Source organism: Miscanthus floridulus, chromosome 18, assembly GCF_019320115.1.
Source record: "Miscanthus floridulus cultivar M001 chromosome 18, ASM1932011v1, whole genome shotgun sequence".
In the NCBI taxonomy this organism is placed as follows: Eukaryota; Viridiplantae; Streptophyta; class Magnoliopsida; order Poales; family Poaceae; genus Miscanthus; species Miscanthus floridulus.
Window position 1 is genome coordinate 124,906,850 of NC_089597.1, and position 71,540 is coordinate 124,978,389.

The 71,540-nt window shown below is 45.3% G+C and overlaps 3 protein-coding genes and 1 pseudogene across 4 annotated transcripts in view; all 4 read right to left on the reverse strand.

The window, feature by feature from the left end:
• Nucleotides 1–20,112: 20,112 nt before the first annotated feature.
• On the reverse strand, nucleotides 20,113–25,057 carry LOC136520889 (disease resistance protein RPM1-like). Its single transcript, XM_066514567.1, has 4 exons — nucleotides 24,656–25,057; nucleotides 24,484–24,540; nucleotides 21,568–24,382; nucleotides 20,113–21,034 (listed from the first exon to the last, which is right to left on the reverse strand). The coding sequence occupies exons 3-4, from the start codon at nucleotides 24,320–24,322 to the stop codon at nucleotides 20,958–20,960; spliced, it is 2,832 nt and encodes a 943-aa protein (XP_066370664.1). The 5' UTR covers nucleotides 24,323–24,382; nucleotides 24,484–24,540; nucleotides 24,656–25,057; the 3' UTR covers nucleotides 20,113–20,957.
• Nucleotides 25,058–25,420: 363 nt separating this feature from the next.
• LOC136520002 (serrate RNA effector molecule-like) lies at nucleotides 25,421–37,698 on the reverse strand (annotated as a pseudogene).
• A 2,063-nt stretch (nucleotides 37,699–39,761) lies between these two features.
• LOC136521574 (GATA transcription factor 20-like) lies at nucleotides 39,762–47,302 on the reverse strand. Of its 2 annotated transcripts, none has more exons than XM_066515321.1 (7): nucleotides 46,745–47,302; nucleotides 46,559–46,639; nucleotides 46,335–46,447; nucleotides 45,607–45,741; nucleotides 44,842–44,947; nucleotides 40,683–40,757; nucleotides 39,762–40,103 (listed from the first exon to the last, which is right to left on the reverse strand). In XM_066515321.1, the coding sequence occupies exons 1-7, from the start codon at nucleotides 47,204–47,206 to the stop codon at nucleotides 40,011–40,013; spliced, it is 1,065 nt and encodes a 354-aa protein (XP_066371418.1). In that variant the 5' UTR covers nucleotides 47,207–47,302; the 3' UTR covers nucleotides 39,762–40,010. The 2 variants fall into 2 exon arrangements, with proteins under 2 accessions (XP_066371418.1, XP_066371417.1); XM_066515320.1 differs by having other exon boundaries at nucleotides 39,762–40,106.
• Nucleotides 47,303–68,954: 21,652 nt separating this feature from the next.
• LOC136521484 (probable inactive purple acid phosphatase 28) overlaps nucleotides 68,955–71,540 on the reverse strand; it is a 3,670-nt gene continuing 1,084 nt past the window's right edge. The window contains exons 3-4 of the mRNA XM_066515232.1: nucleotides 70,532–70,923; nucleotides 68,955–69,815 (exon numbers count right to left, since the gene is read on the reverse strand). Coding sequence (XP_066371329.1) covers nucleotides 69,369–69,815; nucleotides 70,532–70,923 — 839 coding nt within the window. The 3' untranslated portion in view covers nucleotides 68,955–69,368. The remainder of the gene's footprint in view (nucleotides 69,816–70,531; nucleotides 70,924–71,540) is intronic.

The window sequence follows — 71,540 nt, forward strand, 5'->3', positions numbered from 1 at the left end:
GTTCATTAAGTAAAGAAAAATGAGCTTTTTCAAGCTTCTTGTGAACCTTGCCAAGCTTCTCATGGACTTCCTCTAGCCTCTCATGAGATGCATTGAGCTCATCAAAGGCTTGCTTAAGAGCTTTTAGTTCCTTACACAAGGTTTTGTATTCCCTTCTCTTAATGTCAAAGTGTTCTTTAACATCATCTAGCATGTCAAGTAATTCATTCTTAGTTGGTTCATCATCATCACTATCACTTCTATTTTCATTTTCATTATCATGTTCCTCATCACTTCCATCATCACAAGTTTGTACCTTAATGGCCTTAGCCATGAAGCATGATGGAATGTTGAAGAGAGAATGCTTCTCATTAATAGCAATGCTTGCAAGTGCCTTCTTCTTGGTGGTCTTGTTATCTTCACTATCATCGTCATCACTTGAGGAAGCATCACTATCCCAAGTGACTACATATGAACCACCCTTCTTCTTCTTCTTGAAGGTCATCTTGTCCTTCTTCTCTTTATTTTCCTTCTTGTCCTTCTTCTTGTTCTTCTTGTTGTCATCACTATTATCGCTATTGTATGGGCATTGAGCAATAAGATGATCTTTGCTTCCACAATTGAAGCACCTTCTTGATTCCTCCTTGTTCTTGGATGAAGACTTCTTTCTTCTAGCATGGTAGCCCTTCTTCATCATGAACTTGCCAAATTTATTGACAAAGAGAGCCATCTTCTCATCATCCATCTCATCAAAGCTTAAGTCTTCATCTTTACTTGATGATTCTTGCTTTGCCTTGCCCTTGGATGATGTGGCCTTGAACGCCACACTCTTCTTCTTGTCATCCTTCTTCTCCCTCTTTTCTTCCTTCTCATCATTATCTCTATATGTATCATCGGTCATTATATCTTCCAACACTTGGTTTGGTGTCATGGTGTCCAAACCACTCCTCACTAGAATAGTGACCAATATACCAAATCTTGAGGGTAAGCATCTCAAGAACTTATAGGAGAAGTCCATGTCCTCCACCTTCTCACCAAGTGCTTTGAGATCATTGACAAGCACTTGTAACCTATGGAACATCTTCAGCACACTTTTATCCTCCTTCATCTTGAAACTAGCAAACTTCTCCTTGAGCTATTTTGTCATCTTAGCCTTTCAATAGGGATAGTTTGAGCCATTAAATTGGGGTGGCTTCTTGGTGTTGTTGATTTGAGCTATTTTGACACTGAAGGTTATTAAGCCTCAAATCACGGTGACCACGGCTCTGATACCACTTGAAAGGTCCTAATGGCTAGAGAGGGGTGAATAGACTATTAAAAATTTCTACAACAACACTTAACAAAATGGTTAGATAAATATGAGGCGAAGCGAGTGTTGCGCTAGCCTACTAAAAAGCAAGCCACCTACCACAATTCTAGTTTCTATAGTCTCTATCCACACAATGGCTATGTTACTATACTAAGTGTGCTCTCAAAGGCTAACTAAAGAGCCACACTAACCAAACTAACAAGCTCTCATGACTAGCTACACTAAAGAGCTTGACAGCTAGTTTGCGGTAATGTAAAGAGAGAGAACAAGATGGTTATACCGCCAAGTCAAGGAATGAACCAATCAATCAAAAGAATAAATACCAATGAAGACCAATCACCTCGGAATCAAATGATGACACAATGATTTTTACCGAGGTTCACTTGCTTGCCAGCAAGCTAGTCCTCGTTGTGATGATTCACTCACTTGGAGGTTCATGCGCTAATTGGCATCACACGCCAAACCCTCAATAGGGTGACGCACAACCAACACAAGATGAGGATCATACAAGCTATGAGCAATTTACTTGAGTACCTTTTGGCTCTCCACCGAGAAAAGGTCAAGAACCCCTCACAATCACCACGATCGAAGCCAGAGACAATCACCAACCTCCGCTCGACGATCCTCGCTGCTCCAAGCCATCTTGGTGGTGGCAACCACCAAGAGTAACAAGTGAATCCCGCAGCGAAACATGAACACCAAGTGCCTCTAGATGCAATTACTCAAGCAATGCACTTAGATTCTTTTCCAATCTCACAAAGATGATGAATCAATAATGGAGATGAGTTGGAGGACTTTGGCTAAGCTCACAAGGTTGCTATGTCAATGCAAATGGCCAAGAGAGTAAGCTTGAGCCGGCCATAGGGCTTAAATAGAGAGGCCCCACGAAATGAGCTGTTGGCTCCTCTGTCCAGTGAAACACGGGCTGACCGGACACACTGGTCAGGTTGACCAGACGCAGGACCCCAATATCCGGTCGCTCGATGCTCGCCACGTGTCATCAGCCTCAAATGCTGAGCGCCTGATCTTAATGGCTAGTCAGCTTCACGCCATGTGTTAAGTTGCGATCGGGCACACTGCAGTGTAGGACTGGACGCACTATCGTTCGACGTTCGGTCACTTCTAGTAAGGTTCCAGAGGCAGAAATTCATGACTAGATGCGTCTGGTGGCTCATGATCGGACCCAAGCCTACATTAGGTCAACCCAACCTCTCTATGTTGCTTGCATCAGCGTACGTCACTAGGTGACCGAACGCACCCCCTGCACGTCCGGTCCCTCTTTCTCTTCAGCGTCTGGTCAAGGGACCGAGTGTGGCCTTCACTACGTGCCACTGACTGGACGTGGGGTCAGAGTCCAGTCAATACAAAACTTCTCCTTTTGACCTCGAACTTCACCACCCTTGATCAAATGTGCCAACCACCAAGTGTATCACCTTGTGCACATGTGTTAGCATATTTTCACAAATATTTTCAAGGGTGTTAGCACTCCACTAGATCTTAAATGCATATGCAATGAGTTAGATCATCTAGTGGCACTTTGATAACCGCATTTCGATACGAGTTTCACCCCTCTTAATAGTATGGCTATCGATCCTAAATGTGATCACACTCGCTAAGTGTCTCGATCACTTTAAACCAAAAAGCTCCTATCAATTTCACCTTTGCCTTGAGCCTTTTGTTTTTCTCTTTCTTCTTTTCCAAGTCCAAGCACTTAATCATCACCATCATCATGTCACGATCTTCATTTGCCTCACCACTTGTATCATGGCTACCAGTGTACCTTAACGGCGTGGGTACGTGATGTAATTGATACTTAGATCATCTAAGCTATCCACCCTAACTTCCTGTGTGCCACTCCTGCCTTACCCAGCTCATTACAGAAAATGGACCTATCTCATAACCACTTTGATAAACTAGGTTAGCACTTAGGGTTTCATCAATTCACCAAAACCAAACTAGAGCTTTCAACAACAACTACCGATAGATATGTATTCAACTTCGGCGGTTGATAATGCAACACTATTTTGCTTCTTTGATGACCATGAAATAAGTGATCTTCCCAACAATTGACAAGTGCCCAATGTGCTTTTCCTTTCAACCTTGCATCCTGCATAATTGGAGTCTAAATATCCAACTAACTCAGACATTGCTCCTTTGGGATACCATAAACCAACATTTTGTGTATGCTTCAAGTACCTCAATATTATTTTTGTAGCCTTCAAATGACTTTCTCTTGGTGAGGCTTGGAATTTTGCACACATGCACACACTAAACATGACATCCGGTCTTGATGCGATCACAAAGAGTAGGCTTCCAATCATAGACTGATACAACTTTTGATCCACCATGCTGCCACTTGCATCACTATCTAAATTGCCATTATTCCCATTGGTATACTAATGGCATTTGCTTCATTCATGCCAAACTTCTTGAGCATGTCTTTGATGTACTTGTCTTGACTCACAAATATACCATTCTCTAATTGCTTAATTTGAAGTCCAAGGAAGTAACTCAACTCTCCAATCATGGACATCTCAAATTCATTAGCCATCATTATCGATGTTTGACCACCGATAGCCTGCCACGGGGGTCCTCGGGGCAGTATGTTCGGGCTTCAGCTTATGCGTAACTCGATGGTAAACGCAAGAGATAGTCAATTTATCCTAGTTTGGACCCTCGATCTTTGATCGAGTAATAGCCCTACGTCTAGTCGGCGTTAGCCTTTGCATTGGATTGATTGTAAAGTGTTGTTGTGTTGTTAAAAAAGTTCTCTGAACCCCCGATTCAAGGAGCCCTACCCTCCTTTATATAGTCAGGAGGCCAGAGTCCTAGTTGGTTTACAATGAGAGTTCCTAGTAGGATTACAAAGTAATACTACTACTAAGATTATAGGGGAAGAATCCTAGTTAGACTAGTTCTCTCTTCCGTGTGGGGTATCCCGCGGGTCCCGCACCGACAAGCCCCTGAGCACTTCATGGTTGAGTTCTAGAAGCCTCGTCTTGTTCCTTCAGGTCTTGTCGAGCAGGAACAAGCGTCGTCCGAGTGCTTTCTTGAGCGAAACCGTGTAGCACTTCATGAGATCTTCACATGGTGTGTACTTTTTTGAAGAAAAAAGTACTCACATTTGGATGTAGCCCCCGAGCCTCTTGCTATTTAGCACAAGGAGCTTGAGGGTCTTTTCTTGAAATCACCTTGATTCTTCGTCGAAGGGCTCCCGAGCGTGTATCTGGGTTCTTTGTCGAGAAGAGCTCAGATATAGCTATTTCCGGGTTCTTTTCATCGTGTGGCCTTGAAGTCGTCTGTCTTGAAGAAGTCTTCTGAGTGATGTGCGCTTTTTTTTGAATAAAAAAGTGCACTCACTGAGTGTAGCCCCCGAGCCTCTTGCTATTTGGAACAAAAAGTTGGAGGGTCTTGAATTTGAGCTGTTCTTTGAATTAAAAACTTCCCCTGTTGCAGCCCCTGAGCATTGTTCAAAAAGAGCTCGGATACAAGGTCTTGGCATATTCTCTGGTAGTCTGCTGTTTTAGATGTAGAGTCTGCTATTGTCAGGTGTAGTTGTATGGTGGTGGTTGAGTGTAAATGCCTTTTGTTCACGGGTTGTACTGTGTTGGTATATTCTCCTAAATATGCTTGTTGTTGAGTATTGTTCCTTCACGCCTAAGTCCTCTTTCATCGAATTCTGTCTTTTCACTGTGTCCTTTGTTAGGCTTGTTTTGTTGGTGCTCCTGGTCCATGTGCACCACTCCTTCAGTCTATAAATACCCTCCTAGAGTGCTGTCTTAATTCGTTGAGCGTTTTGTTGCTTGTTCTGAAGTCTCTATAGTCATGAATATGGTAGTTTGTGAGGTAGAGCAGCCCCCGGGCGCATTTTGTAGTTCTCGTATGTCTTGTCATAGCTGGAGGAAGTCTTGTGATAGGGATTAGAGGTAGACTAATCCCACAGCAGTAATGTACCAGGATGTACGTGGCAGTAGTTGGAGGAAGTCTTGTGATGTGGGCTTCGTTCCTTCATCTGGCAGTTCTGGGTTGATCCTCGCCGCTTGTCTTGAGACTATCCGGTGCAGATCAACACCATATCCAGCATCACATCGGACTTGGGTAGACAGATGCCTACCGGCCTTCTCTGCTCCATGTTGTCCTGCCGTTCTACTGATTTCCGCCTTGGGTGCGCTGTGTCCGTCCTTTGAAGAAAACAGTGTAGCCGAGTGCGGTTTGTTCTACCGAGTAGCGATTTGGAACACGTAGTCGTTCCAGAGCCTAGTTGTTTCTGGGTTCATTTTTGCTACTTGCATGTCGTAGTTCCGAGTTCGTTGGGTCTTGTAAGATGTGTAATCTTGTATCTTTTGAAGTTATTTGTAATAGAGAGAATCTTGTCTTCTGAGTTGTCATTCTTTATTCTGCTGATGTCCTGGTTGTCTATGAGATTCCCGGGTTCTTTATGTTAGAACCGGGTTGTTATGTTCCTTTTGAGGTAACCTTCCATTGCTTCATGGCTAATGAGTTCTTTTTGTAGCCATATGGTAACTCTGCCGTTTTGCTAGATGGATAAGTCCGAAGTCTGCTCGTTGAATTGTACCATTGTGTAGATTTGTGCCTTCCGTCATTTTAGCTGTGTCAGTAAATGGACCGTTGCGTTCTCACACCGTGTTTTAACGGGCCTGGTGGGCTGTGTTTTTACCGGTGTAAAATCTATTTAAAGGCCTTTGTCCTCCTTTTCTTTGGTACCCTACCTTTGCCTTGAAAACCCTAGCCCTTGCACCTCCACCGTCGCTATTGCCGCCGCCATCTTAACGCCGCCGTCCAAGCCTTCTCTTCCCCTGGTGCCTTTTTGCCTCCGTTAGTACATGGGTAGGAAGAAGGCCACGAGCAAGTCCCAGGCAACCTTTGTGGATGAGGAATCATCACTTTTCGAGATTGAGAACCAAGAGTTTGTGGCCATGAGGGCTGCCTAGAAGGCTTGGCTGGCTCCGATGATGACTGAAGATCAGCTTTGGGAACTTGTCAGTGATGGTTTGATCCAGAGCAAGGACATTGCTGAATGGAGAGTTCTAGGTGAGCATCGGGTCCCTGCTCCAGGTCCTGGTGAGATCGTTCTTTTCGTCTCCTTCATCCGTGCTAGACTTTGCCTTCCTGCCTCCGCCTTTCTTCATCAATTTCTTAGCTATTTTGGAATTAGCCTGAATCATCTTGCTCCTAATGCAGTCCTTCACCTTTCTGTCTTTGTTCATCTTTGTGAAACTTTCCTTGGAATTCCCCCTTCTCTTTCTCTCTTTCGCTACTTCTTTCGTTTGAAACCCCAACCCCGCCGCGAAGACACCAGTGTTCTTGGTGGCTGCGGGATTCAATTTCGCCAAGGTCTTAAGAGCAAGTTCTTTGACTATGACCTAGTTGATTCTGTGAGGGATTGGTGTGCCGACTGGTTTTACGTCGCCAATCTTATTCCTTCTCTTGTTGTTCACTCTGGATTTGGTCCCTTGGTTAATGACCGATGGGATAAGAACCCTGTGACGATGGCTGAGGTTCAGGCGATCCAGCCATTTCTTGATAGGATAAGTACTCTGAAACAGCAGGGCTTGACCGGCTTCAGTATTGTCTCGAGCTTTCTTTGTCGTCGTGTTCAGCCTCTGAAGGAGCGAGAGAACCTTGGTTTCGAGTACTCTGGGGCTGAGGATCCTTCGTGCATGGTCCCTGCCCTTGAGTTGACCAACGAGGAGATACTCGAGCGTCTCTAGAAGATGCTAAAAGGAGCAAGCGTTGTCCCGCTTGCTATCTCCGAGTACTCTACCAACAACCCGCCTCCAGCTGTAAGTCGTTTTTTCTTCGTGCGAGTACTTTCTATATTTCTTTTGTTGTATCCATTTTTGCTTAATTTTCCTTGTCTTGTTGTTTTATTCTTTTCGCAGGAATTGGGGCGCAACTTTGTTGACCCGATTCCCCTTGATGTCCTCCCTGCCATGGTGAATACTGGGGAGAACCTTGTTGGGGCTTCTGTAACTAGTAAGTTCCCAATCACCATAGTGTTTCCTAGAGTTTCTTCCGGAGTTGTTGATGTATATGAAGAATATGTTCCTCGTCTAGTCCCTCGAGGTCCTTGTAGTGTCTCGAAGAAGGGGTGAGCGAATGGTTCTTCATCTGGTTTACCTGCTTCCAAGAAGTCTCGCCAGCCAAGTACTCGTCCAGGTACTCCAGTTGTAGCTAGCATGCTCTTAGGTGAGCATATTAATACACTCTGTCCCTTTGTCTTCTTGTTTTTATCTTAAACCGAGTACTTTTGTTCTTTTTTTAGCTGGTGCTATGGTGGCCTTGGTCGAGACTGAGGAAGAAGAGGACGATGATGCACCCCTTATCATGCGGTGGTGAGTTATTTTTTTTCTGCTGCTGAATCCCTCCTCTTTGTTTTGACTTTGGTCTTGATCTTTTTGTAGTAAGCGGTCGTTGGGTATGAGTTCTTCTGAGGCTCCTGCACCGGGTTCTTCTATAGCTCCGGTGTCGAGTTCTTCCGTAGCTCTGGTACTGAGATCTTCTGGGGCTCTAGTTCCGGCTACGCCGCTCCTGTCGCCGAGTGGCAGGGACGTTTTTGCTGCTATGGTTCCCCCTGCGAGGTCTTCTTTTTGTTTTACGAAGAAGAAGATAGCTGGGTGAGTGGATTCTGGTTTCGTCTCTTTGCTTGTGTTCTCCTTTTCTCTTGTTCTCATTGGCGAGTTTCTTTATCAACTTTTCGGCCTTCGTCTTCTCTCGTCCCTCCATTGACTTCTTGCTAGCCCTCTGGTGTGCCACCAAGTACTAAGACTCAGGACTTGGAGCGCACGGTCGATGAAGTGGTTGTGGGGGGACAAGGCTTTCTATTGATGCTGCTGTTGCTGACTTGGTTGCCCTAGAGGTGACCATGGCCATGGCGGTGGATTCATCTAGGGAGGTAGCTGGGACTTCCCATTATGTGTCCCTGATCTTGTCTTCTCTGCATCGGCCGTCTTCTCCCTCTGCTCCTCTTTCTACTGAAGATGTGGTTCATCAATTTGATGCCACTCATCGATTGTCAGAGTTGACCGCTTCTTGGGGAGACTTCGCAACCTTTGCAACTTCTTTTGGAGAAAAACTCCAAGTAAGTTTTCTGAAGTTCTTTCTTTGGATGTTCGTCTTTCTCATGTTCTTATGTCTTTTTTCTCTCTTTCTTTTTGTTCAGTCCTTCTCTCGGGACCATACCGGCTTCTTTTTCTCATCAGAAACCAAGAAGAAGTTGTCTTCTGAGTTGAGCACCCTGAAGACAGAGCTGGATCTCTGCTAGGCCGAGATGGAGGCTAAGCATCAACGCATCAGAAGGAGGAACAAGCTCTTTGTGCCCGGGTTGTTGAGGCCGAGAAGTAGAGGGATGCTATTATCCAGGAGGCTTTAAAGAATTCGGAGGCCATGAAGAACTTGGAGGCCGTGAAGGAGTGCAATGGTATTGCGGGTTCTTTTTGTTTCCTTCTATATTCAAACTTTCCTTTCTGTTGACTTGTTGTTTGGTGCCTTGTCCAGCTCTTCGAGTTGAAAAGCATAAGCTCTCGGAGGGCATTGATGAAATGAAAACTCTTGTTCGTTCTAGTCACAACAAGGCTGAGGAGGTAATTACTCATGCTAAGGAAGAACTTGCGCTTGCTAAGTTGATTAGGCATGGAGCTGATAGAGATCTTATGTAGGCCCAAAAAACTATTGAAGACTTGTCTGGCAAGTTGGCGACGGCTACTAAAAACTAGAAAGCTTTGTGGAAGTCCTTTCGTTCAGTAGCCGATGTTCTCCGAACTCCAGCGGATGATGGGCAATCTTAGGCTCAGTTAATTCCTCGAATTCTGACTCATTTCCAAGAGTTCGTGAAGAGGTGCGCCCAACTATGTACCAAGAATGTCCTGGCCTAGGTCCGGGTTCTTGCTCTAGAGGCGCCTTTGTCCAAGATAGCAGAGGAAGCCGATAGTCAAGAATACATTGATGCCATTGAGAGGATGGAGCCTGAGGTCGAAGACTTAGCCAGTAGAATTGTAGATAATCTTAATATTGTTATCTCTTCTCCTGATGATGACGCTTGATGTATTTGACCTTTATGCCCGCGCCTTGTAATATGACATTATACTTCTTTTTGAATGAAGATTTTTTATTGATGTCTTCTTTGCCTGGATGCCTTGTTTTTTCTTTGGATGAGTTGTCCAAGTGATCAGAGTTACTTGACTTGCCGAGTACTTTGTCTTGCTTTTGTCTTTGCCATGTAAACAACTCTACGCGTTATCTTGACAAACTTTCTTGATTTGTCGAGTGTTTTTCTGTCCTTCTTCTGTGCCATGTAAACAACTCGTTATATTTAGGTTTTTGTGTTGACAACCTTTCTTGATCTGTCAATTGCTTGTCCGACTTTCATCTATGCCATGTAAACAACTCGGTATAGAACGTTGTCTTGACAAACTCTGGGCTCTTGTTAGTACTAAAAAGACTTAGGACCGGAGATCTCAAGCGTCTTCAGCTTCTCCTTTTCAGCTTTTTCGCTTAACTCGAACTGTGTTCAGCATATGTCTCTTTCCTTAGTTGCAAAAACTTCTTAGGATCGGTAGGCCCCCGAGCACTTCATGGTTGATTTCTGGAAGCCTCATCTTGCTCCTTCAGGTCCTGCCGAGAAGTACAAGCGTCGTCTGAGTGCTTTGCTGAGCAAAACCGTGTAACGCTTCTTGGGGTCTTTGAGTAGTTTGTGCCCCCCTTCTTCTTTTTTTTGAAGAAAAAGTACATCCATCTGAGTGTGGCCCCCGAGCCTCTTGCTTCTTGGCACAAGGAGCTGGAGGGTCTTGTCTTAAAATTGCTCTGATTTATGCTTCAGGCTTAGTTTCAGTCGCTTTGCTTTTTGTTTTGGGTGTTAGCTTGTTAGCTACCCTTATCGGCGGGCTCAAGCATCTTTTCAGCTATTTTGCTCTCGGCCAGGATGCTCAGGCGTATTTTCAGCCATTTTGGTTTTTTGTTCGGGTGTTAGCTTGTTAGCTACCCTCATTAGCGGGCTCAAGCATCTTTTCAGCTATTTTGCTCTCGGCCGGAATGCTCAGGCGTATTTTTAGTCATTTTGCTTTTTGGTTTGGGTGTTAGCTTGTTAGCTACCCTCATCGGCGGGCTCAAGCATCTTTTCAGCTATTTTGCTCTCGGCCGGGATGCTCAGGCGTATTTTAGCCATTTTGCTTTTTGGTTCGGGTGTTAGCTTGTTAGCTACCCTCATCGGCGGGCTCAAGCATCTTTTCAGCTATTTTGCTCTCGGCCAGGATGCTCAGGCGTATTTTCAGCCATTTTGCTTTTTGGTTCGGGCGTTAGCTTGTTAGCTACCCTCATCGGCGGGCTCAAGCATCTTTTCAGCTATTTTGCTCTCGGCCAGGATGCTTAGGTGTATTTTCAGCCATTTTGCTTTTTGGTTCGGGTGTTAGCTTATTAGCTACCCTCATCGGCGGGCTCAAGCATGTTTTCAGCTCTTTTGTTCTTGGCCGGTATGCTCAGGCGTCTTTTCAGTCATTTTGCTTTTTAGTTCGGGTGTTAGCTTATTAGCTACCCTCATCGGCGGGCTTAAGCATGTTTTCAGCTCTTTTGCTCTCGGTCGGTATGCTCAAGCGTCTTTTCAGCCATTTTGCTTTTTGTTCATATTGGAAACAACTCAGGGAAAGCCATAATGAGACATATGTTTGTCGAGAAGGAACCATCTTTATTGATCATGAATATTGATAGGTCACAATAGTACATATGTTGTTGATGAGCGCTATCTTTGTTGACCATGAATGTTGATCTGTTGTGTCTTGTATACATATTTTCCCTTGAGTTGTTTTCATGTGTAGAATCTTCGTAGCTGACTGATGTGCCATGTATTGTTGACTTCTTTTCCATCTTCGGTTATCAACTTGTATGTGCCCGGTCCGATGACCTTTGTGATGATAAAACGCCCTTCCCATGGACTGAGTAGTTTATGGCGTCCATCGGTTTTTTGTATTCTTCTTAGTACTAGGTCTCTGACTTGTAATGATCAAGACTGGGTATTCTTGTTGTAGTGGCGTCTTAATCCTTGGAGGTACCTTGCTGATTGAAGGGTAGCGTTTACTCTGACTTCTTCTGTACTGTCGAGTTCTAATCTTCTGGTGTGTTTTGCTTCTCCTTCGTCATACTATTCTATCCTTGGTGACGTCCAAATCAAGTCAGAAGATAGTACGGCTTCTGATCCGTAAACTAGGAAGAAAGGCGAGTATCCGGTGGCTCTACTTATTTGAGTTCGTAGCCCCCATACTACTTTGGGTAATTCTTCAATCCATTTTGATCCATAGTCTGCTAGCTCTTCATACAGTCTTGGTTTCCATCCGGCTAGTATGAGTCCATTAGCCATTTCTACCTGTCCGTTGGCTTCTAGATGTGCGACTGATGCGTAATCTATGCTGAAGCCACAATCATGTGCCCAACTTTTGAATTCTGTAGCTGTGAAGGGAGAACCCAAATATGTGATGATTTGATTGGGCATGCTGAAGCGGTGCATAATGTCTTGGATGAACTCGACTGCTTTGGTTGTGCTGTATTTTGCGAATGGTTTGTATTCGATCCACTTGGTGAACTTGTCAATTGCTACAAAGATATACTTGAAACCGCCCTTTGCTTTCTTGAGAGGTCCTACTTGATCTAGCCCCCAGCAGGAGAAAGGCCAAGCGGGTGGGATGCAGATCAGATTGTGAGCTGGCACATGAGCTTGTCTTGTGAACATTTGACAACCTTTGCATTTTCTGATAAGTTCTTCTGCGTCTTTCAAAGCGGTTGGCCAGTAGAATCCGGTGCGAAATGCCTTACCTACTAGTGTTCTTGAAGCAACATGATTTCCACAGCAACCTGAGTATATTTTGCCTAGGATTTCTTTGCCTTCTACAAATGAGACGCATTTTAGGAGTACTCCTGACGATGCGGCTCTTCTGTAGAGCTTGTCCCCCACTAGGACGTAGTTTTTGCTTCTGCGAACTACTTGGGTAGCTTCCTCTTTATCTGCTGGCAACTTATTTTCTTTGATATAATCAATAAAAGCCTGTGTCCATGAAGTGTTGATTACCAGAATCTGGTTGCCTTTGGCTATGAGTTCTGGGGTTGTCTCACCGGGTTGTTTGATAGAAGGAGCTGATAACTCCTCTATGAATACGCCGGGTGGGACCTTTGCCCTGTCTGATCCGAGCTTGGCAAGGACATCTGCTGCAATGTTGGAATCGCGCAGGACATGTAGAATTTTTAATCCTTGGAAATGTTTTTTGAGTTTTTGGATTTCAGCGCAATAAGCACCCATGTTTTCTTTGGTGCAATCCCAATCTTTGTTGACTTGGTTGATGACTACTGCCGAATCGCCGTATACGAGTAATCACTTGATTCTGAGGGTAATTGCCACTCGTAGCCCATGGATGAGAGCTTCGTATTCTGCTTCATTGTTGGTAGCTTGCCATAATATCTGAAGCACATACTTGAGTTGTTTTTCATCTGGAGAGATTAGGAGAACGCCTGCGCCGGCTTCGCCTAGCTTGAGTGATCCATCAAAGTACATCTTCCAGTGGTCAAGGATTGTATTTGACATAGGTTGTTGAATCTTTGTCCACTCAGCAACAAAATCGGCAAGGGCTTGAGATTTAATTGCTTTCCGTGGGGTGAAATCGATGTTGAGAGCACCGAGTTCAACCGCCCACTTAGATATGTGCCCTGTTGCGTCTCTGTTGTGTAAGATGTCTCCGAGTGGGAAATCTGTCACCACGGTAATCTTGTGGCTTTCAAAATAGTGGCGAAGCTTGCGTGAAGTGATCAGTAGGGCGTAGAGTAGTTTTTGCACATGCGGGTACCGGATTTTTGATTCTGACAGTACTTCGCTGATGTAGTATACCGGGCGTTGTACTTTATACACGCACCCTTCTTCTCTTTCTACTACTATCGTCGTGCTGACTACAGTAGAAGTTGCCGCAATGTATAGCATCATGTCTTCGTCTTTCTTTGGAGGTGTGAGGACTGGTGAGGATGTGAGGTATGCCTTAAGTTTCTTGAAAGCTTCATTGGCTTCTTCCGTCCACTCGAACTTGTTTGTCTTCTTTAGTAGTTTAAAGAAAAGTAACCCTTTTCTGAGTCTTGAAATGAAATGATTGAGTGCCGCCATGTAGCCTGTTAGTTTTTGTACATCTTTGACACTTCGAGGAGGGCCCATCTCTGTTATGGCTCAAATTTGCTTGGCGCTTGCTTCGATTCTGTGATGACTGACCAAGAACCCGAGTAGTTGTCCTGAAGGAACTCCGAATACACACTTGTTTGGGTTCAATTTCCACCTCCACCTTTTCAGGTTCTCAAAGGTTTGTTTTAAGTCTTCAATCAGTGCATCCAGGTTCTTTGTTTTTACAACCACGTCATCCACGTATGCTTCTACATTTTCGCCGATCTGATCACCAAGGCATGTTTGGATAGCTCTTTGGTAAGTGGCTCTAGCATTCTTGAGTCTAAATGACATGGTCTTGTAGCAGTAGGCGCCGAACGGAGTGATGAAAGATGTCTTGCTTTGGTCCTGTTCTTTTAATGCGATCTGGTGATATCCGGAATAGCAATCAAGAAAGGATAATAGGGCAGATCCTACTGTTGAATCAACTATCTGATCAATGCGTGGTAGCCCGAACGGATCTTTCGGGCAGTGTTTGTTTAGATCTGTGTAGTCGACACACATGCACCACTCGTCCGTATTCTTTTTCTGTACTAGAACTGGGTTTGCTAGCCAATCTGAATGAAGGATCTCTCTGATGAATCCGGCTACCATTAGCTTTATGATTTCTTTTTTAATCGCTGCCTTCTTGTCAGGTGAGAATCGCCGTAGCCATTGCTTTACAGGCTTGGAGCCTTCATTGATATCAATTCTGTGCTCAGCCAACTCTCTTGGGACACCTGGCATGTCGGCCGGCTTCCAAGCGAAGATATATCTATTGTCCCAAAGAAAGTTGGTGAGCGCGAGTTCCTATTTTGCCAAGAGGTGGGCGCTGATGGTTGCTGTTTTGGAGGGATCACCGGTGCCCAGGTCGATTTGCTTGATGTCGGCTTCTTTTGGCGGTGCGAGGATGCTGGGCTTTTTAGCTGGTATCTCTAGTTCTTCTTGGTTTATTTCTACGGCAATAGTGGCTATTTCTTTTCTACCATTATCGGCTTATGCTTTGGCTGCAATTTGGATTGCCTAAACGTCACAGTCAAAAGCGTGCTTCAAATCACTTCAAAGAGAAAGGACACCGTTAGGCCCTGGCATCTTAAGCAGTAGGTACGGATAATGCGGTATTGCCATGAATTTTGCTAGCGCTAGGCGCCCGAGGATTGCATGGTATGATGAATCGAAGTCCGCAACCTCAAACTTGATGAACTCTGTATGGTAGTTCGAGGGAGTTCCAAAAGTAACTGGTAGAGTAATTTGTCCAAGTGGCATGGCTGCCTTATCGGGTACTATGCCATAAAAAGGTGTACTTGTTGGTGTAATCATCCCGGCGAGTTGTAGTCCCATCTTCCTTAGCGTTTCTGAAAAGATGATGTTGAGTCTGGCTCCCCTGTCGATTAGTACCTTGGTGACAGTCATACCGGTAATAGTTGGATCTAGAACCAGTGGGTAATGGCATGTGTTTCCTACGTTAGTCCATTGGTCTTCTCTTGAAAATTGGATCGGGTACTGTGACCAATTGAGATATCTTGGAGTAGCCGGTTCTGCTACCATGATAGTTCGTAGTGCTATTTTTTCTTGATGTTTGCTTCTAGAATCTGGGGCCCCAGCGAAGATCACTGCTACCGTCCCCTTGGATTTTTGGAATCCCTTGTCTTCATGGTTGTCCTCATCTTTTTTCTGATTGTCTTCTTTATGGTTCCCCTTACTATCTTTTCTTATGTATTTTTCGTTGAAGGTGTAGCAATTTCTGATGGTGTGTTTTCCATTGGGGTGCAAGGGGCAACGTATGTTCTCAATGTCGTCATATCTTCTGGGTTTTGAAAACTTCTTTGATTTGTCAGTCATTGCTACTGTGTTGTCTGGACCACGCTTTCTCTCCTGATGTCTGCTGTTTCGAGGAATTTGCCTGTCTAGGTTGTCTCTGTTGTTTCTATCCGGGAATCTTTCTCTTGTTTTTTCCTCTGCAGTAATCATCTTTTCCACTGTTCGTCTGAATTCTTCATTGTTTCTTGGGTTTTCTTTGCAGAAGTCTTGAAATTGCCACCTAGCCATGATTTCGTGCGAGAAAGCTTCGATTACTTCTCGTTGGGTGATGTCATGTACTTGAGCTCGTAGTTCGTCAAATCGTCGATAGTAATTTCTTAGACTTCCCCCCCTTTCTGCTTGAGTCCTTTTAACTCTACGTGGGTGATTGGATGTGTAATAATTCCCGTGAAATTTTCATAGAAAGCTCTTTGCAATTCTTCCCAATTTCTAATTGATCCTGGATTTAATTTGTCAAACCACTAAAGGGGCATGGTTTCTAGGGCCATGGGAAAGAACAAGGTCTTGATGTCATCGTCTCCTCCGGCCAATTCAATCAATTTCAAGTAAATCCTGAGCCATTGCTTTGGTTTGGTCTTGCCATCGTACTTGGAGTGGTTGGATGGTTTGAACTTGTGAGGTAGTCGTATTGAAGCTAGTCTGTTTGCAAAACAGGGGAATCTGTCGTGTGTTCTGGCTTTTGTGTATTCTGATTCAGTGCCCCCTTCTTGCCAACTGTTGTCTTGGTGAGAGTAGTTTTGCGTAGCTGTCCTTGTGGGTGCTTTGCTTCTGGCTTTTCTTGTTTGTTCGACCTGGTCTTTTTTATTATAATTTCTTCTACTTTCTCTGTTGTGACTTCCGCTTGGTCCAAGTCTCTCGAAGGTAGACTTCCTTTGATTTTGATCTTCCTGTTCATGAGATGTTGACCTGTCTGGTAGTCTTAAGCAGGCCCTTCCGTCGTGCGTCCTTAGGACTATTGATCGGAGGAAGTCCCGAAGCTGTTCTTGTTTTTCATTGGGATGTGAAGTCACCCTGAGTTCTTCTAGTGCTTCTCGGATCTTATCATGGGGTGTATTCGTTGCTCGTCCTTCTTCGACCTCTCGCTCTGATTTTCTTCTGTTGTACTCGGCTTGATCCGACTCATATTTGATCCAAGTGTCCTTTTGTTGCTTAGCACGACGTTGACGTCCTTGTTTCAATTTGTTCTTTCTTTCTCTCGCTTGCCTCTGACTCTCAGTATCACCATCGTGCCCCAGGATAAATGGTAATATGTTGGATTCGGATTCATCTGAAGACCTAACATCGGGTGCTTCTAGGGGGATCAATGGTGATCGAGGACGGTGAATCATGAATACTTCTCTAGCATGAGTCGTTCTATCATCGTCGTTGATTTCCATACTGCCAGAGCTGTTGATAACTTCAGTAGAGGTTTCAAGGTCATAGATCGAGTCTCCTTTTGGTAGGGTAGAATTGCCTTTGTCATCGTGTCAACCAGTCGGGTACTGCTATCCTCAGGAACAGAGCCCGGCCAGTGGACGATGCAGTCTTGAGGTGTTATAGTTAGTACAAGACCTTCCTGAGCTCCCTTCAATGGCATTCTAAGCACCGGATCAAGGAATCCTTTGGGCCATGTCTGATAAGATGTTGCCATGTTGTGGAGTCCAAACGGAAAAGGATCCGTCTTCTTGAAAAGATTCTGTGTGTACTCTGAGTTGTATTCTTGATAGGCCAAGGCCACGTTCTTAAGCCCCATCGGAAAAGAACTTGGCTTCCCAAAAGAACTCGGATAAGACTCTATCTCGGATGCGGAGCCTGAGTTCGAGTCGGATGCGCAAAGCCGCGAAACCTGAGTTGAATCGGACATCATGAGCTGCGTGAATCTTTCGGTGATTTGATCCATCGTAGTCGTCGAAATAGAATAGCCTTTATGGTGATTCGAATCTTCGAGGAGACGGCTTTGGAGCTTGCCATCGTCGTCCGCCTCATAGATCCATGAGCCGAAGATGAAAGTTGATCCCGTCGAGAAGATCATGCTGTCGAGGTCCATCGAGCTCTCGGATGCAAAGTCGCCGAAAGCCCCTACCTGGCGTGCCAGCTGTCGATGTTTGACCACCGATAGCCTGCCACGGGGGTCCCCGGGGCAGTATGTTTGGGCTTCAGTGTATGCGGAACTTGATGGTAAACGCAAGAGACGGTCGATTTATCCTGATTCGGACCCTCGATCTTTGATCGAGTAATAGCCCTATGTCCAGTCGGCGTTAGCCTTTGCGTTGGATTGATTGTAAAGTGTTGTTGTGTTGTTACAAAAGTTCTCTGAACCCCCGATTCAAGGAGCCCTGCCCTCCTTTATATAGTCAGAAGGTCAGAGTCCTAGTTGATTTACAATAAGAGTTCATAGTAGGATTACAGAGTAATACTACTACTAAGATTACAGGGGAAGAATCCTAGTTAGACTAGTTCTCCCTTCCGTGCGGGGTATCCCGTGGGTCCCGCACCGACAATCATCTTTCCAAACTCTTCACAAAAGTATTAATTTGTTGATCCAAATATGATGTCATTAATACAGATTTGCAACATAAACAAGGCATTTCCAATCTTCTTGGTGAAAAGTGTGGTGTCAACCTTTCCCATTTTGAATCTCTTAGAGAGGAGAAAGTCTCTCAACCTCTCATACCATGCTCTAGGTGCTTGCTTCAAACCATACAATGCCTTTCTTAGCTTGTACACATGGTTGGGCTTCTTGTCATCTTTAAAACCGGGTGGTTGCTCAACATAAACCAACTCATTGATGTAGCCGGCAAGCTAGCTCTTAATGTGGCGCGTCCTCGGTCATCGCCGAACCTATATGCATGAAACATATGTAAGCATGATTTAACACACCTATAGATAAAAGCACAACACTAACAAGATTCATAACATTTATGGATAGACCATATTTTATGAAGCTAACAAAACTGGTTTGGTATTTTTCTGATTTTTCTATGATTTTGGTGAATTTTGCAAGATATTTGTTTTTTATAGAAAAAGAGAAAAAGAAAAGAAAAGGAAAAGACTTGCATGGGCTTGGTCTAGCCCATAATGAAGCCGGCCCAACTGCAAGGATTCAGCCCAGGTTGAGAAAAAAAGCCCACCAGGAGAGACCCGCTCGGATCTAGACATTTTGCATCAGGAACACCGATCTATTTTAAAAACTATTAAGGCCATCCCACCTTTTCTTTCTCTCTAGCATTTTTACATATGGAACCCCGTATTTCATTCTATTCTCTTTCCCACTCCTAATCTCAGCAATTTTACCGTAACCGTGAAAGGACGCCAGAGTGCGAGACCGAGCCGGTCTCGGGAAGGCAGAAAAAAGACCAAGCCGATGGCAGAAAAAAATACGGCGGAAATTTTGTCTTTTTATTATTACTAGCAAATATGCCCGTGCGCTGCAACGGGAGAAAAAAAACTATTAAACATTCATGCAAAATGATAACGTGAATGGTACATATCTACTTATGTTTTATGCTTTTATAATTTATTTTGTGATGACCGTCACATCCGTAACATAAGTTAATGCTGACAATAAATAACAATGCCCTATTAAAATTGTATCGAATTAAAATACACCTTGGTATATTTTTCCTTCCATTGCAAAGTGCATAATTATTTAGATATAAATATATTAGAACTTTCATTCCCCATACTAATGTGTTTCTATGATGCAGTATAGACCTTTGTAGCTTTTTTGACGCATCATATCAACCTCCTTAACTTTTTTGTTGATGTATAAAGGATTGGTCTGTCCGCCAATAATTATGATGGGAGACCTCTCTTGATTTTTCACATGACAGCCCTCGTCAGGAATTGCATAAATACATTTGTTTAGATTTCATTATACAATAATCTACACAAGATTCCGGTTCACAAAATAATTAGTTGTAACATTGACTAATCCATATTTTAATAAAAATAAGTTTTGTTTCTAATCAGAACTACATCGATGGTGTACATATTTCTCCTCAAAACTTAATGCGCAAACAAACTTAATAATTGCTGAAAAGTAGGGGTTATACACCGGGGCTTGCCTTAGATTGGAACCGGACATCGAAAAGTTAGTGAAGGCTTCGGGAACACCAGCGACAAGGACATCCTCCTCGTACTCCTCGGCTACCTCCGCGTATTCTGGGTCTGCCTCTCACACGTTCTCGGTCATCGCCGAACCTATATATAATTGCTGAAAAGTATGGGTTATGCACTGGGGCTTGTCTTAGGTAGGAACCGGACATCGAAAAGTTAGTGAAAGCTTCGGGAACACCGACGACGAGGACATCCTCCTCGTACTCCTCGGCCACCTTCGCCTATTCTAGGTCTTCTTGTGGCACGTCCTCGGTCATCGCCGAACCTATATGCATGAAACATATGTAAGGATGATTTAACATACCTATAGATAAAAGCACAACCTAACAAGATTCATAACATTTATGGATAGACCATATTTTTATGAAGCTAACAAAACTGGTTTGACATTTTTCTAATTTTTCTATGATTTTTGGTGAATTTTACAAGATATTTGTTTTTTATAGAAAAAGAGAAAAACGAAAGAAAAGAAAAAGACTTGCATGGGCTTGGTCCAGCCCACAACGAAGCCGGCCCAACTACAAGGATTCAACCCAGGTTGAGAAAAAAAGACCACCAGGAGAGACTCATTCGGATCTGGACATTTTGCATCAGGAACCCCGATCTATTTCAAAAACTATTAAGACCCTCCCACCTTTTCTTTCTCTCTAGCATCTTTACATCTGGAACCCCGTATTTCTTTCTATTCTCTTCCCCACTCCTGCAATTTTACCGTAACCGTGAAGGACGCTAGAGTGCGAGACCGAGCCGGTCTCGAGAAGGCAGAAAAAAAGACCAGTAGAAAAAAAAATACGGCAGAAATTTTGCTCCTTTATTATTAGATATAGAGATAGAGGTATAGACTATACAGCAAGATCTAAGACGGCACAGATGGCCTCTGTGCAATGGGTGCGCTGTTTGCCTGCAACTCTCAAGCACCGCCTCCCCATTAAGTATGTGAGATTTCTGCGCTGTGTCCAGATTAATGGTCTACTTGTCCAAGGCTCCTCACTTCTGAAGTGCTGATGCCCATTTATAAATCAATGAACAATCTTTTTGCTTCCACATGTTTCGTTCTCCATGTCAAACGGTTAGGTGACCCGGCGGCACTCCTCAGATCCTGAGTTCGACTTATCGTGGGAGCAAATTTCAGGCTGAGGTTAAAAAAATCCCCTCGCCCGTCCCCATAACCAAAGCACTGGAGGGGCACCGGCCCAATTCTTACTTGGACGACTGAAAGCCACCGTGTAAGGGTGTGGCGGGGATTTGGGGGTTTTCTCAGCTGGGTGAGAAGGTCCTTCTTCTTATTTGAAATGCTGCGGGGGCAGTCTTAACCCCCCGGTCAAGTTTTTTTTTTTTTTTGGATGTAGACTTTTTCCATTCAGTATTGGCAGTAGGAAACCATTCAGTAGCGAGGGCCAAAATCCATGAGTAACATATATTACACAAAAGACACTCATCTAGAGTTTTGGCACCAAGATGAACAAGTACGTTTTGATGATTTTATCGCTGCTCGAGTGGTTGCTCTATAAATCAAAGGCATATTTATTGCTGAAACCTCCCAGTAATCTTCCAGGCTCCATATGATCCTCATTTTCTTGGGTCATACTTAGTTGCACCAGAGCCATACTTCTTGGCAAGATGAGGCCAAAATATGAAGTTATTTACTGAAATATCAACAAAGTAGTAGTTACATTTCTGTACAGATTATAAATCTAAATATGAGTGCAGATTGCAATATCAAAAAACTTGTATTTAAAATTCTGAAAAACACTAAAAAATCTAAAGATGAGAAAAGATCCATAAGAAAAAATAATCCACAAGGTATATTCCATCTGATAATTTATTCAATACACGCAAACATAATTTGAACTACAAACTGGAAGGGACGTGGCATACTCAAAAAAGTACTATGTTAACTTCATCCCATAACAATAAACTAGTACACTTCATGTATGGACTCCTTTAGAAAACCATACTGTACACAGTAAGAGTTTGAATAGGAAAGTAAGGATGAACATTGCAAATACCTATTGGCAGATAAGAAAAGAGATGGGATAAAATGTTTGGATCTAATTCATTGATAAGCTTTGCAAACAGTTGCTTTTTTAGATACTAGTTCTTTCTTAGATTTTAAATTGATGATTCGTAGTCTGTATTTGTTTTTAAATTATTAATTGGTTAAGAATGTGGAGATTACCTGCTTCGGAATCAGTGGAGTCAAAAATATGGATGTTAGGAACATGCTGAACAATGTGACTGTCACTTCCTTGCAGGCTTTCAACCAACTCCTTTGGCATATCAGTCAGAAACATCTGACGGAGTGTTCTAATATACTTGATACCCTTAGGTACTACCCTCATATTCCTTAAACCAACAAGTTCCAGATGATGTAGACCCATCATTGTTCCATCCTCTATCTCAATTTGAGCCAGATGTTCCATATCAGCAATTTGCAGAGATTTGAGATTGGGGAACCATCCTGCACAGAAAGATAAATGTTCCCCATAATATGCCCCGAACAGACACAGATCAACTAGAGTTAACATGTAAGAGAAGGAGCTTATAGGGTCCTTATTCAGACCAGACCAGTCCATTTTTAACTGTGTTAGCTTCTCAAACTTATTGAATATCGGTGGGAGCATGCCTCCCTCCATCTTTCCTGCCAGCCAGAAGAACTTAAGGTTAGGTAAGGGCCTCAGCATTCTCAAGTCAAGAATCTCATCCATATCAGACACAGAAATAATCAGGACGCTCAAGTTAGGCATTTTTGTCAGGGAGGTCCATAGCTCTGCAATGTAGCTTTGCCGCACATTCTTTATAGTCAAGCTTCTCATAAGAGTCAACTTTCCCAGCTGTGAAACCAGATCTTTATTAGCTGAAACGGTATGTAAAGATTGAAGATTCTTTAGGCCACAAATATTGCCAGGAATTTTTGTAGCACTGAAGCAATTCAGTGATCTTTCTTGAAGATCATGAACTACAGCAACATGTAAATGACGTAAATTAGTTAGCATAGTTATTTCCAATGGCAACTCCTCCACATAGCTGAACCTGAGATCTAAAACTTGAAGGTGCACGAGTTTTCTGAATGATGCCGGTATCTGCTTGACTTTTGTGTACGACATATCCAGATAACGCAAGTTATACAGTTCTGTGACCACGCACGGAACTTGTTCAATATTGGTAAATCTTAGGCCTAAGACCCTCAGCAGTCTGAAACGTGATGAGACATCATATATCCAGGAAGACGGTACAAGATTGTCAAACAAAATGAATGATCGGAGATGTGAATTTGCTAAATAGTTTTGGGAATCTGCACTTTTTTGGATGCACAAGCGGCGTGCATCATGGGAAACTTGGGTTGTACCAACATGGCCGTGTATAACCGCGAACTTTTCCTTTTCAGCAGTTATTGAGGTTACTTCCCGCACAAGATCATGCATAACAAATGTTCTTGGCCTTCCGCTTGCATTCCTTTCTATGACCTGAAGAAGAGAACGGTGAGTTAGCTCTGCAAGGTAATGCTCAGCAACTTCCTCCATTGTTGTCCCATCCCCTCTCTCTTCCACAAAACCTTCCGCAATCCATAACTTGGCTATCTGTTTTCTTTTAATCCAGTGATCTTCAGGAAATAGGCTGCAGTATAGAAAGCAGCTCCTCAGATGACTTGGGAGATCATCCAAGCTTAGATTCAAGACAGTAGAGATCCAGCTTAGCTCTGAATTGTTAGCTAACTGCCAATTAAGTTGGTTGTAGAAAAATGCCCACTCCCATTCATCTAATGCATGGTATGATAGAATACTTCCGATGGCTATGATAGCCAATGGCAATCCTTGACACTTATCAACAATTTTCTTCGCCAAAGATGTGAGATTCTTAGGACATATGCTGCCCTCCAATGCAAAAAACGCCTTTTTGCAGAAAAGTTCCCATGATTCAGCATAGTTAAGAGTTTTAAGTTCAATTACACGATTGTGAAGTGCCAAAGAAGACACATCTTTTCTCCGGGTTGTTATAAGCACTTTACTTCCACAATTGTTTTTGACAAATGCATAGTTCAGAAATAACCAAGCATCTTTCTCCCATACATCATCCAAGACAATGAAATATTTTTTGTCACGCAAATAGCTCTGCATTATCTCAACTAATCTCATGCGACTCATGGTCATGAAGCCACTTGCCAAACTTGCTCTCTGCTCTGTTAACTGATTCATGATTTCTCTCAGAAGCTCTTCAACTTGGTAAGTCTGAGATACAGTAACCCATGCATGACAATCAAAAGTTCTGCTGATCTTTTTGTTCTTGTAGACACTGCTTGCAACAGTAGTTTTACCTAGACCTCCCATACCAAAGATCGCTATTAGAGTTCGGTCTTGTTTCTCCTCAAGTAGCCATTGTGTCAGTCTCCCAATTTCCTCGGCATGCCCTACTATTTCAGAGTCATCAGTTAGGTAAGAAGAATCTGACACAGAGAATTGATTGGATTGCTGCAACTTGCTACTCCTGTCTTGCTCCCCTACCGAAATGCCATACCGATTCCTCATTTCAGATAGCCTCTGAATCCGAGCTTCTACTTGACTGATCCGGACTAGTAGCTTCTGCCATGCTGCAAAGTTCTTCACCTGATGGAACTTTCTCTTGAAGAAGCTGCTTGTATCCATGGCTTGCGTGGTAAGGTAAGCATACTCATCAATGATATCTTCCACCTCATGGGCAACATCTCTAACTTGGTCCAGCCATGCGTGAAATGCCTTGTCACCGGCTTTCTGCGCTCGGACCTGCCCAATAAAGGCCTGCAGGATCAAGAGCTCACCCTCGATCTGTCTCATGCCATGCTCAAAATCTGTCAAGACCGGCGCTGCCTCGACGACATCCGTGCCAATCTTCACCAGTGCACCTTCTCCCAGGGAAAGAGCAACTTTTCTGAGAACAACAAACAGCGCATCTGCCATATCTCGTAACTGCTGTATGCTATATTTCTGAGCAAGATCAAGAGATAGCCCTGCAACAGTCTGAATCCATAAACAGAAGATTAGTCGAAACATCACATAGATTTTGCTCGAAACAGAAGTAAGACCAGGTAACATGAAATGGTTGTGAGATGGTAACTAACATTTGCCTTCTCCTTACTGCTGTATGGTATATTTCTGAGTAAGATCAAGAGACAGCCCTGAAACAGATTGAAACCCATAAACATCAGATTAGTTGAAACATCACAAGGATTTTGCTCGAAACGGGAGTAAGATCAGGCAACATGAAATGGTTGTGAGATGGTAATAACTAACAAGAAAACAGCCGCCACGCTGTCCCGCTAGCAAGAAGAGATTTCGGGCTTCAGTGTGTAAGGGAAAGAACGAGGTTCAATAGCTGAGACCAACATCCCATCCGAATTCATCAGGAAAACAACAAGAACGGTCATGGGTCAACTGCCCCGGATTTGGCGTTGCCCGATGCCCATAAGGTGTTCGACGAATTGCTCACATGACAGACGGCAGCGTGCAAGAAAGCATAAACTCCTGCTGCTCCTATGGGTTGATAACACTAACCGCAAGCGCAAGAGAGGAAAGGGGTAATCTATCTATCTGCCTCCATGGTTGGTATAGCTCGCGCGGGTGGGTTGGAGGAACAAGGAAGGAAAGCGTGCGCGCTTACCTCTCCAGCAGTCTGCAGAGGACCAAGGGAGGAGAAGCCGGCAGAAAATGAAACCAAGGCAGTAGGTAAGAAGGCCGTCTTTCCCATAAAATCATAGCATCACAGTCGCTGCGTCCAGATGGAACCGCACTCAACGAGATGTGCTCACGTCATAAGGTGCGATCAGCATATAGATATAGGTTAGAAAACTTTGGTAATGAATGGAGATCGGTCACAAAAATCGGTAACAAAATACAAGTTGACAAAAGCTTGGCCATACGAGTTGACAAGATCTTGGCCATATTGATGGTAAAGTGTTCATCGCCCAGTACCAAGTCTCTGTCTTGACAAGTCAAGGGTTGCAGCAAATGTTCAAGGGAAATTGCAAAGTGTAAGTCTTCGTTCTGACAAGTCACGGGTTGCAGCAAATGTTGAAGGGAAATTGCAAAGGGCAACAAGGTTGTGAAGTACCTATCGCTCACTGCAACCACCCCACCCAGGTTCCAAACAGAGGCCTATATTTATTCAGCTCGAATCAGCAATCGAAAAAAATGTTCGTAAATGAATATTACAGCATTGTGTCAAAACAAAAAAGTTGGCCAACAACTGTAGTAACAGAAGTGCATTCACGGAGTATATGGTTCGACAGACGCAAGAGCAAATATTGAAGTTCCGGCCATTCAAGTTACAACAAAATCTAACAGACTACAGGTGACCCAAAAATTGGATTACTTGTCCGTAACCTTCCATCTCTGCCTACATAAAGAGAACACAACCCGATTCTCCAATGGGAGTACGGGGGGAAACTTTACGACCCTATAAGCTTCTGTAGTCAAGGACAGTAACTTCCTCATCAGGGGCATCGAGATCGTTATAGCTGCAACCAAAGTCAGGTATGAGTCGCATGCCATTACTAAAAATCTCACTAAAAAGTACAGTGCCATTTTTTAAGTTCGTCCCAAAAGAATAGTTAGCCTTCACAGCAACAAAATAACGAGATGAACATCAGAGCAAGCAAACAAGAGGAAAAGGAGATTCTGGAATTGGGGGTAAACCTTCTCAGACGGCGAGGATCATGGCGGAAATTTGGAGGCATAGCTATAATCGGTGCTGGGCCACCCATCATTGGTCCGGGCATTCCTGTGTTGCCATGTGGTGGGCCATTTGGTTCAAATGGAGGAGGTGGCCCTTGCTCTCTCAGCATATGCATGGCTATCTCTGGAGGTGCAGGAACAAATGGTCCCAAGGGACTGAAAACAATAGTGATCACAGTAGTTAGCACTTAGCAGTCCATAATTGCAATCAGAATATACTGAAATGCATGCCTTTTCACTTACCCAGCACCAGGTACTGGCATCAATATCGGTGGAGGGGGGAACTCAGCAACAAAAGGACCATTAGAGGGCCGTCCACGGAAACCATCAAACATCTGATCATCAGGCCCATCACGGCTTGGAGAGTGATCACCTCTACCATACCTGCCTCCATCTCTCTCAGCTTTATCATGTTCTCTGTTACTGCCACGGTCAAATTTCAGACGATTGTCCATGCTAGGTCTCCGTCTTCCTCTGTCCTGCAAATAAGAAGTTGGATCATGTATTAAAGATATCGGCCCAGTTGGCACTTCAATAAGCATCAAATTTGGCAGCAGTCTCCTGTATTTGATACATTTTGTTAGCAGCATACCTACTAAACATACAAAATTATCATGATCCAAATTTGAATTCCCCTGCGTTTTTAACAGAAGATCCCAAAAGCCAGAGAATGTTGACAGAACTCATTAATTGACTAATCCGCTAATGTTATTTTGCGAGTTATATTAATTCCACCAAGGCTGCTAAAGGCTAAGCAAATCCTTTACTCCGTCACCCAAGCAAGGAGTCAGCCATTCATTCAAAATCCCCAACATGCAGACACATCAGCTACATCCCTAAGGACATAATGCTTCGCCCTCAAAAGTTGGCAATGTTATGGCACTGGAGCTCTGGTCCAATGGGTCAGTATAACAAAAGGGCACAAACAGTACAATGTTCATCACCAAAAGAAAGAAAAAACTTCTAACATAGATTAAGTTGCATGAAAGCAAAATGGCCCATAAAATGATTTTAGGTGAAGCAGAAAAATAGATTTACAGAATTTCCCCAGAGATGAAGTGTGTTAACAATTAGACAAACAACCTACTCTAATTGAAGTCTTAATCATTATAAACAGACACATGTGATATGTCAGAATAACACTATACTTTGTAGATTAGAAATTTTATTAAAGCAAGAACATGGAGTGTGTTGTTCTTACTGGTGCAGACTGTTGCATCACTGGGGTTCCACCTGGTGCATTAGGATCACTGTTTAAAAAATGAAAGGAATAGATAAGTATGATCTCCTAAACTTCAATACTGTTTTTTAGCTGTAAATAGAGCATCACATATACATACTTCATGTAGTTTTGGAAATAAAGATCCTCTCGAACTTTTGACGTTGACTCTAATAGAAGGTCTGGATGCTTGAGCCTCAAATGCTTGTGAACAAACTCAGGAGCATGAAAAAGCTTTGTACAGCCCTTGGCTCCACAGCCATATTTCCATCCATACTTTTCATCCCTGATTTTCCTGACAAGAGGTTCTAAAACTTCAGCAGCAGCTGCATCAATTTTGTCCTTGGCGGTAAGTATGACCAGCGGGTCCTGACCATTCAGTCTTTCCTGCCAGAAAGTATCCAGCTTCTTCTCCCAATCACCAGCACTGACATCAGATGTGCTAGAAGTCTTACTGTCTACTCTCACATGACGAAGGCCCTTGGCCTCATGTGACTCTGACGTGCCATAGTAATCAACACCATGAATACGCCATAAATAGGTAAGAATAGTGTCTAGGAGCTCAACGCCTTCCAGGCCTTTGACAGTCGTTAAACCTCTGATTATAATTATAGGCCCCATAGATCCAATGTGTGATTTGTCTACGTCTGACTTGTCATGATCACCACTTGACAGCACATTGCCCTCAATGCCCTTCTCAGCATCAAGCTTACGCACAAGAGCTAGAGTCTGCTCAATGTCAGCTTGGACTCGACGTGATTCAGAACTAAGTGGATGAGCCTTGGGGGCACCAGAAAGAGAATCAGTTCCTTTTGCGGAATCTTTGCCATGCTTTCTTCTCTTGTCACTGTCCATATCATCCTCAGAATTTCCATCACTACCACCCCGGTTTACTTGCTGCACCCGCAGTTATTCCAGGGCCTCTGTTCAGCAGGATATCAAGATATAAACAGCTCATCCATAAAAAGGCATCATGACACAAGCAATGTGAAAATAAACTCACAGGTCCAGAGTTCCATTCTGCAAATCAAGAAAGAAATCCTTTGCTATAACCTTACAACGTTCATTCCTCCTGCATAAACCGACAATAAATCGTTAAGATGAGCTGGAAAGATACTGTTCAATGGACACCTTTATACTAGAAAATATCATGTCCTAGATATTACAAGGCCAAAGTCCACACAGGAATATTCACACAGAATGCAACTCCACCTTTCGATAACAGATAACAAGTTAGTTGGGTGGTACTTGTCTTTCAACCTGCAAGTGTAAGCAAACAGAGAAGACAAATAAGTGAATGGACCACATGTAACTCCTGCATACCTAAAGGGCACAATTAGTGTCTGAAATAAAATCTCTTGGAACGTACCAATCTTCATTCTTGTGGAGATCAAAATAAGCGCGTTTCTGAGTAGTGATATACTCAGTTCTATATTCTTGGTACCTGGGTAACACGGCACAAAAGTTGTTAAGAAACACGATGGGGCACATGTATTATATTTCTCAATGTGCTCTTTTGTTATTGGTTTACCTGCGTTCAGCTTCACTTGGTGAAATATCATCCTCAAGAACTTGCATGAACTGTTTGTATGTCATCAAACCTTCCCTGGAAAGATTCACAACTAATAAGATCACAAAAGCATGTTGCCGTAAACTCAAAATATGTTATAATACTTCTGTTTGAAATGTCAGAATGGATAGCTCCAGAAACTTAAACAAATAGGAAGATTAGAAAAATGGCTGCTCATAAATATTGCATAAAATGTATGGATAAGAACGTGGTATATGCAACAGTAATCTTCAGTAAGAATCATTGATTTGTTTCATTAGTATTAGCTCAGACATCTCATCAAATGAATACCTCGTGGACTCCCTGAGGGGTATGCAGTAAGCCTGTCCAAACCCAAGAGTATCAGAATAAGAAAGCTTTTATTTGTTCCAGTGTTATTCACATGTCAAGTTGGCATGCTTCCACTTGCACATGGAGTTCATGTGAGGTCTTCAAACCAGAGTGTTTTTATTAAAACTTTAAGTGAGAATTGCTTAGAGAGATAAGGATCCCAATCAAAATCTACTTGATTCTATAGGTTCCCAATTCCAACAGTGGACAATGGACACTAAGGTTTATTGCACACAGGCACGCAATGGTACTCTGTATCTTATTTATTTATTTATTCGAGTCGCAGTCTCCTCGCATTGCACAGGCGAGGGTAAGGCTTGCCACTGACACCCTTCCCCGGACCCCGCACAGAGCGGGAGCTCTCTGCACTGGGTACACGCCTTTATTTTGGTAGTGGAAAAGCATTCTCCTTTTTCATTTGATGTTACAGAATTTCAAAGAGACTAGTAAAATGGCATCATCTCATTTTGCATATGAGTCATTGGTCGTTAAAATTAAAGATGGGTGAAACAGGAGAAAAATGGAATTACATAGGTGGCAGGATAAAACAAATTTAATCAGGGGGTGTAACGATCTGCGCTTTTCCTTTAAGTTAGCTCAAGCATGAACATAAAACATTAAATGAGAAAGAGCAGACAAAGTATAAATCAACTCTCAACAGCATGCAAAATTGTCAGGCAGCCCATTTTTAAGAGAACCAGGAATCGAGAGAGGATGACACTAGGAGTTGGGGCAATTTTCTGGTTTATTTCTCACTCAAATGTCATGCCAACCTGAGGGGTTGGGGATATATGCTGCTAGCCAGCCAAGCATATGCCAAGATGCTAGTCTAAGATGCTAAAATGCTAGTCTAAGATGCTAAGATGCTGTCCTCTAAGATGTTGTCCTCTAAGATGTTGCCCTAGATGCTAAGATGTTGTCCTTGTGGCAGCAACAGCCAGCAGCCCCACAAAGACCAGACCAACCAAACTTATCCATCATTCTCCCCCTGAGTCTTGTGCGTCGTCTTGTGGGAAAGTAGAACCATCCCGGTCCTCGAGCAGAGCTCAAGGAACTTGATCCTCCTAAGGGGCTTGGTGAGCAGGTCCGCAAGCTGGTCCTTGGTGTTGATGTAGCTCGCCTTGATGCTCCCTTCCTCCAAACAGCCTCGGATGAAGTGGTACCTCACCCAGATATGCTTGCTGCGTTCATGGAAAACGGGGCTCTTTGCCAGGGCCAGAGCGGACTTGCTGTCCACCCTGAGCTCCACCGCTCTAGTGTCTCTGCCGAGGAGATCACCAAGCAGTTGAGCGAGCCAGAGCGCCTGAGTCGAAGCGGTGGAGGCCGCTATGTACTCGGCCTCGCAGCTGGACAGGGCTACCACCTGCTGCTTGACCGACTGTCAGCTAACGAGGCACTTGCTAAGGAAGAAGAGGATCCCGCCCGTGCTCTTGCTGGTGTCGATGTCGCCGGCGTGGTCGCTGTCGCTGTACCCGACGAAGTGTGCCACCCCAGGGCACCTAGGGTAGTAGAGGCCGTGATTGAGAGTCCCCGCAACGTAGCGGATGATCCTCTTCACAGCCTGCTGGTGCTCCGTCGTCGGTCGCTGCATGAACCAACTAACATAGCCGACGGAGAATGCCAAGTCCGGCCGTGTGTGGGCGAGGTAGCGAAGGCTCCCCACAAGACGCCGGTACTGCGTAGCGTCCACCTCCTCCGTCGTGCTATCGCGGCTCAGCTTTAGCCTCTCCACCATCGGAGTGAGAGCTGGGTTGCAGTCGGTGAGCCCAGCTAGCTCAACGACGCGCTTGGCGTAGGCGGTCTGTCGAAGCGTGATCCCGGAGTCATCCTGGTGCACCTCGATTCCCAGGTATAAGGAGAGAGGCCCCAGGTCACTCATCTGGAAGGTGGCCTTCATCACTTCCTTGAATGCCGCCACCTCCGCATCCTTGGTGCCGGTGATCACCAAGTCGTCGACGTAGACACCCACCAGCAGAGCATTTCCTCCACTGCCCCGTCGGTAGATGGCCGCCTCGTGCGGGCTTTGCTCGAAGCCCATCCCCTTTAGCGTGGAATCCAACTTGGCATTCCACGCCCTCGGTGCCTGCCGCAAGCCATAGAGAGCCTTGCGCAGGCGGAGCACCTTGCCGGGGATCGCAAATCCCGGCGGCTGGTGCACGTAGACCTCCTCCTTCAAGTCGCCGTTAAGGAACGCCGACTTGACGTCCATGTGATAAACACGCCAGCCCTCCTGGGCAGCTAGCGCAAAGAGGAGTCGCGCGGACTCCATCCATGCCACGTGAGCAAAGGCGTCGTCGAAGTCGACCCCCTCCTGCTGCACGAAACCTCGTGCCACCAAGCGAGCCTTGTGCTTGACGATGGCGCCGGCTTCATCCCTCTTCAGCTTGTACACCCACTTAAGGGTGATCGCGCGATGACCATGAGGAAGGTCAGCAAGCTCCTAGGTGCGGTTCTTCTCGACCGCATCCATCTCCAACTGCATCGCGGCGCGCCATGCCGCGTGTCTCTCGGCCTCTGCAAACGACCGAGGCTCGCCGTCGTCACACGCAAGGTGCAACTACACCTCCAGGTCGTGAGGCACCGGTCCCGGCACCGGCTGGTCGCCGAGAAGGTTCTCCATCGTACGGTACCGCAACGGCTCGCCGTCGTGGTACGCGTCGATGCGCTCCTCGTCGTGAGAGAGCGGAGTAGCGAGCTCAACCGGGCTGTGCTCGACACGAGCTGGTGTTGGAGTAGACGTGCCCGGAGAGATGCCTGTCGGTGCTGGAGTGCGTGGTTGTGCCGGCTATGGTGGAGCCGGCGAAGGACTCATCGCAGCCAAGGTCCTGGCTGGAGAGCGTGGTGTTGTCGAAGTAACAGACGCCGGGGTCGGTGGAGGCTCGGGGACTGGGGTAGACGCGCTCGCCAAAGAAGAGCTGCCTACTCCCCCAACTCCCTCGAAGTGGACGTACTCGACAGTGAAGTCGTCGTACGTCAGAGCCGAGTCGTCGTCTACCGCCTTGTCCCACGCCCATCCTCGCCCTTCGTCGAACACAACGTCGCGCGCCGTGCGCACACGCTGTGTCTTCGGGTCGAGGATGAGGTAGGCCTTCGAGCCCTCCGCGTAGCCGATGAACACTCCCGGAGTGCTCCTGTCGTCGAGCTTGCTGATGTGGCCAAGCTCCTTGGCGAACGCGAGGCAGCCGAAGACCCGCAAGTGGGAGACCGCCGGCTTGCGCCCATGCCAAGCCTCGAACGGCGTCCTGCCGTCGAGCGCCTTGGTAGGCGAGCGGTTGAGGATGTAGACGGACGACACCACCGCCTCTCCCCAAAAGACAGCCGGCATCCCCCTCTGCTTGAGAAGGGCCCGAGCCATCCCCACAACCGTCTGGTTGCGCCACTCGACGACGCCGTTCTGCTGTGGGCTGTACGGCGCGGAGTAGTGGCGCTGAATGCCCTCATCAGCGCAGTACGACGCGAATCCAGCCGCCGTTGTCGGTGCGCAGCACGCGCAGCTTGCGGCCGCACTCTGCCTCCGCAGCCTCTCCCTTGCTGCCGAGGACCATCACCCACATGTAGCGGGAGAGGTCGTCGACGAGCAGCAGGAAGTAGCGTCGTCCTCCCGATGTGGCCGGTGTCACCGGGCCACACAAGTCCCCGTGCATAAGCTCGAGCCTCTCCTTGGCTCGAAAGCTCGCCCGCTGGGGAAAGGGGAGTCGCCTCTGCTTCGTCAACACGCAGACGTCGCAGAGCTGCTCCACTTGGTCGAGGCACGGCAGGCCTCGCACCATCTCCGTGGCACTGAGCCGCTTCAGGGCCTCGAAGTGAAGGTGCCCGAAACGCTCGTACCACTGCCACGCCTCGTCGTCCCGACGAGCAGCGAGACAGAGGGGTTGTGCCACCTGCACGTTAAGGACGTAGAGTCGATTTGCGCTTCTGGATACCTTGGCAAGAAGGCGACGACGGCGATCCCAAATCCTCATGACTCCATCCTCAACCACCACGCGCGAACCGTTCTCATCCAGTTGTCCCAAGCTGATGATGGAGTTCCTCAACGCGGGGATGTAGTAGACTCCGGTGAGCAGCCTGTGCTCACCAGACACGGCGGTGAAGATGAAGGAGCCGACGCCCTTGATCTCCACGCCGGAAGCATCCCCAAACTTGACGGAGCCTCAGACGCTAGAGTCAAGCTTGGTGAAGAACTCCCGTCGACCGGTCATGTGATAGGTGGCGCCGGTGTCGAGGCACCACCCGTCAGTCTTGTCGTTGCCGGAGCCATCACCGAGGAGGGCGTGTGCTTTTGGCTCGTCAAGGTGGAGGAGAGCCGCTGCGGCCGGTGCCGCTGGAGGTAGCTCGATGCTTGCATGTGCCATGAACAGAGTCGGCTCCTCCTCCGCCTGTGCGACGTGGGCCTGGCCACGTCGTGGCTGTCAACAGTCCTTGGCCCAATGGCCAAGCTGGCCGCAGTTGCGGCAGGCGTCGTCTCGTGCCGGCTTGTGCTTGCCGGTGGCGCCGCCCTGGGCGCCTCTACGGGCATCACCCTCGACACGTCCTCGCGCCCCGGCCTGGGCATCTCTACGCGGCTTGCCACGCTTGCGGCTGCCAGTCGCGGAAGAAGGCTCCCCCTTCTTCCGGTCACCTTGGCAGGCATCCCACTGCTCCCGAGTGAGAAGGAGCTTCCCGCCAGTGGTGATGGGCCCCGAGAGAGACTGTGGCTCATCGCTGTCGACGACCTTGAGACGACCTATCGCCTCCTCGATCGACATCGTGGAGAGATCCAGCAGGGACTCGATCGAGCGAGCCATCTGCTTGTACTTCTCGGGGACGCAGCGGAGGAGCTTTTCGGCAGCTCTCTCCTCGCCGTAGGTGTCATCGCCGAACTGCACCATCTTCTGCAACAGAGTGTTGAGACGGAGAGCAAAGTCGTCAACGTCCTCACCTGGCTTGAAGGCCAGGTTCTCCCACTCCTTGCGAAATGCCTGCAGTGTGGACTTGCGGGCGCGGTCGCTGCCGATGCGTGCCGCAGCGATGGCGTCCCAAGCCTCCTTGGCAGTCCGCTTGTTGGTAAGCGAGAACTGCATCTCGGGCGGGACTGCAGCGATGAGGGCATCCAGCGCCCGTCGATCTAGGTCGTAGTCGACGTCGCCGTACCGGACTGCCTCCCACATGTGCCGCACCTGGAGCTTTACCCTCATCATCGCAGCCCATTCGACGTAGTTGGTCTTAGTGAGGGTAGGCCACCCACCGCCGGGGCTGACGTCCCTGACGACAGCCTGGAGCCTGTGGTAACCACGGTACCGATCCGGGAAGAGAGCCACGCTGCCTGTGAAGGTCGCGCTCTCCATCGACCCGTCCGCCACCGTTGCCGTGCGCGCCTCCAGGAGCGCCGCCTCCGTGCGCGCCTCCTCCAGGAGCGCCGCCGCCGTGCGCGCCTCCTCCAGGAGCGCCGGCGGCGAGTCCGCGCCTGTCTGGGCTACCGCCGCGCTCGTGGGCGTGCGCGGCTGCCCACTGCGCCGCCCGCGCTCGTCCTGCCTCCCTCCCCAGCAGCTCGACGTCCGCGTCGGTGCTGTCGTCAGCAGAAACGGAGCTGCTGATGCTGCCGCGCAGGGCCTCGACCTCTGCTGCCGCCGCACGCGCTGCATCCGCCGCCGCCGCTGCTTCCGCCTCCGCTCTGGCTGCTGCCAGCTCCGCCGCTGCCAGCCTCGACGCCCTTGCCGCCGCTCGCTTGCGTTCCTCTGTCGCGGCAAGTTCGGCCTCCTACCGACGCCGCGTGCTCGAGGCGACCGAGCGCTGAGACTGCCCTGCGGACATGACGCGCTACCGGGGGGCTGCTGCGCAGGGAGAGGGCTGCTTCAGACGAGCTGCTACTCGTCTACGCAGAGGGAGAGGAGTGAGCAGGAGCGGCCGGAGCTGCTGCTGTTCTTAGCTGGGGCTGTTGCGAGGCTGGGAAAGAAGATGAGCAGGAGATGCTCAGGCTACAGGATAATACGGCTCTGATACCAGTTGTTAGTCGTTGAATTCTTACTCTTGGTAGTAGTAGAATTCTTACTCTCATCGAGAGAGGATGACACTAGGAGTTGGGGCAATTTTCTGGTTTATTTCTCACTCAAATGCCATGCCAACCTGAGGGGTTGGGGATACATATTTATAGGCTACTAGCCAGCCAAGCATATGCCAAGATGCTAGTCTAAGATGCTAAGATGCTAGTCTAAGATGCTAAGATGCTGTCCTCTAAGATGTTGTCCTCTAAGATGATGTTGTAGATGCTAAGATGATGTCCTTGTGGCAGCAATAGCCAGCAGCCCCACAAAGACCAGACCAACCAGACGTATCCATCATAGGGTTCATGTCCCTCTTCTAAAGAGGTGTCATCAATTATTAGGAGCTTCATTGCACTAATGCAGGAACCAATATTGTTCAGAAGTATTAAGTTTCTGAAGTGTTTTAAGTTCTTAATCTATGGAGTTGCCAATATAACTGTATGCATAATGTGATACGCAGGGGGGGGGATCTGAATTGTCCCGTATTACATTGTGAAGGAAAAAACACTCGTGAGTTCCAAACGAAGCCTCTGCCATTTGGTTGTTAACGGATAGAGAATGTTCTCATCAGATTCTCCATTTGACTGCATCCAAAACATATCGTCCTCTACTTCGAGTATATAGCTGCATCTCAATATATACATATACTAGTAGTGGTATACTGGAGGAAGCTTTGTTGTAGTAGTACAAACTGTAAAGAGAGCAGAAGGCTTGCTGGTGGTGGGTAATAAGAGTAATTAGGTTGTAAAGTAGAGAGAAACTTTGTCTTGATAAACTATCCACGTCTTTTGCTTCCAAACATCAAATATGGGGAATTTTCTGAGAAGATTCTCTATCCGTTAACAATGCATAGAGCATTTAACAGTATGAGGCTTGATTCGAATTCCTCACGAGCAGTGATGAGTTCTGATGATTCTTATACAGCGATAGCAACCAATACCCACAAAGACAAAATTTTGAAGTGGCTCATAATGAGGAGTCAAAAAACAAGCAAATAAAATGACTTGAGTCATTAGTTACATCATCAGTACCTTTGGGTGACCCCTGGACCATCATTGGCCGCCCCATACCCCGAATCAGGCCAATCTGGGTATAAAAGTTGCATGTCAAGTGATAGTCATAAATCATAAAGCAAATAACAAGAAGTCATTCGTCACAAGTTATTTGTCACAAGCCATGAAAACTAAAGAGCAGCCATTTTATATAGAAGCAGAGAACATATAACTACTTAAGTTGAAAAGGTTCATGTGATCAACATTGTACTGTAATAAGGTCACACCAAGAAGAAACGAACAACTCCCTCCGGTCCGTTTTCTAAGGCACAAAGAGATGGATTCCAGATACCAGGGAGCAAATTAATCCAGCCCTTTGATGCCATGCCAAGGTGCCCGTATTAATTGGATTTGATTCCATACTATGCATGAGCAAACTGGTGCACGTGTTAAATCACAGATGCTAGTTGCTTGGACTCCCGTGGACAGACGTCTTGGAATAACCCCAAGCGTTACATACCGGACTTTAGGAAAAACATGAGAACGCCTTATAAAACGGACTGGAGAGAGTAACATCTGGTACACGAAGATCTCCATCTTTTTCAATTTTAAATTTATACACATTTGTTAGACTAGGGGCTCTTGGTGGGTTTCAACTCTAGCCTACCCCAACTTGCTTGGGACTGACAGGCTATGTTGTTGTTGTATATTCACATTTGTTACACTAAATCTTCTATTACCAAGATTATTAATATATTCCTACAACTGAACTTTGCATGAGGAGAAGAGTCCTCACCTGGAGCACGGTTCAGATATCTGCCATGGTTCCTGTCATCTTCATACCCACCTCTGCCACCACCTCGCTCATGGTCATAACCTCGTCTGAACAACCACACGGTAAGCACACATACCCACCTGCAAACACTTGCCGCACAAAGAAACTCCCCCGACGGACGATTGAGCCAGAGCCCCTCACCTCCTATCATCGTACCCGTAACGCGGCGGGCTCCCGCGGCCCCCGCGGCGGTCGTACCCGTCGTCCCTCCGCGACCGCTTGAACGGCGGCGACGGGGACCTCCTGGGCGGCGAGTGGCGGCGGCTGCCCCGGTACGGCGGCGGGCTGGGGCTGCTCCCGCCCCGCCCGCCGCCGCCGCCGCGGTGGTCCCGGTACCTCTGGGGCCGCGACGAGCCGAGCGGAGGCGGCGGCGGCGGCGGCGGGGAGCGGCTCCGCTTCCGGCTCGCCGCTGGGGGCCCGACGGGCGGAGGCGGGGGGAGCTGCGGCGAGCGGTCCTCCGGGCTGCCCGGGGGAGGTGGCGGCGGTCGGCGCGCGCGCGGCTCGTCGGAGGCGGGGTCAAGCACGTCGGCCATTCGCGCGGTGGGGCTAGGGTTTGGGGCCGAGTACAGTCCAGCAGTTGGGGACGGAAAGCCGGGGGGAGTCGATACACGAGATAGATGGCAGGTCCGGCGCAGCCGCGCAGGCGCAGGTGACGGAAGCGTCTAGAAATCTGGTGTTAGGAACGATGGAGATTGACGGATGGGCACGTGTACGGTTCTAGATCAATCTCTGTTTTAGGACAGCTTCCCTATCTTTCGTCCAAAACGAGCTCGTGCAATGGGTCGCACGGAAATCTTGACGTGAAGAGGAGAGGGGGACGTAGATAAAAATGTCTCTTATAAAGCAAGTTGTTACTGTATATGACTCGTAGATATAAAATAGCTCTTCCTTTATTTCAAATTATTATAAGATGTTTTACCTTTTTTAGATATACATAATAAAAGCAGTTTATAAAAATGCCAAAACATATTATGTTTTTGAATAGGTGTATTGGAGTATTATTGTACTCCTTTGTCCTAAATATGGATTTATTACCCTACACAATAGTAACCAAGCCATCCCTATATTTTGATATGAAAATTCATAGCTATGCTATTTTACGCAGACGCCTATAACACGCATGCACACTCTCTCCTATGAATACACGTAGGCAAACATATCCATATAAGCACCTCTGAATGAGTGAGCCGGTGAATCTCGAGATTCACGAAGTCACCACAGGCGCCTCGTTGTCGATGGGGACGTCGCCTACCACTGAGGAAAATGCGAGCACACGTATCAAGTCAAGGACTTGAACCCGGGTGGCAGGTTCCACCACAAGAAAACTAACCAACTGGTCTATGATTAGTTTTACATCGCTATGCTATTTTTATTGGACTTAATTGGGCTTGACTCAACCTTATGTAGTTCATTAAATCAAAAAAAAAGTTAAGGCCTATAATAAATGTTAAGTGCAATAATTTTTATTAGTCTTGTATGGGAAACTAACTCATCTCTACGTGTTGCACGTGTTGTGAGACTGAGAAAAATGAAAGGTTAGCCACCAGCCCAAGGGGATGTTGAGCCGCCCCTTGCAAGTCATGACGCGACAAGCTCTGTCTCATATGACTAGGCCATGATATTAGTAGCATGACATCGCTAGTGGTTTGTCGCTCCAAGTTGTAACCAGTGTCAATATTGAAAAAACGATGACATCTTACTTCTACTTGAATTGAGTTATGCAATAAAAGGGTTTCGGAGCAAGACATAAGAAATGGGATGGAAGCGTGGGTCTAAACTTGCCATTCATAATAAAAGTAAAAAAAAGTCGAAGTAAGGGACAACTAGGTAAGAGAAAGAAGAGAAGAAAAGCAGTAGAAATGAGGGTGACATGAACCGAAGAAATTAATGTGCTTTAATATTATATATATGGATCAACTAAAAAAGGTAAGCATAACATCACTAGGATTTAAGAATTTTGAAAGAAATCATAATGAATTGAACCCAATTCCTCGGAATCTATAAAGAACAATTCATTTGCACATTAAAATACCTAGGAAAACACAACTATGCTAACAAATCAACCCCAAACATAGTCATAGGTCATGCATCTTTGAACTGCCAGAAAGTAAGGGTGCGTTTGATAAGGATCTAGATTATCTTCAAAATGTTTGATATCTAGATTCTATCAACAACACATTTCATATGATGAATCGGAGTCATTTCATCGTATTGTTTGGCTAATAGGCTAGATATTATTTTATAATAAGGCATATAAAATTTTAAAAGTCATATAAATAAATAAAATATTTTAAGAACATTTTTTAACCAAGAACAACTTAAAACTTAAATACAACTCATTTTAACTTATGACAATAAAAATTATTATGCAATTAAAAAATACAATTGTTAGTTTATATAAGTTTTGGCAAAGAAACGGAGATGATTTGTACGCGAAGCCAACCTTTTGCCGATTCGATGGCTCGGTGCAAAAATGAGGATCATCCCACGCGCGCCGATTCTAGTTAACAAAAATGAGAACCATCCCAGGCTGATTCTAGTTGAAAAGGTTTCGGTGGTTTAGCTGTTTGGCACGGATTCTTGGTTTCAAGGCCAGAATCCAGAACGTTTCCGTGTGGCGAAAGCACCATAAGTACTGAATATTGATAGGCGTTGCTGCACGGTTAAAACATCTGAGATCTAAGTATAACTACATGCACGTAAGGAACGAACTTCATCGGTTCTTAACAGTCACAACTCAAGATAAGAAACAAATTCGCTATAGCCGCAACGGCAGCAAACATGATTACACGGGATAAAACACTGTCGCAGCTCTTAAAACCTACAGAACGCAAGGATAAAAGGATTCCATATCTAAGCAGGCTCCAACTCAAGTTATAGTACAACAGCTGACCGCCTACTGCAGAGATCATTGCGGGATGATGCTCGTGGCTTTACCCCAGCGCTGGATTAAACACCACTACTTGATGACTCGTGGCCATTGGCCATGGCTGCTGCAGCATTCTCTAGCTCAGAGCCAGGCGCAGACATGGCACTTCCATTCTGCTGGAAAAAGTAGACAGCAATTAAGTTTCAACCAGTTAATTGTTCAGAATACAAAGGCATACAGTTTATGAAAATAAACAAGGCAGACAGGAGAAAGTAAAGGAAGCTGTGAGAGAAATTGGAAGAGGATGATAAGATAAGTAAAGGAAGCTGTGAAAGAGAAATTGGAAGAGGATTACTCCGTATAAGATAACCCATCTTATACTGTCCCTATAATACAATGAATTATGAAGAACCCTATCACTTTTCGCTAGTCTCAAGTGCAAGCAAAGAGAGAACAATTCAACAGAAGTAATGGAAAGAGAAGATTAACAATTGGAACTCTTGTTTAGTGGAGCAATAATTTTTTTTTCAGATTTAAGTTTGAAGTCTAAGGGAGAAAAGGATAGATGGAAAAGGCATGCACCTACTATACTTGACAATGCTGCATTGCTAGTCAAATAATTAGATAAGGAATCAACTAATCTGAGCCAATGATTTTCACTTACAACTTATAGGATAAGTCTAAAGCAAACAGGATCCCCATGAAGCTTAGGTAGAAAACATATGCAAAGAACAGAGAAAAGAAAAACTTACATCAGCATCTAGAAGCGGAGCTGATTGCATAACTTGAAGAGGTACAGGAGATTTTGATAGGTCCCTCAGGAGGCCCTATAAAGACATGAATGGACGATCAACCCTAGATTTACTTGCGGTTACATAATACTTCGTCTAAATTTACGTGAACAGACTAATAAAACAAACATAAGTTTCTTAGTTTTATAAAGGAGTAGATGGGATCAGAAACAATAAGGTTTCACGTTGCAAGGTATTTTCTCTAATGCAATCGTAATAAAAAACAGAAAAGATAAGTGGGAAAGATCTGCATTTTATTACTAAAACAGAAGCAGACAGAAAAAAAAGCGTAGCAGCACCAGAAGAGTGCATAAGTACAGATTACAGACTACAGTGGCGCAATATTAACAAAGATAGATACATAGTGTTCTGTAAATTACAGGGTAAGCAAAACTTCAGTGTAGCACCGTGATTGTCGCGTAAGCACCCAAGGTAAAGGACCCAGCAAGATTTTTTTTTCAAATTCTTTTTGAAGAAATCTAATACTAAGACAGCGGTTACATGTTATGTTGGGTCCATTTTATAGTTTACGAAAACAGCAACTGTCTTGCCAAGCACGTTGGGGCAGGCTAAAAAGGGTACCAATAGCCTGGGTCATGGTTCTGGCACGTGAATTTCTTATTCACATGCGCCTCTTGGTCCATTACACAGTCTAAGCTATCTCCTACAACTAAAAAGAACAAAGTGTGGACATTTTTTGGTGCGACATTTGTTTTGGTTCGTCCGTCTGCCCACGCCTGCGATCCCACGATATCTCCCGCATGCTGCGTCCTTTGGTGCAAAGAAAACACGGAAAGTATTGACCCTGATTTGCATTCGCTACAAATACGGAAAGTCTTGGCCCTGATTTGCATGCGCTACAAATACGGAAAGTCTTGACCCTAATTGCCTCAAACAAGGAAAGCGATCACCCACGTCTCACGCTCGATCATACCGCCCTCGTGCCACAAATATGAAATTCTTGACCCTAGTTTGCATGCGCTACAAACACGGAAGACCATCGTCGCTCGTCGCTGCACGATCGAACGCGTCTTCTTGGTAGGACTCAAGCGCGTCACTGGTCGCTGCACGGAGACGATCGTCGCGCGCCCCATTCCTCAAGCCCCTGCACGATCGAACCGCCCCTACTTCGTCCTCGTCGTGTAGTGGAGAAGCAACAGCAATGGATCATCCATCGTCTGCCTACTAGTGGATGCACCTGTGGCTACATCATCAATCGTCGCAAGGTCGCCGCAACGTGCGATCTCCCTTCCCCATGCGATCTCCCCTCCATGACATGCTCCATCGTCTGGTCTGTGAGCCCACGCCGTCATCCTCCCCGTGCGCCACGTACACTGTCGCCTCCACGACGTCGCGCCATCGTCCTCGACGTTCACCCGCATCATGCACCTGGAAACACCGCCACCTCCACGACGTCCGCGCCGTAGTCCTCGTCGTTCGCCCGCGCCATGCACCCGAGCCGTCGTCCTCGGCTACCGCGCCGCTACCTCGATGCCACCTGAGTCATGCACCCGAGCCGTCGTCTTCGCATATGTAGACCGATTGACGTCGCCCATCCTCCATCGCTCGCCGTTCATGATGTTACACAACCATAGTTCATGATGCTGCAGACGTTCTTGTTATATAGTTAATCATCTATTTTTTCGATATTGTGTGCCTGCACATTGGATGCCATTGATTTTTTAGCATAGTTAGCCCTTTGTATGTACCAATCTCATTTCAAGTAGCTCGAGTCTTATTTATTTACTGATAGTTTCAATTCATGAGCTTGGTGTACCAATGTTAGATACTTTCCTGATAAAATATATTAGATACTTTTCTCTTGTCAACTTTTTTTATGGCCACTGAATTTTTGGCTTGCTAATTTTTTTATTACACTAGATGGTATTCAGATGTTTGGCATCAGGCCTTTGCACCTCTAGACCTCGCTCGCTGAATTGGTGTTCCCGTAATAGCCCAGCAACACCAAGCCAGGTCACAAAGTTATCTCTGCACTGCAAAATGTCTATGAATTGATCTTTGTTTATTTTTGAACAATATGATGTAGGTAGGCAAGAAAAAGAATGATGATTTCTCACTGAAGTTAAACCTTGAAAAGGAGGAATTTCTCACTTTGCCCTGAATTGTTGCAATTTATTGCCATAGCTTACATTTGTAAACTCTAGAGGATGAGTCAATGGTTGGCATTGATACACTGATGCTTGATGCGACATTTTTTGGTGCGACATTTGTTTTGATTCGTCCATCTGCCCACGCCTGCGATCCCACAACATCTTAATTACTAATTGATCGTGTCATTCTCCTTAATTGAATATTGCCTGTCATGTGATAAAGGGATCACGGCAAAATAGGAAGTAGAAAATTATTGTGCTATCCATATACACATTGCATGTTTGCATACACCAGCATACATGACAACGAGCAAAAGGAAAGAGAATTAACACAGAAGGAAAGAGAATTAAGACAAAAGGAACCTCTTTGCATTTCTGAGAACCTTGCCAAATCTGCCTACATTTAATTACTTCCCCTCTTTGCATTTACAAAAGGGATAGTTTTTCCTCCTTTCATTTGGTTTCACACTCACGTGTTCCATCGCCCCCGTTTGTTGTTTCTTGCATGAACCATAGTTGATGTCATCTGTCTTCCATGGCTCAGCCTCCCAATCTCAAGAGAAGGTCCCTATCTCTCCCTGACTGGAGATCCGGCCTGCCAGAGGATCTCCTCGAGTCCATCAGGCAGCGTCAGGCCACGACGCGGCGTCCTTCCGATCCGCTTGCTCCCCATGGCGCGCCGCTGTCTCGTTCGCGACCTTCGGGCCGCTCCTGCTGCTCCCGTTCGACCCCGACTCGGACCGCGTCGGCTTCTACTGCGTCCCGGAGAAGGTCTTGTCCAAGACGCTGCCCGACGTGCGCGGCAAGGTGGCATGCGGCTCCTCGTGTGGGTGGCTGGCGCTCATGGACGAGGCGGCGTCCGTGACGCTGCTGAATCCATTCGCCGGTGCCCGTGCCCCCCGCGTTGAGCTCCCGCCAGCAGGCGAACATGTCGCGGCGGCGTCCTCATCGAAACGCGTGTCTAGGGTCCACGGCCGGTGGGTCGTCCATCCCACCAACGGCTACGGGGATGCGGATGCCGCAGGCAGAGCCATCAAGCTAGAAGACATGAGGGACGTGTTCTTCTGTGAGATCGTGCTCTCGGCGCCGCCTGACGCCGCCAGCCGCGAGTGCGTGGCCATGGCCATGCTTGGGTGCTCCACGGAGGTCGCGTTCTGCCGGGTTGGAGTCGACAGCGCATGGACGCTGCTCGACACCAAACTGGAGTTCTCCGTGGGGTCCATCGTCTACTGCCAAGACAAGTTCTTGGCAATCGACTGGACTGGAGAAATCTCCGTCTGCAGCAGCAACGCCGTCGGCGCTACTCCAACCGCGACGCTGCTGCCATCGCTGTCGCCACCTGCGGGGCTCTGCCACCGCAGCTACCTGGAATCAAATGGTGAGCTGCACATTGTGGGTGCCATGGTGAGCACGTTCCACGAGACACAGAGCTTCACCTACAGCAGCGCGATCTACAAGTGCAACCTCCACGACCGTACGCCGGAGTGGTCTAGGGTGAGGGACATCGGTGATCAGACATTGTTTGTGTCTAAACATTTCAATGAAAGCTTCAGTGGAACAAGTGTATCCAAGTACAAGGAGAACAAAATCTACATGTCTGAGCCATTGTATGGGGATCCATACGACTTGGTCCATCGACTGGAGATCGTTGATATTGCTACCGGCGCATCCGAAGTGAAACCCGTCCAGGAAAAGATGCAGGGTTCCGAGGCTCTAGGTTGGATTCGACCCAATCTCTAGAAGCTCTAGAGTTTGTGAGCCTGCGACGCCGTGCACTCCGTGACTGTGTTAAATTCATAAACCTTGCTTTTTGGATTAAACGTCACTTTAACGTTGGTATTTAATTTAACAGTATTGTTATCTTATCTGCGATCCGTGTGTTTTTAGTATAAATTGTTAGTTATCCCGTAGCAGCGCACGGGCACGCTACCTATAAATAAATAAGTTTGAAGTTTCAATGATCAGTAAAGTCTAGGATCATAATTGTACTGCTAAGCAATCACAAATACCTTATTTGCCCACATGAGGCCACAGGCATTGCATAGTGTTCTTGGTCCATCGGGTCCACGGCGCATCATTGGTGTAGCTGTTGCATTAGTACCACAATGATGACATCTGAAAGAATTGGATGTCAGAACAATTCAGAAATTATGTTTTTCACTACTATTTAAAAGGAACTCCAATCACATGCAACATGAACACATAATATCCACAAAACAAGAACCTTTTGAAAGAAGCATGCATCAATGCATGCTAGGTACCAACAAATGTTTATTTTTCTTTTAGCAAACTTGCTTGTAATGTTGCACGACAGTTTGAAGTTTGACTAACCAAATCATGCCTAAACCAGCAGAAAGCTAATCTTAAACCATATAGTCTGTGCAGTGAAGGCCTATCTAACCACCAGAACCAGCAAAGCGGAGAATCATGACTGATGTGCATGGTAATCTAGGAAGCAGAATAAAAAGGATTTCAACAGCTACTAACACTACATTTGATTGCTAAGATTGTAGGGGCATATCATGTGAGTAACAAATGAACATTCTATGTATGGCTAGATGGAAAGTATTAAGGTACTATCACACTATGGTGTCAACCAGCAAGATGTATAGTAACCACAGCATAGTTGAACAAACAAGGATTTAAAGTTCATGGCATCTACAATGAAATAACAAGAAAATCTGCAATAGCATCTTTTAATCATCTCAAAACATTGCTGCATAAGTCAAACACCTGTAAACCACAAGCAAACAGGAAACACTTCTGTAACTTACTCAGCAGCAGATGGAGGTCGGCCTTCAACTAATGCCCAATTCGGGGAGCCATCTACAGCTGCCATTTCTGATGCTGCTGCTATTTCATCAGGCTTTGGTTTTGAAGATGTAAACTGACCTCGATTGCGCTGCATCCTGCAAATACAATAACCTTCTATGAAGAGGACTATATAGCAAGATCCAATTGCAACATCCAACATACCACTTAATCTTATATATAAATCAAGAACACCACAGCAATATCCACAACCATTGAAACAGCATAAATGGACAAGGCTGCTACGCAACCAAAAACTACTCAATGGACTGATTAAGAAAAAATGAAAACTAGTTAATTAGCTGTGTGACATACATTAAAACTGGTGAAACAAGAACATACAGCCACTCATGATTCGAAGCATTCCTAATGACTACCAAACAATATGCACTACCAAAAAAGAATACATAAAAAACAGGGCTGACAAAAGATCGATCTGATCTAATCAGAATAACTTGGAAAATGCCACGGAGTTAGGACGTGCATCTTCCCACTAGGAACTACTTACATTTGAACAAATGTGCACAAGAGATGTACTCAGTTTCAAGGGGAATATGATGTCATAAAAAAGGACAAATACTTTGTTTCCAGTATCACAATTAAGTTTATTGAGTTCCGACAAAACAAAATTAATGGCACTTCAGATAGCAAGAATAGAATACCCAGCCAAAGTTTAACAGCTATCACCAACCTAAGCGCAACTTCCTTCCGGACTGTGTAACGGATCTTCTTATCAAAATTCCGCTCCTTCCGCTTTTCCCTAAATCTCATCAATGATGCCACCCGATGTGGAAAATTCAACCTCTGAAAGGAGAAGAGCAAATACACGCATGTGAACCATCCATTCCATTTTGCAGTTACTACGGACATAACTCACAGGCATTATACATAAGATTCAACATCACTTATCCTAACCTTACTATAAGGTGCAGAGGACGATGCTCCGCCCAGGCTGCTCAGCTCCCTCCCTCCAAGCAGCAAAAGCACGGCTTGGACCTGCAGACAAAACCAACAACTCTCATTAGTCCAGCGAATTGCATTGACTACAGGCAGAAAAAACAAGTTCACATCTACAGAAAGCAAGCAGGTGAGGAGAGGGACCTTATCAGGGGAGACGGAGTCGAACACATAGACCTCGCCCTGGAACGAGAGGGTGAGCTGGTTGGTCGCCATGGGTGGCACGGTCCCAGGCACCATCGCCGAGTGCGGGTCCATCTGCAAGCCGGCGGCCGCCGCCGCCGCCGCCGCGGCAGCAGCATCCGTGTCCATGGGAACGTGCTCCACACCGATGCCGCCGTGCTGCCCTTCCTGCTCGTCCTCCTCCTCCACCATCTCGTCTTCCTCCTCGTCCTCCTCCTCGTCCTCCCCAACCTCCTGCTCGTGCACCTGTGGTTCCGCGGCGAAGCGGTTCAACGCCTCTGCCTCGGCGGCGGCCGCCACGAGGTGCTCCACCGACGGGGCAACGGCGGCGGGAAGCGGGGCGGCGATCCCGTCCGCCGGCTGCGGGTGCCGCTCGGGCCCCCGGCGGGGCTGGTAGGGCTTGCTTCCGTCGTGGTGGGACATGGCGGTGAGGGATCGGATCGGACGATGGGGATGGGGGTGGAGGGTAACCCTAGCCCCTAGGATTGCGATCTGTTTTCGGTTTGGAGGGTGGAAATGGCTCCGCGACCGAGAAAGACGATGCAGGAGGCGGCCGTGTGGGTCCGGGTTTTGTGGACAGATCGCAGCCGTCGGATCCACTAGTTTTGCTGTATAGTGTTCCTAGTAATAATAAATGAATTTTTGCACCATCCTAAGACCAAGTAAAAGGTTAAATACGTGTTTTTTTTCTTATTTGCCACACGAGTGCTTTTCGCCAAACTTTGTAAACAAATAACAAAGGATCTATCTATCTGGAACTGGGGTGATTTCACCCCTCTCATCACTCAAGCAATTTGAGGGAACAAATCACACAAATAGAACCAAAAACAAAATCTGAGTGATTGATGCCCTATGATCACACAAGTAATTCTAAAGGTCAAATCACTCAAAACTAACTAGAACCGGAATCCGAGGAAGCAGGAGTTGAAATCACATGAATTTTGCATTCCCTCGAAACACCTTCATGCACGATAAAAAAACAGCAAGAATTTGCTAAATTATAAACACAATAAACCTTGTAAATTAAATATTTAAAATAACAAGAATAAATGATAGAAAAAAACTAAGAACCAAAAAAATAATTGTTCTATGGATGAATCAAACAAATCAACTACTAAATTTTTTCACTTAGTATTACCTACATCAATAATACATAGCGACTACACCTGATTAAGCACCGTAAGTATAGTTCAATTCTAGTGTAAATGAAAAAAAATAATTCATACTCCATAAAAAAGTAAATTTGCCAAGAAGAAAGCAAGATGACAAGGAACAAACACATAATCAAAAAATCAAAACTACAAATGAAAAAACTTGAATGACATTTAAAAAAATAGAACAAAACATGAATTAATATAGAAAAATAACCTTCAAACAACCATTACACCTTGCCAATTAGTGAGATCCAAGTAGTCGGACATAAAACAAACAAAAAAACTATAAAAACAAAATTCTCAGGCCATTGCAAGAACCAAGAAAATCAAAGAAAATTAACAATCTACATAAAACAAAAATTTTCTATGGAATGCAAAAAACAAAAACATTTCGAGGCCATTGGATAAACCAAACATATCAAAAAAATAAGCAAAATACAAAAAACAAAAATTTTCTATGGATTGCAAATACCAAAAACAATATGAGAGCATTGCATGAAACAAACAAAACAATAAATATACAAAGTACAAAAAGCAAAAATCTTCTACGGAATGCAAAAAACAAAATGATTTTGACGGCATTGGATCAAACAAACAAATCAAAGTAAGTACAGTACAATGCAATAAAACTATGAGACACACATGTGCCTAATAAACTTTTATAATTAGTATTACATACATTCGTAATACTTATCAATTACACCTGAATAAGGACGGTAAGTATAGGTGAACTCTAGTATAAATGAAAAAATTAATTCATAGTCCATATAATAAATACATAGTACTAGTACTAGGTAGGTAATTGATAGCCAGTTCACGAAAGCAGCGACCATCCCAATGACCAAAGGGTCTACCTACCAAACACCACGTAACCAGCGCATGTGTTCTCATTGAGCAAAATTTAAAATAAACTGGACACCGTATAGGACATCACGATGGGTGGCAAAATCAAATTGGATGGACCAGAATTTGTGTGATGAATGTAAACAGATTACTCTGGTAAAGGATAGCTTTTCTGAATTAGTAACTAAAATCAGATTCCAGGAGAGAAGAATTTGACCCAAATTTTAGTTCCTTTCATGAATGCTAATTAGGAAAAATAAATGGAAAGGAGATCAAAGCAAAAATTAGGTAACAGAAAGAACATTTGCATCCAAGCGATATAGTAAGACTAAATAATTTTCAAGTTTTGGAACTTGCATAGGTAGATGAACAAATAATCAAAGTTACAAAATCCAAAATTTTATTAGGAATTGCAAAATAACAAAATATTTGAGCCTTCGATTAATCAAACATATCAAAATAGAAAAATTCAGATGACAAAAAAATTTAGAAAAAACAAACAAACACATATTATTCTATGAATTGCAAATTAACAAAGATAGAGGGCCTTCAATTTTAAGTATTATACCAAAGCATACGCAAAAGAACAAATAATCAAAGTTACAAAATACAAAAGTTTATTATAGATTGCAAAATAACAAAATATTTGAGCCTTCAATTAACCAAACATATCAAAATTGGAAAAATTCAAATAATAAATACAATTGAGAAAAACAAAAATCTTCACATTAATATTAAGTTACACTAATACTACCTAGAAATTATACCAAAATAATCACCATAACATAAACCCGAGTAAAGTGTAAATCTAGTATAAATTCATAGTAACTAAAATCACATTCTATGAGAGAGGACTCAAATCTTAGTTCCTTTCATGAATGCTAATTAGGAAAAAGAAATTGTAAGGTGATGAAATAAAAAAAAACTAGGTAACAAAAAGAAGATTTACAACCGAGCATGATATATGTAGTGAAACTAAATAAATTTTAAGAATTGGAACAATGCATATCGAGATCAACAAATAATCGAAGTTTAAAAAATTGTAAAAAAATATTTGAGCCTTCAATTTCAAACATATAAAAAACATAGGGAAATCTCAAGTTACAAAGGAAAAGGGTGAGAATAACATCAAATGATAGTATTTGATGAATGAGGGCCTTGTATTAAAAATGAAACAAAATTAGCCATCTAAGTAAAAACACAGGAGTTATTGCCAAAATAAACAACATTAACAAACAGAAAAAAATTAAAAAACATAATTAAAAACTCAACGCATGAACTAAAAAGCAAAAGGCAAAGTCCACAGCAACAATGAGTGAACTAGAAATAATAATTGCTGTCCCCTGACAAAGCAAAACTGTTTTTGTGTTGGGCCTTGTTTAGATCACTTCTAAATTCCAAGTTTTTTCACTTTCTCTTTGTCACATCAATTTTTGGACGTATGCATGGAGCATTAAATGTAGGTAAAAAAATAACTAATTGCACAGTTTGATTGTAAATCACGAGACGAATCTTTTGAGCCTAGTTAGTCCATGATCGGACAAAGTTTGTTAAATACAAACGAAACGTGCTACAGTGTCCAAATTGCAAAAATTTGCAATCTAAACAAGGCCTTGGTGTACGTGTAGGCTAGAAGCATACGGCATCAGGTATACAAACTACAAAATGGAATGAGATGTCATTGAGATGGCGTGTAAATTTGTATGTCAGAGCATACTTCAAGGTGACACTGCCGTTCGAAAATAATGGCACTATGGCAGAAGATGAGAAGATCAGAGACTGACGCGTGGCGTGCTATGAATGGCACGGATGAAGTCGGTGGGTACATCCAACGTACACAAATTCGTGTGGCGAGGCAAAACAAATCACACACGCAAGCTTTAGCTTTTCTGATAACAAAAGATAACTTGGCTACGTGGAATTAATGTTCATAGATAGATTTATTATCAATAAAAATACATTCCTCAAAAATAGTTTTACCTTGTATACCGTACCATTGTCATAAATGCCATGTTTGTGAAATAAAGAATACAAAGTTATTCAAAATTTCATGTGTTTCTAGGTTCAAAAAAATCATTTACAATGGATCCTATAAAACCCTCAAAAGTATTAGGGTTTTTATCAGAATAGATCCCTTGTTGCTTCGGCTTTTCACAATGGATCCCTTGTCGCTTCGGCTTCGGCTTTTCTTGCTATCTATGTACTCCCTCCGATTATAAATAGTATACTATATGTATCTCGTCAGTTTCACTAAGATTAGGTTTTGACTCACAGTTATCTCACACTAGACGGGAGGCGTGCTTTGCCACACCAGCATACTACAGAGTGAAGCACAGACCTATCCCGGTTCGTTTGGCTGAATTTGACTGAAAACACTGTTCCAGCTAAATTGTTGTGAGAAAAAAATACTATTCCAGTTGAAAAAAGAAGCCAAACAAATCGACTTTAAGGTCAGCCGAACGGGGCTATGGGAACAATAATTGGAGGCTCTCAAACGCCTCCAAATCCTGGGCTTGTCCGCTTGTAAAGTTGTAGTTATGCGCTTCTTTTTTCACACAGCTTGGCAACGATCATTTAAACAAAAATAGTATTTGTCTGAACATTGATTTGATGTGAACAAATAATGATTAGGTTGCATGTACAAATATATATAGGAAATAAGAAGGCATCTACACCGTCTGTCCAAACAGAAACTTTCCTTTGCTTAGACTCTTGGACTCCAACCAAAGAAGTATAAAATCGGCAAGGAGTCTGACCCTTATCTGTGATAGCCTTGAAACTGACTACATACCTTGAAGGATTCTTGAACCTATATCACAAACCATATGGTTACATGAGTCTGTCTAAATGGAATCAGTGGTCAGTGGTCACTAATTACCTTTGATTGACATGTAAAATGCATAGATAAACTTCACATTGTACAATGCACAATGCAGAAAATGAGAGGCAATACAAATAATAGCTAGAAAAATGATACATAATTTTGCAATTTGCGAAGCAGCATTTTACAGAAGATATATAGTAACAAACTATTTAGGTTCAGATCATCCTAGATACCATAACTACCACAAAGAAGAAACAAATCTTTACAGTATGAAGTTTTGCCTATTTGTTGTGGAAATTATTGTAAAAATTTTCGTTTCATAAAGGCTTTGAGAAATCAAATATTCATAGTTTTACGAATATTGATCTCCATATAGGCAACCTTACATAAATCAGCAAAGCTAGAAGAAACATGTCCCATGGATTATCACTGAATGTTTGTACTAAAGTGAACATGGCTCTGCAATATTCTTGGATAGGGTCAGTTGTGTCCATGCTTACGAAAGATGGAAATCAAAGCACATAGTAGTTAACTTACCTCCTGGTACAGTAAGGAACAGTTTCTGAAGCACAAGTGAAGCATTCAGGTAACACGCTCATTGTCTACATCTTAAAGGAGTATAGAACATAGTGCGTCTGTATTTTCTTAAAAAGCTGATAAACCCAATTTCTATCATCAACAACAGAATCTAGACATGAATTTAAATCAATAGAAATTGAATCTCTGATTTTTCATTCATCACTGAATGCAAAAGAAGGGGATAATGCCTAGACCCAGGCTAGATTTAATGATGTTGAATACTGAATATCATAAAGAACATAGCATAACCTGCATTAAGTACAAATCTGATATAGTACAATTTATACCATGTCCCTGAAATCATAACTGAAAGGAACAAATGAGCAACCAAGGTCAGTGCATCTGTAAAGATAAGAGGAAAACGTGAACTCTTGGCTATCAGCATGATTAATTCAGGTATTACGTTGATGTTGTATACCTTTCCTGATCACTTAGGATTAAGTCCATAATATGTAGGATTAAATTATGCTTAACATAGAAGTATCGCATTATGTTTATTTCCTATATGCCATTGTCATGCCATAGCAAATATTTTGTGTAGCTTGTAAGTGTAGTTTAGAAAATTACTACTTCATAATGCCTTGGAAAAAGAGCAGATCTTTGCTTATATATGAAATGAGCACAGGAAAGCATATATGGTTGTAACCAAAAAAAATTACAGAACTGAAAACCACAACAAATTCTTCTAAACATATCTAATTCCTGACATAAACATTAGAACATGTTCATATATCTGTCAATAACCTCATATGATAGGAAGGCATAAAGTACTCGTAGTGTGTTACTTCTTTGATGGGGAATAAATCAAAACCCCATTGAATAAAAAAAGGAAAAAGAGCATGGAATGGAAAGCTAACAACAAACTACATAGGCTTAAGGTTTATTGATGTGGGGATTAGGCATTGGGATAAATGGCTAGGACCTGAGTGGCAGAGTGCTGGACACAACTCTCGTGGTTTGACAGCTAGTTCTGCATTGCGCCAAACAAACTGGAATTGAGAAAGTGAGATCGTCGTGAATAAATAAATAAGATAAAGAGATAAATGGAGGAAGAAGGTTGTTCTTTGTGCAGTGGTTGGCATCGATGTGGGCGTCGCATCGTTGAGTCGCTCTTCCTCAGCCGCAGTTCCGACGACTTCGATGCTGGGTGGCTCGCATCCTGATGGGCGTCATGCCGCATACATAGAAACAGATGCATATCTGCTACACATGAAATGGACAGCAGGTGTTAGGCAGAGATTTGGGCAGGTGGACAGAGGAGGCCTCCGATGGCGCGGCGGATGCGGGCCTCGTCGGCCTGGTGCGCCTAGAGATTATGGGCGAGGAGAATGCCCTCAGATCGAGTATTTGCGGACGGAGTTGTTCACCTCGGGTGCGCCGCGGCCGCGGGCTCTATCCGCCTGATGGCCGCAGAAGTGGAGGGCAACGGCGACGGTGACACCGACGTCCTTCGACACGGGCGGATCTGGCTGCGCTCCAACGTCTTCACTTACTTCACAGCACGACGATGGTGATGGCCTCAGCAACGCGAGGCGTCTCCTGCCCGGCCTTGTCCCCAATACTACGCAAATCGACGCCGCCGCCCATTCCCAATGTGAGCTAGGAAGGAGAGAGGGAAGAGGCGACACAGCGATCTGACGCATAGCCGATATCTGGGACAGGCGTCGCATCAGCGAGCAATAGGGCGACGTTCCCGTTCCGGCAGGAGAGAGCGGTGTCGCCGCGCGGCGTGGGCGCGGATCCAGGGCGAGGCGACGGAGGGAGCGAGGAAGAGGCGAGCAGGTGACGGAGGGAGCGAGGAAGATATCGTGGAGGAGGCGATGCGCCGGACCTAATCACCAAACAACTACATAAAACGAGAAAATGGTGATTCTGCCATTACGAAAACTGGGCTTCGCAATTTTGCCATCCCGCAAATGGGATTCGCCCGTTTGCCATTCTCAAACGATACACACCCGCAAATATGCCCTGTGGAGATTTGTTGCCAAATTAATTTTTTTTACCATGGCAAATATGCCCTGTGCCTTCCACGCGCCCAGGATGGCCAGGACCAGGAGGATGAGGAGGACGAAAAGCCACACCAACAACTTTTTCGAGTCCCGCCGCCGCAGCGTGAACGGCGAACGCGCGCCGCCTGCTGATGGCGAGCAAGCGCCGCCGGTGAAGGGCGCGCCGCAGAGGCCCGGGTTGCCGACGAACGAACTCTCGTTGAACACCAGGAACTGGCCCTGCATCGGCACGGGGCCCCACAGCTGGTTGTAGGACACGTCCAGCGTCGTGAGGCTCGTCATGTTGGACATCGCCGGCGGCAGCTCGCCCGACAGCCTGTTCCTCGAGACGTTGAGCGTGCACAGGATCTTGAGCGACGCCACGGTGTCCGGTATCTCGCCGGTGAGGCCGTTCCGGCTGAGGTCGATGGCGCCCAGGGAGCCGCAGCCCATGAGCTCCCTCAGGATGCTTGAAAGGATCAAGATGCCCAAGAAGGGGGGTGAATTGGGCTAATTCTAAATTCTCTTGTAATAATCAAATCCTACGGATAACCCAATTAACCCCTTGTGCCTAGAAAAGTGTTTATATCAAACTAATGCACAACAACCTCGCAACCTAAGTTTCAAACCTACTCTAGCAAGCAATTCTATGGATGTAAAACAAGTATTGGATTGCTTAAAGTAAATGCTCAAAGTAAGTGCTCAAAATAAATAGAGAGAGAAAAGGAACGCGGCGATGTTTTGCCGAGGTATCGGAGAGTCGCCACTCTCCACTAGTCCTCGTTGGAGCACCCGCGCAAGGGTGTAGCTCCCCCTTGATCCGCGCAAGGATCAAGTGCTCTCTACGGGTTGATTCTTCGACTCTCCGTCGCGGCGAATCATCCAAGGCCGCTCACAACTTGAGTTGGGTCACCCACAAGCTCCACTGGGTGAACACCAAACTCCCAATCACCACCAAGCCGTCTAGGTGATGGCGATCACCAAGAGTAACAAGCACGAACTCTCACTTGACCACGCGAAGCCTAATGAGAAGATGGATGCACACTTTTGCTACTCTTGATTTGCTAGTGAGGCTACTCTCTTAGATTCTCAAATCACAAACACCTCACTAGGACCTTGCTCTTCTTGGCACTCACAAACGTGTTTCTCAGCTGTTGAAATGAGCAAAAGATACTCCACTCACGAGTGGATCGTCTATTTATAAGCCTTCCTGAAAAACGAACCGTTATGAGCTTCTGCGGGACGACCGGATGCTCCGATCGTGATGACCGGATGCTCCGGTCAGTTCAACCCGCGAACCAGTATTAAAGAGTCGACCGGACGCTGGCAGGGTCCGGTCAGCACTGACCGGACGCGTCCGGTCGCATAAAACCCTTACTGGAACCTTACTGGACTCGACCGGACGCTGAACCCTCAGGGTCCGGTCAGCACTGACCGGACGCGTCCGGTCACTCTTTCCCAAGTCTGGACCCTTACTGGAGTCGACCGGACACTGGCCCTCAGCGTCCGGTCACATGACCTTCCAGCGTCCGGTCACACCAGACTTGTTCACCTCAGTCAAATAAACTGACCGGGCCCTGCGGCTAGCGTCCGGTCGCACCGGAGCCAGCGTCCGGTCAGTGTTTGACCCTCCAATCACTTCCAACTCTCGAACATCTGAGAATGAAGTTTGCTCTATAGGATCTTAGGCATTCATAGGAGCTACCTAGAGCTAGTTTTAACAAGTGTGCACCACACCTAACTCACTAGACTCAACTAGGTCAAGCTACCCGTTCATACCCCCCTTAATAGTACGGCCAAAGGAAAAAACAAAGTCCTAAACTACTCTAAGTGTCTCTCCAACTCCAATTGACACTTAGAACTAGTTATCCTTAACCTTGTCGTCCATCCTTTTTAAAAACCGAAATCGTAGGGGCATGACAACCTCGATTGCCCAATCGATCTCCATTACCATGACCTAACTTAATTGTCTCTGCAAAACACACGTTAGTCATAGTAATCTTGTATTGACATTAATCACCGAAATCCAACTAGGGGCCTAGATGCTTTCAATCTCCCCCTTTTTGGTGATTGATGACAATACCACCTCGAGTATGTTATGGAGTGAGGTTTTTGACGAGCTTGGTTCATATAAGCTTTTGTCAATAAGAACAAAAGAGTTAGTCAAGCTTATATGACCCAAGCCAACACAATGTACTCAAAGGATATGAATTAAGCATGAGTACAAATAACAAAGCTCATTTGCTTTGAAATATAAACGCGGAAGCAATAGCAAATGAGCATTACCCAAGTGATATGACATATAGATAAAGCAAAGTAGAAGTCACACATATCAAATATCACAATTATGTAGATAGCACTATCACATATATATAATAGTATGCATGAAAGTAAACACACGAATGCATAAGTAATAGTGTATCACACAAATAAAACTCCAAATGTATATAATAAGCTAATACTATATAACTAGCTCCCCCTGAGACTACATACTCGTACACCCCTCTCCCCCTTTGGCGTCAAACACCAAAACCTAGGGCGGGGCTGCAGCGGACGTGCCGGGCGCTGAAGAACGTGGGGCAAGTTGGAACTGGGCACCATCATCATCTGACCCTGAGCTCTGAACTGACTGACCCTCTGTGGCAGGAAGTGTCGCTGAAGCGGTCTGGGTCTGAGCTGGGGCTGGTGCTGCCTGTGAAGCTGCAAGTATGTCTGTCGTAGGATCGGACGAGGCGATAGACGAGGGGAGCCTCTGAGTAGTCACTGCGACTGGATCTACTGTAGATGGACCGGCGGTATGCATATGAGGCGGAGTAGGCATGCCGGTCAACTCGCTGAAGGAAGCTCCAAGACTCCTGGAGACTGACGTCTCAGGCACGAATAGCGAGGAAGACTGCTCTGGTGTGAAGCCCGTCTGAAATGGAGTGAACTACGGGGCTACCACGGGTGAGGCTAACCACTGGGACACCTATATGGGCGGTGAAGCAAACTGAGCTGGAGGCTGTCCCTGACTCTGGAGCCCACTGGGCTGTACTGCTAGAGTCGTCGAAGTGGTGGGAGGCTGTGCAAGCTGGGGCGAAGGCTGTGGCAGTGGGACCCCAATAGCTGTCACTACATGCTGCATGAATCCCATGAGCTGCTGCTGCATAAGTAACTGCTGGTGCTGAAGAAGCTGCTGCTGCCGCTGAAACTCGTCCTGACGAGCCTGAAACTGTGCGAAGTTGGCAGCTGTCTCCTGTGCCTGTCGTGTCTGATCCTGCTGCATCCGCTCAAGAATGGCAATGAGAGCAGGGTCTGTCTGTGGAGCAGGTGGAGCAGAACTGGAGCTACCGGCCTCTGCATCATGTCTGCGTGGAGGCATCTGAGGTATAGGCTGGTAGTCGTCGTCAGAGCTGTCACTGTACTCGCTCATCTCCTGCTGTGCCTCTAGCTCCTCCTCCTCAGTGGCTGCAATCCCTCTGATGATCTCATCTTGCTGAGCTGCGGACTCTGGCACGTCGGGACGACGGCTAGGCTGTCTGGGTGCCTGAGGAGTGGCGTGTCTGATCCTCTGTGACAGGTTGTAGGCTAGGAACTCTGTAGTGGCACCTGTATACTCATCCATCATGCCAGGGGGTTTATCAAGCACAACCCTGCGGATGAGGAACGTGATCTAGTGAGCATAGGGAAGCTGCCTGCGACCCTTGAATCCCTCAGCTATAGTATCCTCCATCTCTGAAAGAAGGAGGTCCCAGATGTCAAATACTGTCATCTGCATGATGGCATTGAGAAGCCAGAGCTGTAAGCGAGTCAGGCCCTCCCTGTATCCCAACCTGGGAAGCAGTGTCCTCCTGATGATGGCCTCTAGTATCCTCGCTGTAGAAGTCAAGTCACTGGGGTTCCTGCTCGACCCCTCTCCAAACGGCTCCTTGAAGCAATGCCGCACTAAATCTGTAGGGGGCACCTGCCCTCCATGAGGACGCCTGGGAGGCTCCTGATGTCCATAGCATACCTCATGCATCTTTACAGGCTGCTCCTGTAGCCTCAGTATCTCCCTGGCTCTGCCACTAGTCACTCTGTAGTCTTTGCCTTTGAAAGCAAAGTGAATGAATCTGTGATGAGGATCAATGTAGAGCGAGGCATAAAACTGACGGACCCAAGATGGTACATATATGCCCGTCCGTCCGATCAAATCTGTCAGTCCTGGCAAATATGATAAGTATTGCCGAATGCTCTCTCCGGCTACTGCCACAATGGACTCTATCTGACAGACCCTCTGTGATCTAAACACTGCCCCACTATTAAGATATGCATTGTAGAAATCCTCATGCAGTGGCGTGTAGAACCCCTCAGCTGCTCTCTCATCCCTCCTCGGAGGAAACCAAACCTCAAACTCAACAAACCGCAGCTGCTGAACCTGCCTGGCTGTAGCGGCCCTCAAGTCGAGGTGAACCACTGGAGGCGGGCCCTGTGGTCTGGGCGGAGGGCGTGAACCCCTGCGCTGTGTAACTGGCCTCGGTGGAACTGCAGCACTGGTACGACTCGAGCGGCGTAGCTGAGGTGCCGGCTCGGTCTCTTGACTCTCCTGAGTCTCCTGGGCTGGCTGAGGCTCTGCTGGTGGGGGCTGCTGCTGTGCTGACGGACCTTCCTCAATGGCGACCCGTCGTCCTGCAAACGTGGCAGTCCCAGCTGGACTACCGTGACGACGCTCAACCTCCTCAATCGCAGCTCTGAGTGCTGGTGAAACCGGCTGATCTGCAATGACAACTCCGCTGCGGGCACCACCTCTCTCGGCACGCTCTGCAGCCTCTGCAACAGCTGCTGCTCTCGCTGTCTCTGCGTCGGGGTACTTCCGCTTCTTGGATGTCACCTGCTTGGTTGACTTGCCCTTCGATCCGGCTGGCTGGCGAGGCGAGGGCCTCCGATCATCATCACCAGGGCCACCACCAACGTTCTTGGTGCGAGCCATCTGAATAGACAAGATGGTGAACTACCGCTGATGAAGATCAACTGTCAAACTGCCGCTTTCGAGGCTTGGCCTCGATCCTTACTCGCGAGCTTGGCTCCGAGTTGACTGCCAACTGCCAGATGAAACACAACGGAACCGACCCGCTGCACGATAGAATAGATGGATATACAAATAAATACCATATGTCTAATAGATGCGAAACCCTAATAGAGAAAGCAATGTAGATGCGAATTTGAATCGAGTGGCTTTCTACCTGACGATCAGCGATCCGAGAAGAGATAAGATATCATGCGGGGGATCCTCGGAACCGGGCTAGGGTTAGGTCAAGTGCCCAATCAATGGGAGGAAAGGGCAAGAGCACTTGGCGAAGACCGGCAGCCTTGGCAACAATCGACCGGCGGAGCTTGGGCGCGAGGAGGCCGGCGAGATGCGGAGCAGGCGTGGTGGCTCGGCTGCGGGCTTGGCTGGAGCGCGGCTGGCGAGCGAGGGCCGAGCGCGGAGGCGCGGCGAGGCGAGGGCACGACGGCGCGGCTAGGCAGTGGCGGCTGCTCGGGCTAAGGCACGGCGGCGCGGGCGCGAGGAGGTGGCGGCGCTGGTTAGGTCAAAGAAGAGGAACACGGCTCGGATAAATAATCCCCCAAACGCGACAGAAAAGGAAACCGAAAAGAGACGAAGTCGCGCGAGATCCACTGACCGGACGCTCCGGTGGTAGCGACCGGACGCTACCACCCAGCGTCCGGTCGATTCCAGAGAGGTCCAAATCCTCTGAAATCGCTACCGGACGCGTCCGGTGGTCCATGACCGGACGCAGGCAGAGTCCGGTCAGTACAACTTGATCATCCTTCGATCGACCGGACGCTGAACCCTTCCTGACCGGACGCACAGACGCAGCGTCCGGTCACTCCTTCAACAGCAGTTCACCTCCTGTGAACTGACCGGACGCTGGACAGCAGCGTCCGGTGCAGCGTCCGGTGCACCTCTTCCAGCAATCCTTCAACATTCCTTCGCGCTACCTGTACCCAATCAAGTCCCAACTTGAATAAGATCCAAATAAACACCAATTGGGACTGATGTGAGTGACCTCTCTCAAACCCTCATATTTTTCAAAATATTTTGCCTTAGGCTATAATTCTTTTTAAGAAAATAGGCAACAAGAGGGCAAATGGAACAAAACGACAAAACAACATTCATGCATATGTAATACTTGTAAGTAAATCTAGTTGCTTGTCAAGTTTGATCCAAGGTTAAGCTTCTTCACACGCTTTTCGGCGGTTATCTTAACCATGTTAGACAAGCTCTATATGCATTGCCACAAATTAAACATGTTGTATATTACAATGAATGCAAGGGACAACACAAGCTCAATTTTTAGTGAAGTTACTAAAATCAAGTACATTGAGCTCGTTCCGCAATCTACAAAAAGTAGCCTCATCTAGCGGTTTAGTGAAGATATCCGCTAATTGATATTCGGATCTTACACCTTCTAGTGATATATCATTTTTAGCTACATGATTTCTTAGAAAGTGATGGCGGATATCTATATGCTTGGTGCGAGAGTGTTGAACCGGATTATTTACAAGTTTTACCGCACTTTCATTGTCGCACAAAAGAGGTACTTTCTCTAGAACTACTCCATAATCTAGTAAAGTTTGTTTCATGTATAAAATTTGTGCACAACAAGCACCCGCGGCAATGTATTCCGCTTCAGCGGTGGACAAAGCCACACTATTTTGTTTCTTGGAGGACCAAGACACAAGTGATCTACCAAGCAAATGGCACCCTCCGGATGTGCTCTTTCTATCAACTTTGCATCCGGCGTAGTCCGAATCGGAATAGCCAATTAATTCAAATAAAGCTCCTTTGGGATACCAAAGGCCAATGCTTGGTGAGTGCTTAAGATACCTAAGGATTCTTTTTACGGCAATTAAATGTGTTTCCTTAGGACTAGCTTGAAATCTAGCACACATACATACACTAAACATGATGTCGGGCCTAGATGCGGTTAAATATAACAAGCTACCAATCATAGAACGGTAGAGAGTTTGATCAACCGAGTTACCTCCCTCATCTAGGTCGAGATGTCCATTGATAGGCATTGGGGTCTTGATTGGCTTACATTCATCCATCTTGAATCTCTTGAGAAGATCTTTTGTGTATTTCTCTTGAGAGATGAAGATGCCTTCTTCCATTTGCTTGACTTGAAAACCAAGAAAGAATGTAAGCTCACCAATCATTGACATCTCGAACTCCTTAGACATCAATTCACTAAATTCTTTGCATGAGTCTTCATTTGATGATCCAAAGATGATATCATCAACATATACTTGGCAAATGAAGATATGCCCATCAAGCTTCTTGGTGAATAGTGTGGTGTCGACCTTCCCAATGGTGAAGCCCTTCTCAATAAGGAAATCCCGAAGGCGCTCATACCAAGCTCTTGGGGCTTGCTTAAGCCCATATAGTGCCTTGGACAACCTATAAACATGATTAGGATATCTAGGGTCTTCAAACCCGGGGGGTTGATCAACATAGACTAGTTCATTAATAAAGCCATTTAAGAATGCACTTTTCACATCCATTTGATATAGTTTCATTTCATGATGTGATGCATATGCAAGAAGGATACGGATGGCTTCTAATCTTGCAACCGGTGCAAAGGTTTCTCCAAAATCTAAACCTTCAACTTGAGAGAAACCCTTTGCTACTAGTCTTGCCTTGTTCCTCACAACAACACCTTGATCATCTTGCTTGTTGCGGAACACCCACTTCGTTCCAATGACTCTTGCACCTTTTGGTCGCTCTTCAAGATTCTAAACTTCATTGCGAGTGAAGTTGTTCAACTCTTCATGCATGGCATTGATCCAATCCGGATCTTTGAGAGCTTCTTCTACCTTGGTAGGCTCATAGCAAGAGACAAAAGAGTGATGAGCAATAAATGAGGTAAGTTTTTGGGATCGAGTCATCACCCCCTTTGTTGGACTCCCTATGATAAGATCTTGTGGATGATCTTGAAGGAGAGGTGTATTTCTTCGATTGACCACTTGAGGGGGAGGTTGTGGAGCATCAACATCTTGTGCTTGTACCACCATTTGCTCATGGGAGATATGAGTATCTTCATTTTCTACTCTCCCAACTTTTTCACCATCTTGTGGTACATTTGATGAAGAATGTTGGTTAATGACTTGTACATCATCTTCATCATCTTTTGGCTTGATGTCTCCCACCGGAATATTCTTCATAGCCTCCCTCAATGGTTCATCACCTACATCATCAAGATTCTCATGTGCTCCTTGGGAGCCGTTAGATTCATCAAATTCCACATCATATGTTTCTTCAACCAAGCCGGTGGCATGATTAAATACTCTATATGCTTTGGACTTCAATGAGTAACCAACAAGAAAACCTATATCACAACGCCTTTGAAACTTCCCTAGGTGTTGCCGCTTCTTGTAGATGTAGCACTTGCAACCAAACACCCTAAAGAAGGAGACGTCCGGCTTCTTCCCATTGAGCAACTCATATGGTGTCTTGACAAGGAACTTTTGAAGAAATAGGCGGTTGGATGCATAACATGCGGTGTTGATTGCTTCCGCCCATAGAGCTTCGGGGGTGTTGTACTCATCTAGCATTGTCCTTGCAAGAGTGATCAAAGTCCGGTTCTTCCTTTCAACTACACCATTTTGTTGAGGAGTATAGGTTGCGGAGACTTCATGTTTGATTCCAACTTCATCACAATAAGCTTCTATGTTTGTGTTGTCAAACTCTTTGCCATTGTCACTTCTTATCTTCTTGAGCTTCACTTCAAATTCATTTTGAGCTCTCTTGGCAAACTTCTTGAAACAAGATGCAACTTCGGATTTGTCATGAAGGAAGAACACCCATGTATATCTTGAATAGTCATCCACAATCACAAGACAATAGAGATTTCCTCCTAAACTCTTGTATGTTGTTGGTCCAAATAAATCCATGTGTAGGAGTTCTAGCACTCTTGTGGTTGACATGAAAGCTTTGGTTGGATGAGTGTTTGCAACTTGCTTGCCGGCTTGACATGCACTACAAAGCTTGTCCTTCTCAAACTTCACATCCTTCAATCCTCTCACCAAATCATTCTTCATAAGCTTCTTGAGTGAGCTCATCCCAACATGAGCAAGTCTTCTATGCCATAGCCACCCAAGTGTTGTTTTGGTGAATAGGCAAGTCTTCAAGTTTGCATCTTCAGAGGTGAAGTCAACTAGATATAAGTTGTTGTATCTAAATCCATTGAATATTACTTGCTTGTCATCTACCTTGGATACAACAACCTCCTTCTTGGTGAATAAACATTGAAAGCCAAGATCACACAATTGCCCAACGGATAGCAAGTTGAAGCTCAATGAAGCAACATAGAGCACATTGGAGATGGAATGATCATTTGATATTGCCACTTTGTCCAATCCTTTGACCTTGCCCTTTGAGTTATCTCCAAATGTTATTTTCTCTTGACCATCTACCTCTTCATCTAGTGAGGTGAACATACGAGGATCACCGGTCATATGTTGAGTGCAACCACTATCAATAACCCAATGACTTCCACCGGTCTTGTAGTTCACCTACACACAAGAGATTCAAGCTTTAGGGATCCAAGCTTGTTGAGGGCCCTTCACCCTCTCAACAAGTGACTTAGCCACCCAAATTTTCTTAGGCCTATTCTTGTTGGGGGGACCTAAGAACATGACTTTCATCTTTCCACTCGAATCTTTTCTAAGCATGTAGTGAGCATTGAAAGCAAAGGGTCTAGCATGCTTGGGCAAGGGTTGTGGTGGTGGAGTTTGACACTCATGAGCAAAGTGGCCTTCTTGTCCACACTCAAAACATCTCTTTGGCTTTGGCTTTGGCTTTGATTGTTGGTGTGGAGCTTGAGCCTTCTTCTTCTCTACACTTGCCATATATCCAATACCACTTCTATCCATCTTCATGACGGTATTCATGAGTAGCTCACTTTGGAGATGCTTGCCTCTAGCAAACTTGCCCAATCCCACCTTGAGATGCTCTTTCTCCATCTTGAGCTTCTTATTCTCTTCCTTGAGAATATCATTGTTCTTCTCCACCTTGAGTTTCTTGATTTCTTCTTTTAGCTTCTCATTCTCAAGGATCACCTCTTTGTCATGATCAAGAGTTTCTAGCACAATGGTGTTGTGACTTTTCATCTCTTCAAGATCTTTCATGAGCTTCTCATTGTCACTCTTGAGCTTGACAAACTCATCATAGTCATTGTACTCAACCACTTGCTTGCCCTTGCTACTAGATCCATGCTCAATGCTTTCATCAATTAAATCATCACATGAGGTAGCTATATCAATCTTAACAACATGGTTAGTAGCATCATGTGGCTCATTTGGTGAGAATTCTTGTGCAATAATAAGGGTATCATAATTGATCTTTAGAGTTGTATATTCATCTTTTAGCTTATGGTGACTAGTGACAAGCTCATTGTGCATCCACTCAAGTTTATCATTTTTATCTTTAAGCTCTTTCTTAGAAGATTTGAGCTCCTTGAGTTTGGATGATATAGAATCATTTGTTTCTTTGAGCTCATCATTAGCCTTTTCTAATGTATCACACTTGGCTAAGAGTGAATCATTTTTAGCATCAAGTTTTTCATTTGTAGCTCTACTCTTTCTAATGATCTTAGTATATTTTCTTAGTATTTTGACAAGATCATCATATGTAGGTGAGTCATCATCATCGCTATCACTATCATCATCATTAGCATGTTCATCATCACTACTATCATCACTCTTAGTTACCTTTCATTCACCTTTGGCCATAAGGCATAGGTGTGTAGAGGATGATGGCGATAGTGGAGGTGAAGATGCAAGATCAATAGCAATGGCGGCCACCTTTTCATCGTCACTATCATCATCGGATGATCCACTTGATGAATCAATGTCCGTGAGCCAATCACCGACAATGTAGGCCTTGCCACTCTTCTTCTTCTTGTAGAAGTCCCTCTTTTTGCCATCTCTCTTCTTGTATGGCTTGTTCTTTTTCTTTTCATCTTCATCACTTGAATCATCTTTCTTGCCCTTGTTCTTGAACTTGTCTTTCTTGGGTTTTGTGCATTGATGAGCTAGGTGGCCAAGTTCGCCACAATTGTAGCAATCCATCTCGGAGATTGGCTTTCTTCTTGAGCTTGTGAAGAACTTCTTCTTCTTGCCGTCGAACTTGATGCCACTCTTGTTTAGCCTTTTTAGCATCTTAGTGGTCTTCTTCACCATGAGGGCAAGGCTTTCTTCCTCATCTTCATCACTTGAGCTCTCATACTCAAGTCTTGCTTTGCCCTTGTCTTGGCTAGCTTTGAATGCTAAGTCTTTCTCTTTCTTCTTTGTAGAGGATGAGCCATCTTGTGGTGTGATGTGCATGTACATCTTATGAGCATTGATCTTTCCCAAGATTTGTGTCGGTGTAGCGGCGGAAAGATCACCTTGATGTAGCACGGTCACAATGTGCCCATATTTATCAATGGGGAGGACACTCAAGATTTTTCTCACAACATCGGATGGTGACATTTGAGTAAGTCCAAGCCCATTGACTTCCTCTACAAGAACATTTAATCGAGAATACATCTCATTAGCACTTTCTTTGGAAAACATCTCAAAAGAATTTAGCTTTTTAATCACAAGATGATAGCGTTCCTCACGCTCACTCTTGGTTCCCTCATGGAGCGCACAAACGTCCGACCATAGAGCATGGGCGTCTTTGTGGTTCCTTACACGATTGAACACCTCTTTGCAAAGGCCTCTAAAAATGGTGTTGCGAGCCTTTGCATTCCATTTCTCATAATTCACTTCATCGCCTTGAAGTTGTGCGGCATTCCTAGGTGCGGGGAACCCTTGAGAGGCGGCTCTAAGAATTCCAACATCTAGAGCTTCTAAGTATGCCTCCATGCGGATTTTCCAATATGGAAAATCATCTCCCTCAAAGATAGGAGGAGGTCCATCCCCGTGAGACATCTTGCTCTAAGCGATTAAGCTTAAAAACGTGAGCACGAGGCTCTGATACCAATTGAAAGGATCAAGATGCCCAAGACGGGGGGTGAATTGGGCTAATTCTAAATTCTCTTGTAATAATCAAATCCTACGGATAACCCAATTAACCCCTTGTGCCTAGAAAAGTGTTTATATCAAACTAATGCACAACAACCTCGCAACCTAAGTTTCAAACCTACTCTAGCAAGCAATTCTATGGATGTAAAACAAGTATTGGATTGCTTAAAGTAAATGCTCAAAGTAAGTGCTCAAAGTAAATAGAGAGAGAAAAGGAACGCGGCGATGTTTTGCCGAGGTATCGGAGAGTCGCCACTCCCCACTAGTCCTCGTTGGAGCACCCGCGCAAGGGTGTAGCTCCCCCTTGATCCGCGCAAGGATCAAGTGCTCTCTACGGGTTGATTCTTCGACTCTCCGTCGCGGCGAATCACCCAAGGCCGCTCACAACTTGAGTTGGGTCACCCACAAGCTCCGCCGGGTGAACACCAAACTCCCAATCACCACCAAGCCGTCTAGGTGATGGCGATCACCAAGAGTAACACGCACGAACTCTCACTTGACCACGCGAAGCCTAATGAGAAGATGGATGCACACTTTTGCTACTCTTGATTTGCTAGTGAGGCTACTCTCTTGGATTCTCAAATCACAAACACCTCACTAGGACCTTGCTCTTCTTGGCACTCACAAACGTGTTTCTCAGCTGTTGAAATGAGCAAAAGATACTCAACTCACGAGTGGATCGTCTATTTATAAGCCTTCCTGAAAAACGAACCGTTATGAGCTTCTGCGGGACGACCGGACGCTCCGATCGTGATGACCGGACACTCCGGTCAGTTCAACCCGCGAACCAGTATTAAAGAGTCGACCGGACGCTGGCAGGGTCCGGTCAGCACTGACCGGACGCGTCCGGTCGCATAAAACCCTTACTGGAACCTTACTGGACTCGACCGGACGCTGAACCCTCAGGGTCCGGTCAGCACTGACCGGACGCGTCCGGTCACTCTTTCCCAAGTCTGGACCCTTACTGGAGTCGACCGGACGCTGGCCCTCAGCGTCCGGTCACATGACCTTCCAGCGTCCGGTCACACCAGACTTGTTCACCTCAGTCAAATGAACTGACCGGACCCTGCGGCTAGCGTCCGGTCGCACCGGAGCCAGCGTCCGGTCAGTGTTTGACCCTCCAATCACTTCCAACTCTCGAACATCTGAGAATGAAGTTTGCTCCATAGGATCTTAGGCATTCATAGGAGCTACCTAGAGCTAGTTTTAACAAGTGTGCACCACACCTAACTCACTAGACTCAACTAGGTCAAGCTATCCGTTCATACCCCCCTTAATAGTACGGCCAAAGAAAAAAACAAAGTCCTAAACTACTCTAAGTGTCTCTCCAACTCCAATTGACACTTAGAACTAGTTATCCTTAACCTTGTCGTCCATCCTTTTTAAAAACCGAAATCGTAGGGGCATGACAACCTCGATTGCCCAATCGATCTCCATTACCGTGACCTAACTTAATTGTCTCTGCAAAACACACGTTAGTCATAGTAATCTTGTATTGACATTAATCACCGAAATCCAACTAGGGGCCTAGATGCTTTCAATGCCGCCCGCGAGCGCGTTGCCGCTGGCGTTGAGCCTGGTGAGGTTCCGCAGCCTGCCGATCTCCGGCGGTAGGGGCCCCAAGAAGTTGTTCGACTCCAGGGACAGCGTCTGCAGCGCGGGGAGGTTGCCGATGGCGGCGGGGATGCGACCGCCAATCCCATTGTTCCCCAGCATGAGCATGCCGATCTTGTCGCCGGCGATCACGTCAGGCAGCTCGCCGGTGAGCATGTTGTCGGTTAGCTCGAGCATGTTCGCTTGGGGAAGGTCGAAGAGCCCGGGCGGGACAGGGCCGGTCAGCAAGTTCTTGCCGAGGCGGACGCGCGTGAGCGTCTTGCAGTCGCCGAGCGAGTCCGGAATGCTGCCGAAGAATGCGTTGTCCATGAGCACGAGCAGCTGCAGGTTCCGTCCGGCGCATAGGTCCGGCGGTATGGTTCCCGTGAGGTGGTTCCCGGTGACGTCCAGCGTCTTGAGTCGTCCGTTCCTGCCGAGCGCGGGCGGGAGGCTACCGGTGAGGTTGTTGCCCCACACCTGCAGCACCTCGAGGAATATTTGCCATGGTAAAAAAAATTAATTTGGCAACAAATCCTCCACATGGCATATTTGCGGGTGTGTATCGTTTGAGAATGGCAAACGGACGAATCCCATTTGCGGGATGGCAAAATTGCGAAGCCCAGTTTTCGTAATGGCAGAATCACCATTTTCTCACATAAAACGGGCCAGGCAATCACAGCACAGGACACCAGAATGAGGTCTTGACACGCATGAACTCTCGGAACAGAGCAATGCGGGAGGCTGGGTGGGCCAGCGCAAAATCAAACGCATACGGCGCGATCCAGTTGGTCGAACGAACATGAACAGTAACCAGGGGTGCCGAGAATGCGCCGATTCTAGGAGCTATATGAAGTTTATTGCTATTATGTGACACAAAATCGTAATCGTAAGTATGCATTTACATTATACGAATGGCAAATCTAATAACATCATTTTGTTTCAAAAGTTTTGTCCTAACAAAACAAACATGCCTTGTAATTTAAAACTGGGGGTGCAGTTATTGAAAATAAAAATTTTAAAGTAACTCTTTATTTGACAGAAAACGGAAGGAACGCTGGATAGCTTGCAAGCAGAAAAGAACCTGATCTAATAAAGGTTGGTAGACAAGGGAACAAAATTGTCAGTTTCATAAGAACGTCGAAAATAATGCTCAGCAACCCTAATCAGGGAATTGACATATCAGTATTGCCAAGAATAATTCAGCGAACCTACAAAACTGTACTGTACTTGTTTATAAATATTAAACATGGAACTGATGACACAAGCTGGAAGTTATCTTAGGTCTCTGGCCTTGACAAGTAAACATTGTGGTCTGAATCATCTGTTGTGAACGACCCGAAAACATTGCTCCCAAACACAGGGGACCAATTTCCAGCTCCACAAGAAGGTCGAAAACAGGTCAATGACCCGAACCAGGGTTAGCATATCAACATTGAACCAAATGTGAAATCTAAATTGGTCCATGGCAGATCATACTTCCAATAATGAATCAACCTACAAAACTGGAGGACTCTCGGCGACAAACATTATACACATGACACATATAGGAAGTAGTCTTAGGCTCCTGGTCTTCACAAGTATACACTGTGGTCAGAATCATCTGTATTGTGTCTCCAGAGAACCTGTTCATCAATTTTGGAAAGCTTTTCATCATCTAGCAGCTTCCAAGTCTGGATTGATTCAACTTCCATCCATGATCTCTGCCCTTTCTTCAGTTCGCTGTAAATTATCCGAGCTCTCCTGGGCCAATGGGGTCTTCCATAGGCATGATAACCGAAACCACCACCATAACAGAACCAAATCCCATTGAGGTTGCCACAAAAATCATTCAGATGGTCATGACCAAGAAAGACGGCTTTTACATCTCCCATGGAGACAAGGGTCCCAAGAACACCAGAATTTACAGATGAGCAAGCCACTCCCTCCTGATACTGACCCTTGAAGCCTGAGTACCAGAGTCCTCGGACCTCTGGGATTGGGATGTGGAAGAAGGCTAATGCAGGGGCATGTGTTTTTTTCTGTCAAACATAGGTAAATTTCAGGTACTACACATAAGCACAAAACTACACGCCTTTGACATTATTAAAAAATAATCTAACATAACCTGTAATCTGTATCCAAATTGCCCACCTATGTCATTATGAAAATTAATCTAAAGTAACCCATAAATTTGCATTCAAGTTACCCACCTATGCCATTATTAAAATAACCCAGAGTAACCCCTAAATCTATATCTAAATCATCTACATAACATTATTAAACAAGAAAGTATTCCAAAGCACTCCTATATATGATTCTGAAATTGCCCACTTATGTCATTTTTAATATAGAAAATAGAACCTAAACCAATTCATATATGCATTATGTGTGTCATCACGACTACCAAGTATACATGTATCGATTGCCACAATGAACACATAGCTCAAGGTAAGGTTTCAAGTTTCAACTAAACACATGGAGGTGAGATGCAAAGAGGAAAATTTCTTGGATTAAAAAGCATATAGAGTAATTACTAATTAGTAACTAAGGTTTATTACAATCATATAAAGATTACAGAGTATATATTCAAGGATTGTGTTTGAATATGAACAAATGATATCTAAGCAATCTTGATTTGATTAACTGTTGGTCCTAAATTTGTTCACGAGTTTCTAACACTTTATGTTTTAGTGTACACAATTTACAATACAACTTCAGATGTTGTGATTTGGTTATCAATAATAGTCAGAAGTACCTGAAGCTCCAGTGAAGTGGCACGAAGCCAGGCGAGTTGAGATTCTTTGATCCATCCATATGTTTTGACGCCATTCACCACTTGACGATCACCGCTATCCAGGAAGTAAAGGTTAAGCAGGCTAGTATTGACCAACTCGGATCCAAATGGCCCATGGATGCCAATATGATAATTCCCAAACCCATGTACCAAGAAACCAGGTGGGTTTACTTGAGATACCGAGTAATCCATCAGAGACATGAAGGTCATCAGCTCCTCTCGGGTCATTGTTGACTCTTGGTCATGATTACCTAAAATGGCAGCCCATGGCACCTTGTATTCGATAGCAGGGCTGATTGCTCTGAGTAGTGATTCTGCTGCATCAGTTGCACTGCCACCAAATATGTTGTCCCCTGATCCAAATTAAACCAACGTGAGCATTAAAAGTAAACTAGAATGTTCCCCTTTTGCTTATAAAGGAAGAAATGAGAAACAACTTCGTTGTCTAGGAGCCGAAAAGGACAAGTCGTTCACTGCACGCATTACCAAAATAGGATGTTGCCAGATTTTACAGAGAGCAACGGAAGGTAGTAGTTACACTTGGATGATAGAGTTTTACTAACAAACTTGCTTAGGATGTATATGGAGAAGTTTATAGCTAGTGATTATATAGTCTAAAACTTCCCTACCTGGAAAGATAACAGCAATAGCTGTTGGTTTTGAAAAGCCTTAAGCATGTCTCCACATTGATTTGTAAAGCAAGCAATAAACTGCTAGAGAATAGTAAACCATAGAAGCTGAAAACTGGCAAACTGTTTGCAAACATGCAATAAATAAGACCGCAGCAAGAGTCAAGAGTGCAATGCAAGTCCCAACCGTTCCTCTGAATCCATCTAGAAACCATTGACAAACCCAGCTAGCAAATTCCACTGTACGGAGCACTACTTAATTGCCCAGAATTGACTAGCTAAACAGTCGCATCTATCTCGCAGCAACTATGCTTGCTCAGCAGGAGGTTTGCACACAGCAC

What these genes read in the sequence shown, in the direction of transcription:
- LOC136520889 (XM_066514567.1), bottom strand. Translation starts at nt 24,322, where the DNA reads ATGGCAGATGCGCTGTTTGTTGTTCTCAGAAAAGTTGCTCTTTCCCTG. An exon ending in CTCCACTGATTCCGAAGCAG is followed by an intron (nt 21,035 to 21,567) that starts GTAATCTCCACA and finishes TTGATATTTCAG; the next exon opens with TAAATAACTTCATATTTTGG.
- LOC136521574 (XM_066515320.1), bottom strand. Translation starts at nt 47,206, where the DNA reads ATGTCCCACCACGACGGAAGCAAGCCCTACCAGCCCCGCCGGGGGCCC. An exon ending in ACTCCGTCTCCCCTGATAAG is followed by an intron (nt 46,640 to 46,744) that starts GTCCCTCTCCTC and finishes TTTTGTCTGCAG; the next exon opens with GTCCAAGCCGTGCTTTTGCT. An exon ending in CTCCGCTTCTAGATGCTGAT is followed by an intron (nt 40,107 to 40,682) that starts GTAAGTTTTTCT and finishes TACTTTTTCCAG; the next exon opens with CAGAATGGAAGTGCCATGTC.